Source organism: Anabrus simplex, chromosome 4, assembly GCF_040414725.1.
Source record: "Anabrus simplex isolate iqAnaSimp1 chromosome 4, ASM4041472v1, whole genome shotgun sequence".
In the NCBI taxonomy this organism is placed as follows: Eukaryota; Metazoa; Arthropoda; class Insecta; order Orthoptera; family Tettigoniidae; genus Anabrus; species Anabrus simplex.
This window is the reverse complement of record NC_090268.1, coordinates 456,956,697-457,028,785: the sequence shown is the minus strand read 5'-3', so window position 1 is coordinate 457,028,785 and position 72,089 is coordinate 456,956,697. Positions and strand designations below refer to the sequence as shown.

The 72,089-nt window shown below is 48.3% G+C and overlaps 2 non-coding genes across 2 annotated transcripts; both read right to left on the bottom strand.

Annotated features, from left to right (window-relative positions):
- Positions 1–21,822: 21,822 nt before the first annotated feature.
- LOC137500636 (5S ribosomal RNA) lies at positions 21,823–21,941 on the bottom strand. Its single transcript, XR_011018144.1, has one exon. It is a non-coding gene; the product is annotated as a 5S ribosomal RNA (ribosomal RNA).
- A 17,340-nt stretch (positions 21,942–39,281) lies between these two features.
- LOC137500635 (5S ribosomal RNA) lies at positions 39,282–39,400 on the bottom strand. The gene has a single exon (XR_011018143.1). It is a non-coding gene; the product is annotated as a 5S ribosomal RNA (ribosomal RNA).
- Positions 39,401–72,089: the final 32,689 nt, after the last annotated feature.

Genomic DNA, 72,089 nt, shown 5'->3' with positions numbered 1-72,089 from the left:
CCGCCCTACGTACTACAACTACTAACGAGCTACCTAGATGACAGAAAATTCCAGGTGCAGGTTGGCACAGCCCTGTCGGACCCACGGCCTATAGAGGCTGGGGTACCACAGGGCAGTGTGATCTCGCCGACAATTTTCAATCTTTTCATGTCAGACATGCCAAAACCAACGCACGCGCAATTACACTTATACGCGGACGATACGGCGATATCCTCTGTCTCATGGCAGACACCTAAGCTAAAAGATTACCTACAAGACGCACTCTCCACTCTCGAGCCATGGCTAGAAAAGTGGAGAGTTAAAATTAATGTTGATAAGAGTAGCGCCACGCTATTTACTAAACGCTTCCCCCCCACCCCCGAGCCCCTGATGTTTTTCGACCAACCCATCAGGTGGACTAAGCAAACTAAGTATCTAGGTGTCACCCTAGACAGAGGATTAACGTTCGGAAGTCACATTTCAAATATCACTGCGCAGGCAAATGTGCGCCTATCAAAATTACTACCGATGATTAGAGCCGACAAAGGGCTAACTATAGAAAACCGGCTCCTGCTCTACAAATCGACTATCAGACCATTACTTGAGTATGCCAGTCCTATCTGGGGCACAGCAGCTAAGACGCACCTGTTAAAGGTTCAGCGCGTACAAAACCGTGCACTGCGCCGAATGACAGGTGCCCAGTGGTATGAATCAAATGACGACCTGCATGAACGGTACCAACTCCCCACCATTCATAGCAGGATTCGCAACACTGCCGCGAAATTTTACGACGCGCTCACTGAGAGCAAAAATCCGCTGATCAGGAATATAGGAAACTATGATACCGAGGGTCTTCGATACCGAAGACCTAAGGACATCCTAGCCTAAACCCCACCCCTTAGAGGGGTGCAGACCATACCCTGGTCAGCGCGATTTAAAATTTCAAGGTCCACAACCAACCAACAAAAATGCAGTTCCTAGCTAGTACTTTATGATGAAATAGCACTCAAGGCCCAACTTGGGTCGATGGGCTAAAATCACTCACTGGTACCGGGACTTCCCGGCACCGATGAGAATTGTGGCTCTGGTATCATTACACTTTGATCTTAGCCAATTCATCATTCACTCTCAGCCAAGCGTTCAGTGTGAACACGTCAAGGAGAGCCACGTCACCGAGCCAGCTACCAGTTAACCGCCAGCTCGCCAACATCGCCCGGCTAGCACCCTGCCTGCTCGCTGCCAGCCCCTGACCAAGCGCTACATAGGCCAACTGCCAAGCATCTACGGACCGAGCCAGCTCCCTGCCAAGCCGCCAGCTCGCCCGCCCCGGCCGCCAAGAATACTGCCTACTCGCTGCTAACCCCTGAGCCTGCAGCCTGTAGACTACCTGCCAAGCATCTTCCGCCAAGCCTGCCTGCCACTGTGCGGGCACACGACGGAGCCAAAGAAGAAAACTAAGAGCAATTGTCTAGCGCTCAGTGTGTATCTGTTCGTGTCTTGTCCCGGCGTGATCCGTTTAACTATACCTGACACGACTGGTACCCACTGAGTGCGCCTCTTCAGACGCTGGTCCTCCAAAGAGTTTGACCATTTTCTCTTCTTTCCTAGCGCTCCTGTCCCCTACCTGACACCCCCCCATCGGGTAAATCTCGGTGGATTGAGTAGCCGAGACCCCGATTCTCCCAGCCATGTCACAGCACCCGCCCCCAGATACACCACCTCTCCCGTCCGACCCCAGCCGCCGCATCTCCTACTGTCCAGAGGTACTAACAGCAAAGTTTTCCCCCATCATTCTCCCACTTCCCCTCAATCGTGATCCCGGCGACAAAACCTTCATGAAACAATTCCGCCAACGCTTTCTACCATTTCTTAATTCCTTCCGACAACATATCCAGCTCATCCAGGAACTCCGCAATGGCTGCATCGTCATCTTCGTTCACACCTTAGATGCTTACCTCGATATGACCATCGAATTGGAACGACTTAAACACCCGTACCTCGCCTGCAAAGAATTTTCAGAAATAGATGATGTGGCCACCCAAACTGACTCCACTCTTCCTTTTGCTCATCACTCTGAGGCCCAAACCTGCCCGCTTCCACCACCCCCTCCACCACCTTTACCGCCCCCACCTACCCAATCCATCCAAGTTCAGACCAACCCTCCTCCTCCTCTCACAGATACATGTTCTGGGCCTGAAAACCCAGCTCCATACATACAGACCAAGGGCAGACGTAAGAAACCTGCCCCCAAGTCTACGCCACTCAGAAACCCTGCCTCACGCCCCCACCCACCCACGCACGCACACTCCTCAATAGTCACAATGTGCTATAATTGCCTCAAACTAAATCACACCGCTGCTACGTGCACGGAAGCCACCCGCTGCAATAGGTGTGGTGGTGGTCACCGCCATACAGATTGTACGGTACCTAAGGGCCAGCCGAAGTGTGCCAACTGCCAAGGCAGTCATGCCGCTTCCTTCCCTGGCTGCCCGTTCTTTAAAAGGGCAATTAGAGCACATTACAAGCACGCACAACACCTACACACGAACAATAACCCATCCCCACTCCTAAACCAAGTACCTTTCACCCCGCAGCCCCGCCAAGACAATACCACCCTCCTCCTATCAATACTAAGTCTCCTATCTCCTCTCCTCTCTCTCCAAGCACCCGCCATGCCAAGTCAGCAACTTCTTATCCAGTAAAATGCCCCGCCAAGATATTCAACTCTTAAGCCAACTGTAACGCCAAGAAAATAACCTTCTCCTTCCCAACCTACCTCGTCCGAAGCGCTGTAAATGTAATCAAGCGTCACGACTACGAAGCAACATCGGGAGTGGTCACCACTTGGATGGGTGACCCTCCTCTGCAGACTACGTTGGACTACGCTCTACGCAGTACCAACGTTTATCTCTCCAACCGCCCCGCAAGGGGCCAGGTCATATCCTGACCAGTGAAGAGTCAAAATTGCAATCAGCTACACCAACAAAGTGAAGTAATCGAGCTAGCATTCTGAAGAGATAGCACTCAAGGCCCAAAATGAGGTCGAAGGGCTACAATCACTCACTGGTCCTTCGGGACCGATGAGAATAGCTGCTATGGTATCATTCAACATGGTATGGCCGAACGGTACCAACTCCCCACCATTCATAGCAGGATTCGCAACACTGCCGCGAAATTTTACGACGCGCTCACTGAGAGCAAAAATCCGCTGATCAGGAATATAGGAAATTATGATACCGAGGGTCTTCGATACCGAAGACCTAAGGACATCCTAGCCTAAACCCCACCCCTTAGAGGGGTGCAGACTATACCCTGGTCAGCGTGATTTAAAAATTTCAAGGTCCACAACCAACCAACAAAAATGCAGTTCCTAGCTAGTACTTTACGATGAAATAGCACTCAAGGCCCAACTTGGGTCGATGGGCTAAAATCACTCACTGGTACCGGGACTTCCCGGCACCGATGAGAATTGTGGCTCTGGTATCATTCATTCATCATTCATCATTCATCATTCGTCCGGGTCAGCTGCTTGTTCGCTCCGCTCCGTCGTAAGAAGAAAGAAGAAGCTTGCTTGCTGGCGAAAGCGTTGTGCTACGTGCTGGGTTGCACAGACACTCCTGCTACTCCGTGCTCACTTCATTGTGATACGGGCTGGTAAAGAGCTATTGTCTTGGGTTGTTTTCACATTCAATTGTGATACAGCCTACCTTGTGAGCATTTGTCTGGTCTGTGCTTACCCTGCCACGTGCCCGCGATCGCCCTGTAGTGACGAGGGACAAGGTCAACTTCTTTTTCTCGGGCTGCCTGTGGGGCCCTGCCTGGGGAACGCTTCCTGGAATTCTGCTCTCACCGGCCCGACTGGACTTCTCCTGCTGTGGCTGCTGTGTCTTCTGCTGCTCCCCGTACTGAGACTGGTAGTGCTAGGTGAGCGAATTAGAGTCTCAGTACGGGCCTTAGGCCTAGTCGTAGGTACCCGATTTTCGTCGCCTCGGCGGCCATCATAAACTACAGTCCGTAACCTTGGTGAACTACTGCTCGTGGCTTGTCTGTGGCCCTAACCACTTGAAAAACTTGCCCTGACACGACAGTACCAACAAGGTTACATCACTCCGGCCACCTACGGGTGTTTGACATTCCCCCAGTTTCTCGCTCCATACGTTCTACGTAACTCGACTGCATTTCTGTTGGTACAACACAACATACCACTGACTGCGTGCCCCCTTTTAGGACCCCCCCCTCCTGCTTCGGCAGGAGGACCGTAATAATTATTTTTATCACTACACATCCTCATTAGGATATTTATAACTTTTACTGTATTATTATTATTATTATCCCGGCGCCAGCATGCCGAAGCCAATTCAGACAGCCTCGGAAAATCTGAGCCTCCCACACGGAGCATTTCTATGACACTGCGTCCAGGCAAAAAGGCGGTCACTAAAGCCAACCATGAAGCAAAGACGGAACAGGCCACTTCAGCGCCTAGTAAAGCCAGTCTTGGAGGGAACATCCCTCTCAGCCCAGTATACGAGCCGAACTTCGCCTCCCCAAAGTCCCCGACGCCGTCCCCAGCGTCGTCCCCAGCGTCGTCACATAGCAACGACGACGAGCGCCCCCCTACTACTCAAGACGAAATGGACACTTCTGCGTCCTCAGCTCCCGACTTTTCGTCCGAAGACGAACCCCCCCCCCGCCCCCAGGGACGAAGAGGGTTTCCGTTCTCCTAACAGGAGACAACAGTGCCGTGGGAACGGCCGGCACCTGCTAGAGGCACCACCTAGACCAATAGTCACCAAGAATCTATACAACATTTTTAATACTATCCCTGAAAATGCTATAGAACCACCCCCTACTGAAACATCTGTCCCCAAGCCCCAGCGGCAAAAGGCACAGTCCAAATCAACTTCCGAAGGCGCCACTTCTCAAACTCAGACGCCGCCCCCTCCGCCCCCCGCTACCAGCCGGGACGGGGTACAGGAGCAAACCACCAGGCCCCGAATCAAAATTCCTCCGGTATACATCCAGAACGTTAAGAATATTAACAACCTCATCACCACGCTCCGAGACAATCAAATCGAGTATAAGATGAAAATACTGTTCGACGGATTCAGGGTCCAGACCACCACCCCCGAGGATTTTCATACGTTGAAGGTACTACTTCAAGAGGCCAAAGGGCAGTTCCACACCCGCCTCCTATTAGCCAAGCGCTACAGGAAGGTTGTCGTCCGCGGTCTCCACGTCACTCAGGACCCTGCGGTAATCCGCACGGAGCTGGAAGCCCAGGGCTTTGAAGTGTCGTCCGTGGCGCAACTGACCTCCTTACGCACAAGACGTAAGCTCCCGATATTCCTCGTCACATTTACAGGTGGCACCTCCGAGGAAAACAATATATTCAATGTGAATACCCTGCTAGATATAGCAGTTAAAATCGAGAGGTACGTAAGCCCGGAGGGCCCTATCCAGTGCTTCCGGTGCCAGAAATACGGCCACACCTCCGGAGGCTGCCACTGCACTGAGAAGTGCGTAATATGTGGCGAGTCGCACAGCACGCAGGCTTGTCCCAGAAGGGGAGATAAGACCCAGAAGCCGCGCTGTGCGAACTGTCAGGAGCAACATACGGCTAATTACCGGGGCTGCTCTTATTACCTAAGATTGCTTCAACAACAGCAAAACCGCCTCCCCTCCACAAAGAAAGGCGCCACTGGACCCGCCCCCGCACGCCCCGCTAAGCTCAAGGAAAATGTTTCCTTTGCCCTGGCAGCCAACCCCAGCTACTCAGCTGAGCCCCAACCAGCCGCCGCCCCCGCCCCTGCGCCCGCTTTTTCTAACGCTGATTTCCCGGCGCTTCCCCCCCCAGCCACCACCCCACCCCCATCTCAGGTATCCCCCCACCCCCCCCCAGCCAAGCGTCTGATCTAGTGGAGCTCATGAGGCTCTTTAGAGACCCCTCCCTAAGAGGGATACTGAAGGTCCTCAGGGAAACTTTACAGAAAGTCGCTCAGGCCCCCACCCCCGCACAGAAGCTCGAAGTAATCATGAATGCCGCCCTCTCATTCTTCGAAAATGGCGAGCAAAATTAATCAAACACGTCCGAAACAGTTGAGAGTCCTCTACTGGAATGCCGAGGGCATACAGAGAGACCACCTGGAATTTTCTGAATACCTGGCGGAAGAAAATGTTGATATAATATTAGTCGGAGAGACATGGCTCAAACCTGGCAAGGCGTGCCATGTCAATAACTATAGATTATACAGGGATGACCGTATCGGCCGCGAGAGGGGCGGTACGGCTGTCTATATCAAGGTGGGTCTCACTCACCACAGGGTACCTACCCCTGATAACCTAACATCACTAGAAGCCACCACTATCCAGGTTACTACGCATAGAGGACCTCTCAACCTTTCGGCGTGTTATATCGCCCCCGGAGCCACCTTCGACCCAGCTGACCTGGACCGTATCATAGACCCGAGTGTGCCGACTGTGCTAGCGGGGGATTTTAACGCAAAAAACCCCCGCTGGAACAGCCGCACAACCACAACTAGAGGTAGACAGCTTGCCCGCCACTGTGACAGGAGACACCTCACTACGCACGGCCCTGACCGCCCCACCTTCTTCTCTCATGCTGCGAACGTGAGGCCAGATACACTGGATATTGCCATTTCTAGCAGAATCAATCAATACCTCGACCTCCGAACCCAGGACCTCTTCGATTCCGATCACAAACCTGTCCTCATGACAATAGATTCCTCGCCCGAATTTACCCCCACCCATATTCCCATCTATAACAGGAAAATTAATTGGACCGACTTCCGTACAGCTCTCTCCTCTGAAATTAATGGCAATCCCAGTGTAAAAAGCCCGTTCGACATTGATCGCCTAGCGGAGCAGATTTCATCTGCTATCGTTAGAGCCGCAGAATCTGCCGCAGTGGGACCGAGCGTTGTCCAACGAAAGAAGGACACGCTCCCTTCTGAGATACTCGCCCAGATAAAAATTAAGAACAGAGTTCGAAGGCTATGGCGCGAAACCAGGGACCCGTACATGAAGCGTAAGTGGAATAGGTGCAAGCGTAACCTCCAAATCCTGATTAAGAACCACAGGCAGGCCGCCTGGCGGTCTAGGTTAGCGGGCCTAAGCGTGGCTGACAACTCCCTCCACAGGCTGGCTCGTAAATTCACAAATAATAGGACTGGCATACCCACCCTCCACGGTAGGAATGGAATGGCATTTTCAGACAAAGAGAAGGCCGACGCCCTGGCGGACACGTTCGAGAGTGCGTGTACCCCCAACGACGAGCCTTGCGACGAAAACTTCGTAGAATTCGTCGAAAACGAACTACACGAGACTGACGAGACTAACCTCCCCCCAGACTTTAAATTCATTTCGCCGTCCGAACTGTTCGCCGCTATTAAACGACTGAAGAACAGGAAATCGCCTGGGCTTGACAGCGTGTCAGCGTCCTTTCTTAAAAATCTCCCGAGAAAGGCACTGACATGTCTAACTAAACTTTTTAACGCTATTTTCCGGTTTGGCCATTTCCCGGCCTGCTGGAAAATAGCGAAAGTAATTATGATCCCAAAACCCTTAAAAGACAAGACGTTCCCACAGAACTACCGCCCGATATCCCTTCTCAGTATCATTTCCAAACTTTTTGAGACCCTTTTCCTTACCCGACTAAATGTAATTATTGACGACCTTAAAGTGATGAACGACGAACAGTTCGGCTTCCGACAGGGCCATTCCACCTGCCACCAGCTGATCCGTCTCACTGAGACAATTACTAAGATGTACAATGACCGTAGACACACAGGAGTCTGTTTTCTCGATATTGCGCGTGCGTTCGACAAGGTTTGGCACCAAGGACTTATTTTTAAACTAAAGACCTTAGGTTTCCCGCCCTACGTACTACAACTACTAACGAGCTACCTAGATGACAGAAAATTCCAGGTGCAGGTTGGCACAGCCCTGTCGGACCCGCGGCCTATAGAGGCTGGGGTACCACAGGGCAGTGTGATCTCGCCGACAATTTTCAATCTTTTCATGTCAGACATGCCAAAACCAACGCACGCGCAATTACACTTATACGCGGACGATACGGCGATATCCTCTGTCTCGTGGCAGACACCTAAGCTAAAAGATTACCTACAAGACGCGCTCTCCACTCTCGAGCCATGGCTAGAAAAGTGGAGAGTTAAAATTAATGTTGATAAGAGTAGCGCCACGCTATTTACTAAACGCTTCCCCCCCACCCCCGAGCCCCTGATGTTTTTCGACCAACCCATCAGGTGGACTAAGCAAACTAAGTATCTAGGTGTCACCCTAGACAGAGGATTAACGTTCGGAAGTCATATTTCAAATATCACTGCGCAGGCAAATGTGCGCCTATCAAAATTACTACCGATGATTAGAGCCGACAAAGGGCTAACTATAGAAAACCGGCTCCTGCTCTACAAATCGACTATCAGACCAATACTTGAGTATGCCAGTCCTATCTGGGGCACAGCAGCTAAGACGCACCTGTTAAAGGTTCAGCGCGTACAAAACCGTGCGCTGCGCCGAATGACAGGTGCCCAGTGGTATGAATCAAATGACGACCTGCATGAACGGTACCAACTCCCCACCATTCATAGCAGGATTCGCAACACTGCCGCGAAATTTTACGACGCGCTCACTGAGAGCAAAAATCCGCTGATCAGGAATATAGGAAATTATGATACCGAGGGTCTTCGATACCGAAGACCTAAGGACATCCTAGCCTAAACCCCACCCCTTAGAGGGGTGCAGACCATACCCTGGTCAGCGTGATTTAAAATTTCAAGGTCCACAACCAACCAACAAAAATGCAGTTCCTAGCTAGTACTTTACGATGAAATAGCACTCAAGGCCCAACTTGGGTCGATGGGCTAAAATCACTCACTGGTACCGGGACTTCCCGGCACCGATGAGAATTGTGGCTCTGGTATCATTTTCGAAGTAGAGCAGCAGAGCATCATGTCAGGACGAGGAAAGGGAGGAAAAGTTAAGGGCAAGTCCAAGAGTCGCTCCAGCCGTGCAGGCCTGCAGTTCCCTGTCGGCCGTATCCACCGTCTCCTCCGCAAGGGAAACTACGCTGAGCGAGTGGGTGCTGGGGCTCCTGTGTACCTGGCCGCAGTCATGGAATACCTGGCAGCTGAAGTTCTTGAGTTGGCGGGCAATGCAGCCCGTGACAACAAGAAGACCAGGATCATCCCTCGTCACTTACAGTTGGCCATCCGTAACGACGAGGAGTTGAACAAGTTGCTGTCCGGAGTGACCATTGCCCAGGGTGGTGTTCTGCCCAACATCCAGGCAGTGCTCCTGCCTAAGAAGACTGAGAAGAAGGCTTAAGTTCCTGTTCTCGGTCAGGGCGTTGGCTCACCGGAAAAATATAAATAAACGGCCCTTTTCAGGGCCACCAACACCTTAAGATAAGAGCTGTTTGTCTATCATGCTGGTATAGCTATCTTACAGAAGTATGGAAAAATCCTGAAGTGATAGAGCAGTTCAGACAACTCTCCTAATAATAATGATAATAATAACAATAATGAGACACTGCAAATATGAGGGCATCTGTAACATTAGCCAGGAGAGCACAAGAATAGCCTTACCTTTGAGGTTATTTATTTAAGGGGGAAATGAGTGAAGTAGCTCCAGGCCCCTCTTAATATTTAATTTTCAGAAGGGAAGGAAGAAGGAAGTACATTATAGATTTCATTTCATTAATGCTGTATAATTCTGTTCTTGACTGCTGGATACTACCGACCTATGCATGTAAGAACACACACTTAACTAGAGAGGAAAGGATACTTAAAGTAGTATATTTACAATACTTTGTGTATCAGATGTGCACGGCAAGGAAGATAATGTTTGTTTTCTCTTGTTAGCATTAAAATGTAGACATCATAACTGATAATGAGGGCTTTTTTTTCCGTGCAGGTTTCGGGGAGATGACTGTTTTGAGAGGGAGAATAGCGCAAGCTACGTTAGAGGAGTACTGTAAGTGGGACTCTGTGCTCTTTTGAGAGGTAAGTGGTGGCCCTGAAAAGGGCCGTTTTTTAAATACTGCATGCTCACAAACGGGAGCACGCTCGGAGGAGACTTAACCACCGAAACCGTACAGGGTGCGTCCCTGCCTCTTGAGAGCATAGACGACATCCATGGCGGTCACAGTCTTCCTCTTGGCGTGCTCGGTGTAGGTGACGGCATCCCGGATAACGTTCTCCAGGAATACCTTGAGCACGCCACGGGTCTCCTCGTAGATAAGTCCCGAAATACGCTTGACTCCACCTCTGCGAGCGAGACGTCTGATGGCAGGCTTAGTGATGCCCTGGATGTTGTCTCGGAGCACCTTCCTGTGACGCTTGGCGCCTCCTTTGCCGAGTCCCTTGCCTCCCTTGCCTCGTCCGGTCATGATAGATCAGTAGAGCTGCGAGTTCAGAGCTAGAATGCGGCTGGCACTCGCGACCCCTAGCTTTTGTTGAAAGTGCCTGGCCCCGGTGACGTCAGCACCGCCCGGCCAATTCTTCCTGGGACGAGTCGACAGTGAGCACGTGATGGCCCGTACTAAGCAGACTGCACGTAAATCTACCGGAGGCAAGGCCCCGCGCAAGCAACTGGCCACCAAGGCTGCCCGTAAGAGCGCGCCTGCCACCGGAGGAGTGAAGAAGCCTCATCGTTACAGGCCCGGCACCGTGGCCCTGCGTGAGATCAGGCGCTACCAGAAGAGCACTGAGCTTCTGATCCGCAAGCTGCCCTTCCAGCGGCTGGTGAGAGAGATAGCTCAGGACTTCAAGACCGACCTGCGCTTCCAGAGCTCGGCTGTCATGGCCTTGCAGGAGGCCAGTGAGGCCTACCTGGTGGGTCTTTTTGAAGACACCAACTTGTGTGCCATCCACGCCAAGCGTGTCACCATCATGCCTAAGGACATCCAGCTCGCCCGCCGCATCCGTGGCGAACGTGCCTAAGTCCGGTGCTTGTCTTATGGCTGGAGCTTTACCAAACGGCCCTTTTCAGGGCCACCAAAATTTCCTAGAAGAGTAGTTATTGTCTCTCTGGTCTAGGATAGAAGGAAAACGAAAAGAAAAAAAAAAGCTAGTGGTTCCTCTAGGTTCAAGGAAAAATCTAAGAGTAACAGAAAATAATAATAATAATAATAATAATAATAATAATAATAATAATAATAATAATAATAATCTTGAGTACTGAGTACAATAATTCATTAATTAATATCTAGGAGGTGATAGTTATAATAATAATAATAATAATAATAATAATAATAATAATAATAATAACAACAACAACAGCAACAGCAAAAGTGCAGTAAGTAAGGATAAAGAAAAATGTAGTCAAGTACAATAATAATGAAATTCGAAGAGTGAGTCGCCCCGCAATGAGACAAACTAGCCTGTTTAGGAGGCAGAGATAGGAGAGGCCAGGGTTCCAGCCTTGGACAGTGACTGACATAATATGCTCTCTTGGGGAATAAAATTGATGGCCCTGATAAGGGCCGTTTTTCCTCTGCTCTTACGAGAGCAAGAGGTGCGTGTAGAAGGAAGCAAGAACACGAAATGTCCTCACTTCCTTTTTGCTGGAGCCTTTTTAGGCGAGGCCTTGGGCTTAGCGGCCTTTTTAGGCTTAGGTGCCTTAGGCTTCTTAGTGGGCACCTTGGCGGCCTTCTTAGCCTTGGAAGGAGCCTTCTGCTTGGGTTTGGGAGCAGGAGCGGCCTTCTTCTTCTCAGCAGGCTTTTTGGAAATGGCTTTCTTGGCTGCAGCCTTGGCTCCACCAGCCTTCTTCGCCTTGGGGATGCGCTTCTCCTTGGGGGCAGCGGACCGCTTGACAGGGGCTGCGCTGGCCTTCTCCGGCTTGGCAGCCGAAGCGAGCTTGAAGGAACCTGAAGCTCCCTTCCCCTTGGTCTGGACCAGCTCTCCGGAAGCCACGGCAGATTTCAGGTACTTCTTGATGAAAGGGGCCAGCTTCTCAGAGTCCACCTTGTAGTTGGCAGAGATGTACTTCTTGATAGCCTGCAGAGAAGATCCACCTCGTTCCTTTAGGCTCTTGATGGCACTGCCCACCATCTCGGAGGTTTTCGGATGGGCAGGCTTGGTGCGAGGTTTCTTCGATGCAGAAGCCTTGCTCTTCTTGGGCGACGCCTGGGCCGGAGCCGAGGCGGGTGCAGATGCTGCCGATGCTGTTGCTGTGTCAGCCATGGTCACGATCAGAATGTGTTCGCGCTCCATATGTTCAGTTTGGACACCCCTTAGGGGGTGCCGGTTGCGGTGCCAGTACCGGTGCGCTATGCCGCGCTCCTCACCTGGCCTGTTGTAGAAAATAAGTATAAAAAGAATAAAATATATTTGGTTGATAATAATAATAATAATAATAATAATAAAATGGTGGAAATATTACTGTAAAGTGGGTGCTGTTGAGTGGTATTATGGAAAAATTCAACCTTATTCTATGCGTGCCATGGCTGGATGTTATTAAAAATTTCTAAATTGCTTTTTGGGCCAGCGGCAAGGGCTAGGCCTGGGTGGTCACCCATCCGAACGTTAGCCACGCCCGATGTTGCTTGGTTAATCGGGCCTTGCCGCTGGATTTTTGCTAGAATACGTTTGTATTCATGAGTATTCGGTGTTTGTAATACTATTAATTTAGAAGTACAGCATATGTGTTTGCAGCTTAATTAAAGTCCCGCCTCGGCGTCGGTTTTGTTTCCAGTGCTTTTTGGTTGTGGTGGTCTGACTTTTGGTGGTGGTGGTGGTTTTGATTGGGTATTTTGGCTGTATTATGGTATGGTGGGCTTGGTAGGCTAGAAGGTCGCTTTTTAGGAAGTGAGAGATTTCATGGTTCTTGCTCTTGTCTTGGTGGGGAAAAGTGACTTGGTGGGGGCGGGGGGGGGGTTACTGGGGGGTGGTGTGGTTTTGCGGGGTAGGCGTGGGTAGTGATCCGGCCTGGGTGGAAATGAGGTTGAGTAGGAAGAGCTGTAAGAGTGCGGTTATGTCTGGAGTGGGCGGTGCTGGGTGGGTAGTCATGGGTCCTGGGTTCGGGTGCTTAGGTGGTGGGGTCGGTTGGATGAGTAGTGGGGGTGGTTGAGTGGTAGGATGCAAGTGTCTGGAGCGTCTGTAGTGTGCTTTAATTGCGCGCTTGATGTAAGGGCAGCCAGGAAACGAGGCGGCATGACTGCCTTGGCAGTTGGCACACCTCGCCTGCTCACGTGGTACCTTGCAATCTGTGTGATGGTGAGAACCGCCACACCTATTGCATCTGGTAGGTTTAGCGCAGGAATTTGCTACGTGGTTTAATTCCAGGCAATTAAAGCACTGTGTGATGAGGGATGAGTGTGTAGGTGCCTGGGTTCGGTGGTGAGGTGGTGCTGTGTGAGGTGGTTTTCTGTGTCTGTTTTTTGTTTGTGTGTGAGTGTCTTTGAGTGGTGGCTGTGGGTTTGTTTGGGATTCTGTGGATTGGGTAGGCGGTGGTGGTGGCGGTGATGGAACTGGTTCGGTTTGGACGGGTGGTTCGGGGTCGGTTATGGTACTGACGTCTTGTGTTTCTGGATAGGATGCGGGGGTGTAACTTGGGTTTGATGTACAGTGGATGGGGTTGATCATGATGGGTGGCGGGAGTCCTGAGTTCTGGATGGTTTTCATGATAATGGAGGTGAATTTATTTTTGATAGGAGTGATCAGGAGAAGGTTGTTATGAGTTTCTTCTGCCACTGCTATGTAGTCTTCCAGGATGGGTTTGATGGATTGTAAAACTGCTTTCCTGGTAAGTGGTACTGGTCCGGCTGTTTGGAGTGGAATTATTAGGACGTCGCATTTTTCAGAGGTAGGGAATGGAGAATCAAAACGTATGTAATGGAACGGAATTTCGTAATCTTCTTCGGTGATGGGAGTTTCAGTTTTTGGATTGCTAGGAGATTTCCAGGACCAGTTGCTGTAGTCAAAGCTGGAGTCTGTGGACATGGCTGGATGGGAGGGGCCGGGGTTCTGGCTACTCAATCCACCAGAATTGACCCGACTCAGGGTTAGGGAATGTGCTTGGTGGGTTCTGGGGTGCTATGAAGCACTGGAAACGGTCAAACTCTTTCGAGGACCGGCGCGCTGTTTAGGTGCTCACTCAGTGGGCACGGTCGGAACAAGTGTAGTTTTACCGTGTCGCAACGGGACGAGTTCCGAACCAGTGACCACACTGAGGGCTCTGACAATTGCTTGGCTCTGACAAATTGCTTGGGCCTGCCGTGAACTTGGCGAGCAGGCGATTGCTGTTTCTGCCTATTGTTGGCGGCAGTTGGCAATTGTTGGTTTGAAATAGGCAGTATTGCAGGTGGCCTATTCCCGTGGTGAAGGGGCTCCTGTGACTTGGCTGGAGCGTAGGTATCGCAGCTGGTGACTGGATGACTAGCGTTCTGGGTGCTAGGTTCTTGGTAGCTGGAGCTGAGTGCTTACAGGACTGCACTGCACGAGCGCTGAGCTGCGAATCGAATGTGTGTTCTGTGTGTGTGTTGTGTTCGCGCTCTCCATTAGAAATTAAAAGCCCCCTCCTCCCGCCGGGAAGAGGGGTTTGTTTCGGTTGCTAGTACCGGTGCGTAATTACGCTCCTCACCTAGCAGTTTAGTGGATGTATTTTATAAGAGAAATTATATAAGGTTTGAATTTAAGTTCTTGTGAAATAGCTATTGATTCAATAGTATAATAAAGATAATAAGAGTTTTTATAAGAGTAATAAGGAGTTATAAGAGTAATAAGGAGTTTTTATAAGAGTAATAAAAGTTTGTAGTCGTGTGGTCACCCATCCATTGGGTGACCACGCTTAATGTTGCTGGAGTTTAAGTGATCACAGTTAGTTAGTGCGATTAAATGGAGCAAAGTAAAACGATTTTCCACTAAATGTGTGGCTGACACAGTAGTAAGTGTTTCAGATACGCAGCCAGTGTTGGATGGTTACCCAACCAGCACCAGCCACGCCCAGAATTTACCTGTTAGTGAGGTAATGGGCATTTATCTGATAAAAGATGCAGTGACTACACATTTCAAGCTGTGGTGCTTGGATTTATGTGAGTTTGCGGGTGTAATTTAAGAAAGCAGCATTATTATTGGGCAGCATGTCGTTATGTGCACCGCCTCGTCTCCGAGAAACCAGTGCTTCACCTTATTAAGTGTTTTCAATGCTTGTAAAGGCTGGTGTAGTAAGGAAGTGAGGACGTGGTTGGTTGGTTCTTGCTGACTTGGTGGGGATTGGGGGGGGGGAGGTTTACTGGTTTGGCTTTCCAGGGTCTCGGCTACTCAATCCACCGAGGGGGCCCTGAGTTTCTTGGAGATGGTTTTGGAGTAGGTTAAGTATTAGGAGTAAGAGGAGACTATTGTTGGGTGTATTAGCTTGGGAGGTGGTGGTAGTGAGTAACGGTGGTGTGGGTGTGGGTAGCCTTGGTTGAGGATTTGGACTAGGATTTTTCTGCTTGGGTAACATGTTATGTTGTGCCTTTGTTTTGGCTATAACTGCCTTTTTGAAATATGGGCATCCAGGGAACGAGGCCGCGTGTTCGCCCTGGCAGTTGGCGCACCTCGCCTGGAGCTTTGGAACCTTGCATTCGGTGTGACGGGGGGGGCCGCCGCACCTATTACAGCGGGTGGAATTTCTGCAGCTTGCAGCGTGGTGGTTCAGTTTTAGGCAGTTATAGCAGAGAATTGTAAGAGAAGGGTGTGGGGGTGGTTGTTTATTTCTAGTCGTGGATGGTTTAGAGCTGTGACGGGTTGAAGTTTCTTGCTTTCCTGACGAAGTCTCTTCTGGTGGTAGTAGTTCGGTTTGTGTGGGAGTGGAGCTGGATTTGTGAGATGCTTGGGTTGACTTGTGGATATGTGGTACGGGAGGTAGCGGCGGTGGAGTAGGAGTGGTTTGTAACTGTACATCGTGATTGTTGGGATGGGTTTGTTGTGAGAAGTTGGAGGTAGAGGGGGTAGTTTGCATTGCGGAGCTGGTAGTTTTAGGAGTTGCTTGTACTTCTCTTGTCCTTCGTTTAGGTTTCGGTGGTTGAAAGTTGATTTGTTGCAGGAAGTCGACTGTTGAAGGGGTGGCTTGGATGGCTTTATGTTTATTGGATGGAATGGTTTGTGCTTGGGCTTCACTGGTGGTGGCTTTTGGTTTGGTGGTTGGTAGGGGTGGATGGGTTTGAGTTTGCTGGTCAGTGGTCTCGGGTTCGATGATAACATTTTGGTTGGATGTGTAGTGCACGGGATTGGTAATGATAGGGGTGGGGATGTTGGTTGTTTCTAGTTGTCTGAGGATGGGTCTTACTGATGTGTTTCTGATGGGAGTGATTAGCATGAGGTTGTTGTGGGTTTCTTCTATGACCGCAATATGGTCATTGAAGATGGGCAGTAATGCAGAAAGAATGGTGCGGCGGGTCATGGGTACTGGGTCTGGGTTATTTAGATTGAGTAGTAGGACTTGGCATTTGGCTGAGGTTGGGAATGGGTTATTGTTGCGGACTGCGTAATAGGGTATTGTGAAGTCGATGTCTTCTTGTTCTTCTTTTTCCAAGGTGTAATCTTCATCTGACTGGTCATCATCTTGCCGAGAGGGGTGGGGGGCGAGGGGTTGGCTATTTGGAATATTTGTTGAGAGTGGTTGCTGATTTAGGGTTTGAGATTGAGATTGTGCTTGTAATTGTGCTACATAGGCACTAAGTAGGCTGAATTGCTCATTATAGTCCATGGCTGGTTGTGCCATAGGTAGGTTGGGTTGTTCAGAATAGTCCATGACTGGGTGAAGGTGAAGCACTGGTTGGTCAAACTCGGTAAGAGGACCTGCGTCTTGGTTGTGCTCCTTAGTGGGTACGGTCGAGCCAGGTGTAGTTTGTACGGATCTCACCGGGACAAGGCTCGAACCAATACTGCACTAAGGGCCTGACAAATTGCTCGTGTGCCCGCACAAGGCAGGCTGGACGTCCGCTCCGGGTTGAAGATCGCCGGGTGACTGGTGGCGACCGCAGCACGGCCCGATTGACTGTATCAAACAAGTCGGACCGCCCTGGAAATTCTAAGATGGCGGCTGTCAGGGGGAGCTTGGAGAGTCTCTTGGCGGCAGCTGGTTGGCTTCCGGAGGGGTGCTGGCTCGCTGCGTGCTCGGCGCTTCTATCCTGCCCTGTGATTGGCTGGCAGTCAGGTGCGGGAGCTTGGTGGCGGTCTTGGCGGATAGCGAGCAGGCTCGTGCAGGGTGCTGGCTCGGCTATAGCTTGGGTCTCTCGTGGTGTGCTGGTTATCTGAGTGTATCAGGCTACTCGGACCGCGCAGGAAACAGCAGTGGCTGGCTGTCGGGTGGGTTGCGCGGCGACAAGTTGGGGACGTGCTTCCTAGCTCCTTTCTCGTGCTCCCTGCGTCTTTAAGGGGTGGGTTACAATCAGGGTTCGGTTAGGAAGGGATAGTCAAAGGTTTGACGCTGCTCCTCAGGTGGCAGAAGTACTCGTCACCTTGCTTCGGGCGTCCTGATGGAGGTGCGTTCGATGGGCAGCATTTCACCAGCCGCCTCTCCATGCCGACGTTTAGGGGCGGCCGTCGTCGTCGCGACGCCCCCGGGAGTGACCCCCTCTTACCTGAAGGAAGCCCAATCCTTCCTCTAGCAATGGAGCTGAACGGCCATCCTCAGGCTCTAACCCCTTCCGAGTGAGAGCAAAGGCAAGTCAGCCTTTAGGTAGTTTTCCACAGAGTGAAGCAGACCTGCTGTAATCTGCCTCTTGTAGCTTTGCTTGAAAGGACCTACAGGATAAAGGACATAAGTTAGAAGCTAGCCTCCATGACTCGTTCGACTCCTGCTTTCCTGCAGGTAGCGCCAATCTCGTAAAGTCCTAGCCTTTAGGCCTCTATTTATAAGGCTCTCAACTCTGTACAGTCTCTCACATCCAGCAGCTTTCAGCCCCTGTCGGGGGTCGAAAGCTCAGGTTGGGAAAAGGGACAGCCTGCCCAAGGGAACCTCTAGATGTTTCTTAGGGCATAATTAAATTTCCAGTTCGCTACAGAGCCTGTACCGCCTCAGGAGAGGCTTCACCCCTCGCCTGCTGGATGGAGGCATTGTGAGTCGTATCTTACTGCCTCCAGTGGGCTGCGAAGGCAGGATTGAGAACACCGTGACGGAGGAAGGGGCAGTCAGTCCAGACTCTTCAAAGAACAGATTTCCTGTACCAGGAGATGATAAGTCTGTCAGTTTGATAGACCTGGCAACATCCCTTACCTTCGGTCAAATTTCTTTAGGATGAGAGACCCTTTGAGACAGCAACTCAGCAGATTTATTGGATGGATGGAAGGAAGGATGGAAGGAAAGAAGGAAGGAAGGAAGGAAGGAAGGAAGGAAGGAAGGAAGGAAGGAAGGAAGGAAGGACCATGGTTTCCCAACAAACTTCTCTGCAAGACATTGCCACAACTTACAAGGAAAAAATGTAAAGGTTTGAGGTGCTGCAACACTCATACAGCTAACATCTCACTTAAATGGTCCTGAAAGAAAGAAAGAAAGAAAGAAAGAAAGAAAGAAAGAAAGAAAGAAAGAAAGAAAGGAAAATAATAATAATAATAATAATAATAATAATAATAATAATAATAATAAGAAGAAGAAGAAGAAGAAGAAGAAGAAGAAGAAGTTGTGTTTAATGACCCTTCAATAGGAGTTTATTTTTTGAGAGAAGCTCTTGTTTTTACCTTGAATATGTATACTCTGAACGAGGTGAAGCAGAATTTGAAGCCAACTGATCGCGCCGAGACTCGATCTTGCTACCCACCTTCATCATACAGAGTAGCGTATGATGATGATGATGATGATGATGATGATGATGATGATGATGATGATGGTAGTAATAACTGTATCCAAAATTCAGGTAACATCAGTTTTTACTCGCAAAATGGTTTCATGATTTCTTTGGCTAAGAGAACCATGCGGTAACCCTAACCTCGAAAATGAATTGTCGCTCTCGGTTTATAAGATGCCCTTTCTTTCTTCGGCCTAGTCGCTATCTAGTCGGCAGTCGTTTGAAATCGTGCAGGTTTCTGCATGGTTCGACGTGCGTATCCTACTAGCAGTTGAAGTCAGCGTGAAATTAAGTACAGTACAGTAACTATGTGTAAGATCTCCTTCACTTGGTGAGACAAGTTGTAGGGCCAAATAAAGGTACAGAGAGCAGAGAGAGCATAACATAACATAACATAGAGCTAAATATGCACTGTACTTGGGTTGATGGTGTATTATACTGAACGCCCTCTTCCCCCCCCCCCTGCCATTACATCTTTACTGAATGATTCTGCACAACGTTCCCTGCTGTTAATATTAATCCCCTACTGGGTTTTAGCTTAACGGTATCACTCGGTAATCATCATCATCATGACAGCCTCTGTCCTTCATGCTAAAAATCAGCTGCAGAGAAAAGGACCCTTTGTGTTCTTGCCATTATTATTATTATTATTATTATTATTATTATTATTATTATTATTATTATTATTATTATCATCATTATCATTTACCTCAGCGAATGAAAGCCCATGTATGAACATTTTTTTGTACATAAGCAACGATCAGCTGTTTTACCGACACCTTGTAATCTAAGAAAGAAAGAAAGAAAGAAAGAAAGAAAGAAAGAAAGTAAGTATAGGGGTACCTAACCACTCCTGAAAACTACTTTCATTGAAGGTTGTACTAGGCCAAACTCTAGAGACCTCTTACTAAATGGTACCATACTACAGGGCAGGTGTAAAAAATAGTTAATGAAACCGTATAATGAAAGGTACAGACTTAAGAGCAAGTGGCGTACTGGCTTATTATCCCTCCCTTCCAGGACCCTTCTTGCAACCACTAACCACCACCTACACCCCTGCCCAAGCAGTATTCGAGCATCGGGCTGGGTGATGTGGTCGCCTTAGAAGTTTGTGCTAGACAATACCCCAAAGAAAGCAGTTGGTTTAAGACAGGCAATAAAGTTTTAAGTTTTACTCCTCTTCCCTCAAATATGAAGAGAGGTACACCATAATGAGGGGTACTAAGCCATTTAAATTCATGACAGAGACCTGATGATTCTTAGCCCTGCTGATCTAGGGTGACACTTGATATAACCAGGCCAGACCCAGTACCTGAATATTTTTAGGTTATCCAAGCCAAACCTGGGTTATATATTGCCCAAAATATGTAGCATCTACCCTGTAATTAGAAGATGCAGCTGTGACTTCACGACTGGTGATGATATAACGGTGCACAATTGAGCATGTTAGGTATTAGTAGATCCACGATCAGCCCTAGCCGTGTCTGATGCAGAAATCCTAACCTGACTTGGGAAGAACGGTAACTTATTTCTTTCTTTCTTTCTTTCTTTCTTTCTTTCTTTCTTTCTTTCTTTCTTTCTTTCTTTCCTTGAACGCTAGCCTGTAGTAGTAAGGCAAGAGGCAGTGATCAGGTGGTCAGCAAATGGACACATTATTGCTTGAGTTCGAAATTGTCCACTGCCTTAAGTAATAGTCGTATTAGTAGCAGTAATGGTGGTGGTGGTACTACTAGTAAGGTTATGTTCACTATTATCTTACGCCTTTCGTAGATGCCGAGGTGCCGGAAGTTTGTCCCGCAGGAGTTCTTTTTATGCGCCCATATCTACAGACCATCGAAATATCACGCGAGTGAGCCGGTGTCGAACCTGTCAAGTAGGGCTCAGAATGGTCTAATTTTAATTCTAGGACGGTAACAGTAACTATCCGGAGTTCCGATTCGTTCTACTCAATTTATCACTTGCCAAAAGATCGGTCAGCTGACGTACAAACAACAAAAACGAGTGCTTTCCTCCCTTCACCTAACCTAAAACGTCACGACTCTTTGAACTAACCCTTGTCGTCAAAAGGTTACCTTCTCAGTCTTATTTGAAGGGCGTCTCGTCTTTGATAGAAATGAAAGAGTTTTACAAGTTCCTAGGCTTCAAAACTACGTTACATCGCAACACACGCACTTCGAAGATAGCGGGCTGTGTGTAGGCCACTGTACTGCACTGGTGCCCTACCGTTCGTAAGGAAGCCCGGGAGAGACACGAGCGTACTACAAACTTGTAACTTATTGCCGAACCGTGTCGTAATTTGAATAGCTACTTACCTGGAAGAACATAAAAGGAAATTGTTCGACTCTTTGAGGGGCTGCTAAATGCCGCGGTCGGTTGCTAGGACATGGCTTTCATTGTAATCACGACAGTGTCGATGACGTTGCATGGAAACCACCTTCCTCGCGATTTTCAAGGTGGGCGGGGAGTTTGGAAGCCTCGTTCCGCCCTTTAATAATCTTAATATTGGGAGAAATAGGACGTAGAATGATGTTATGTGCCATAAGAGGCCTGCAGGATAAGCTACACTAACCTAAAAGAATAAGAACAGCAAGTTTAGACATAGGGACGTACGATAGGAGGTACGAAAGTTAAAATCCTGGCACGAGTAATTGGAAGCGGTGCTAGGCTCAGCAGGGGTCCCCTAGGTCGACACACACACACACACACACACACACACACACACAGAGAGAGAGAGAGAGAGAGAGAGAGAGAGACGAATAATAATAATAATAATAATAATAATAATAATAATAATAATAATAATAATAATAATAATGATGTCGCCGCCGCCAGGTTAGGCCGGTCACCTAGGAGGAAATGCAATACTACGCTAAGCTTCGTTCCTGTATAGCCACACGGGGTCGAAGAGCAGCAAAAGGTCTAGCTAGTTTCAGACGTAACAAAAAACGTGATTTAAGCAATTTCTGCTGGCCTGAGGCAAAAGTTGAAAGTAAGTTGTCGTACTGGGACTGGGAAACTTGGTAAAAAGGGAATTGAGCCAACGGCACGTGGTGTTCCCAAGCGGTCACCCATCCAAGTACTGACCACGCCCAATGTTGCTTAACTGCGGTGATCGGACGAGAACCGGTGTATTCAACATGGTATGGCCGTTGGCGAGAGAACGGAGCTTGAAACGTCCATACGAACCGCAAAGCGAGTTTCCTGGAGGTCTTTGTGGCGCGGGGGCGTTGGCAATGGTGCAGGGGTGTGCTCGGAGGTCGCCGTCGCGGAGCGGGCGCGGGTGGTTGTCGCGCTCCGCGGCGAAACGTAACCTAACTCGACTTAACCCCACTTCTCGTAACCTAACCCCAAAAAAACGCGCACACACCCACACGGGAAGTGTCTAGGGTTGTAATAATAATAATAATAATAATAATAATAATAATAATAATAATAATAATTACTGAAGGTGGTTGTGAAGGGGCCGGCGCTGTAGCGCAGGGGCAGCGTGCCTGCCTCGTAGCTGGGGGGCCCGGGTTCAATTCCCGGCCAGGCAAAGGAATTTTACCTCGTTCTAATGGCTGCTTTGAGGTCCACTCAGCCTGCTTGCTTAGGGGCTGTAGTGCCATGGGGGTTGGTCTGGTTTTCATTGTAAAGGACAAAGCAGGAGGATTTTTAGCAATAAGGTAATGCAGTAGTAGTAGTAGTAGTAGTAGTTCTTCCCTCGTTAGCTTATGATTTGAATGTTTTGCACTGTCTTTCGATGTATATGAAGTAGGACAGATAGATAAAATCAGAGTGGAGTTGATAACAAGGCTAACAGATGCTGCTCTTTTTTTTAAAGGTGTGGTGGCCCTGAAAAGGGCCGTTTGTTAAGAATGCAGCAAGGCAGAAAACCTGGCACCTTACTTGGAGCTGGTGTATTTGGTAACTGCCTTGGTACCCTCACTGACGGCGTGCTTGGCCAGCTCACCGGGCAACAGGAGGCGGACGGCAGTCTGGATCTCCCGACTGGTGATGGTGGAGCGCTTGTTGTAGTGGGCCAGACGGGAAGCCTCAGCGGCGATGCGCTCGAAGATGTCGTTGACAAAGCTGTTCATGATGCTCATCGCCTTGCTGGAGATGCCAGTATCAGGATGTACCTGTTTAAGCACCTTGTAGATGTAGATGGCATAGCTTTCCTTCCTCTTGCGCTTCTTCTTCTTGTCTCCCTTGGAGATGTTCTTCTGGGCCTTGCCGGCTTTCTTGGCTGCCTTTCCGCTTGTCTTGGGTGGCATGGTTGTCTCGGATGTCTCCTAGAAAGTAAATTTTGCGGGCCCCTTGCAATTCTTTTTAAGACCGAGAGGGCTGCATGCGACTAGCCAATGAGCGCAAGCTTACTGCAGCCTTATTGGTTGGCTCGTAACGTTGAGCAACCTTGCAGGCTACAAAACTGGTGCGCAGAGTGAGGGCTATGAGTCCCCTAGTGGAAGGCAACAGAAAAAGAGGCCTCGCCGCCTCTCCACTCAGCCTAGGCCGTTGGTCCTCAATAACTCCTACGAGATTTTCAATATAATCCCCCTGGACAGCAATGACCCGGCGAACGCCGCCCATCGCGGTATCGCCGCGTCTCGCAACGGCCCGACGGAAGCCGCCCTAAACGGCACCGCCGCGCCTCACTCTACCCAGCTAAGCCCTGCCCCGTCAGACGCTGCTCACTCCAGCACTGCCGCGGCAGGCGCCTCCCAGTCTGGCCCGGTTCCGGCAAGCGCTGCCCGCACCAGCTTTGTCGCTACCGGTGCCACCCCCAATACTGATGAAGCCCCCAACAACCAGGCTGCAACTAATAATGCCTCCGCTAGGACTCCTAAAATCAGGATTCCTCCTATCTATATCCGTGAGGAAAAAGGCAAGCAACTAAACATTGCTTCTCTCAGACGCTCACTCTCCGAAAATCAAATTTCATACAAGATGAAAGTCCTCTTCGACGGGGTTCGTATCCAAACTCAGACAGTCCAAGATTACACGACCCTGAAGAACCTGGCTGCTGCTCGCATGGGCCAATACCATACCCGGCCCCTTTTGGAACGGCGATACCGAAAAGCAGTGATTCGCGGCCTGCACGTCACTGAAGACCCCCAGGCAATTAAAGACGCACTCACTGCTCTAGGGTTCGAGGTAGCCACCGTCTCTCAACTCACCTCCACCCGCACCCGCAAAAAGCTTCCTATGTTCCTCGCCACATACTACGGTGGCGCCACCGAGGACAATAATATTTTCGACATTAAATTCCTACTTGACACAGCTGTCAGAATTGAGCGATACAATAGCCCTGATGGCCCAGTTCAATGCTATCGCTGCCAACGCTTCGGGCACACCTCAGGTGGTTGCCACTGCACATCCAAATGTGTCGTATGTGGCGAGGCACATAGTTCCCAAGATTGCCCACGCAAAGGTGACGCAACCCAAAAACCCCGTTGTGCCAACTGCAACGAGCACCACACTGCTAGCTATCGAGGTTGCCCTGTATACCTCAGGATTCTCGCGCAACAGCAAAACCGCCTTCCTTCCACTAAGAAAGGCGCATCTGGACCCACCCCCATCACTAAACCCGCCAGGCTTCGCAATAACGTCACCTTTGCTAACGCGGCTAACTCTTCAGGTTCCACTGCTCCTCAACCAGAAACCCCCCCCAACCCCGCCCCGCCTGCTCTCTCTCAAGAGAACTTTCCTGACCTGCCCCCAATCGCCCCCCCCCTTTCTCATCAAACGTCTTCGCCCCTCCCCACCTCCTCTCACATGTCCGATATCATGGAAATCTTCAAGTTATTTAAAGATCCCTCTTTTCGTGGCATTCTTTCCCTCATCAAAACAACTCTTCAGAAGCTCAAAACAGCCTCCTCTCCTGCCGACAAACTTGAAATCATCATGTCTGCCGTTCTTTCTTTTTGTGAATAATGGCCCCTACCAACCGACAAGCGTGCCCCAAACAGTTGAGAGTCCTCTTCTGGAACGCCGAAGGAATCTGCAGGGACATCACCGAGCTTTCGGAATATCTAGTAGACGAGAGCATTGACGTCGCCCTGATCTGCGAAACCTGGCTGAAACCTGGATTGTCGGCCCGTATTAGCAACTATACTCTCTACAGAGATGACAGGCCCAACCGTATTCGTGGTGGTACCAGTATTTACGTGAGGCATAACCTCACCCATCACCGTATCCCCACCCCTAATAATCTCACTGGTCTCGAGGCAACGACAATCCAGGTTCTCACCCAGAGAGGACCTCTCAACTTATCTGCGTGCTATATTTCACCAAATTCCGTTTTTGACCCGCAAGACCTGGACCGTATCATTGACGTGGTGGTCCCGACTGTCCTGGCCGGGGATTTCAATGCTAAGAATCCACGCTGGAACAGCCGGATCACTACTGCCAGGGGCAAACAACTTGCCCGTTACTGCGACCGGAACCATCTTGTGACCCACGGCCCTGATCGGCCGACCCACTTCCCCCACAACCCCAATCACCGACCCGACACCCTGGATTTTGCCATTTCCCACAAAGTACACCAATATCTAAATCTCACCACCCTTGACCTTTTCGACTCAGATCACCAACCTGTTCTAATGACCCTAGATTCTTCTCCTAACTACACCCCTATTCACATCCCTATTTATAACCGTAAAATCAACTGGTCCACCTTCCGCGATGAACTCTCCACCACCCTTAATGGCAACCCCAGTGTGTTGGGTCCGGACGATATTGACAGTCTGGCCCTTCATATCTCTACTTCCATCATTAATGCTTCCCAGGTTGCTGCAGAGGGGCCCAGCGTGGTGCAAACCAAGAAGGACACGCTCCCCTCAGCAATCCTGACACAGATCAAAATTAAAAATAGAATTCGAAGGCTGTGGCGGCTGACCAGGGACCCGTATCTTAAGTCCCAATGGAACCGGTCAAAGAGAAATTTACAAACCCTGATAACCAACCACAGAAGGGATGCATGGCGGTCCAGGCTTGCCGGCCTCAGTGTGGAAGACAACTCATTATACAAATTGGCACGCAGATTTACTAACAATAGGACTGGCATACCCACCCTCCACGGTAGGAATGGAATGGCCTACACTGACAAGGACAAGGCTGACGCATTGGCTGACACGTTTGAAAGTACGTGCACTCCCAATGTTGAACCCTGTGACGAAGACTTCATCGAGTTAGTTGAGAATGAAAACGAACTACACGCCACTGACGTAACTGCCCTCCCTCCCGACTTCAAATTTGTTACGCCGTCCGAACTGTTCCTCGCCATAAAACGTCTTAAGAACAGGAAATCTCCTGGCCTAGATAACGTGTCCGCGTCTTTCCTCAAGAACCTACCCAGAAAGGCGCTGACATGCTTGACAAAACTTTTTAACGCGATCTTCCGGTATGGTCACTTCCCGGCCTGCTGGAAGATCGCAAAAGTAATTATGATCCCCAAACCCAACAAGGACAAAACCTTTCCACAGAACTACAGACCCATCTCCCTCCTCAGCATAATTTCAAAATTATTCGAAACCCTGTTCTTAAGCAGACTGAACACTTTTATCGACGACAAAAACCTTATGAACGAGGAGCAGTTCGGCTTCCGGCGAGGCCATTCCACTGTCCACCAACTTACTCGGTTAACGGAGGAAATCACTAAGAACTTCAACCATCGTCGACATACTGGTGTCTGTTTCTTAGACATTTCCCGGGCGTTTGATAAGGTCTGGCATGACGGTCTTATTTATAAACTAAGGACTTTAGGCTTTCCTCCTTACGCACTACGTTTATTGACAAACTACTTAGCTGACCGAAAGTTTCAGGTCCAGGTTGGTGCTGCGCTGTCGGACCCTCGCCCCCTTGAGGCGGGTGTCCCCCAGGGTGGCGTGATCTCACCTGTTATTTTCAACCTCTATATGACCGACATGCCCAAGCCTACGCACGGGAAATTATATTTATATGCAGATGACACTGCGATATCCTCTGTCTCGTGGCAGGCACCTAAAGCCAAAGAATATCTCCAAGACGCCCTCTCCACCCTCGAACCCTGGTTCGAGAAGTGGAGAATCAAAATCAATGTAGACAAATGTAGTGCTACACTATTTTCTAAACGCCGTCCTGATCCTCCCCCTCCCCTGATGTTTTTCGGCGAAGTCATCAGGTGGACCAATAAAACTAAATATCTAGGTGTCACCCTAGACAGAGGACTTACCTTTGCGGACCACACTAAAATTATCGCTGCGCAAGCTAAAGTGCGCCTTTTCAAAATTATTCCTATGATTAAAGCCGACAATGGGCTCTCTCTTGAAAACAGAATCCGCTTGTACAAGACGATGGTTCGACCCATCTTAGAGTATGCCAGTCCTATTTGGGGCATAGCAGCCAAGTCCCACCTGTCGACAGTGCAGCGCGTGCAGAATCGTGCGCTGCGTTGCCTGACGGGTGCTCAATGGTTTGAGCGTAACGCTGACCTTCATGACACACTACAACTCTCCACCCTCACATCTAGGATAGAACGTGCAGCACATCAATTTTACAGTAAACTCCACCTCAGCTCTAACCCCCTCATCTCAGATCTGGGGAACTATGATACGGACGGTCTCCGTTATCGCAGGCCAAAAGATGCCCTCAATATAACAACTTAGTACCCCCTTCTCACCCTTCTGGGTGCAGGTCATATCCTGGCCAATCAGATCCTACACAAAAGTCCACACACTTCACACAGTAATGCAGTCTCGGTAGCATATATCACGAAATAGCACTCAAGGCCGTTACAGGTCGATGGGCTACAATCACTCATCGGTCCTCGTGACCAATGAGATTTGTGGTTTGTTGTTCGGTATCATTTTCGAAGTAGAGCAGCAGAGCATCATGTCAGGACGAGGAAAGGGAGGAAAAGTTAAGGGCAAGTCCAAGAGTCGCTCCAGCCGTGCAGGCCTGCAGTTCCCTGTCGGCCGTATCCACCGTCTCCTCCGCAAGGGAAACTACGCTGAGCGAGTGGGTGCTGGGGCTCCTGTGTACCTGGCCGCAGTCATGGAATACCTGGCAGCTGAAGTTCTTGAGTTGGCGGGCAATGCAGCCCGTGACAACAAGAAGACCAGGATCATCCCTCGTCACTTACAGTTGGCCATCCGTAACGACGAGGAGTTGAACAAGTTGCTGTCCGGAGTGACCATTGCCCAGGGTGGTGTTCTGCCCAACATCCAGGCAGTGCTCCTGCCTAAGAAGACTGAGAAGAAGGCTTAAGTTCCTGTTCTCGGTCAGGGCGTTGGCTCACCGGAAAAATATAAATAAACGGCCCTTTTCAGGGCCACCAACACCTTAAGATAAGAGCTGTTTGTCTATCATGCTGGTATAGCTATCTTACAGAAGTATGGAAAAATCCTGAAGTGATAGAGCAGTTCAGACAACTCTCCTAATAATAATGATAATAATAACAATAATGAGACACTGCAAATATGAGGGCATCTGTAACATTAGCCAGGAGAGCACAAGAATAGCCTTACCTTTGAGGTTATTTATTTAAGGGGGAAATGAGTGAAGTAGCTCCAGGCCCCTCTTAATATTTAATTTTCAGAAGGGAAGGAAGAAGGAAGTACATTATAGATTTCATTTCATTAATGCTGTATAATTCTGTTCTTGACTGCTGGATACTACCGACCTATGCATGTAAGAACACACACTTAACTAGAGAGGAAAGGATACTTAAAGTAGTATATTTACAATACTTTGTGTATCAGATGTGCACGGCAAGGAAGATAATGTTTGTTTTCTCTTGTTAGCATTAAAATGTAGACATCATAACTGATAATGAGGGCTTTTTTTTCCGTGCAGGTTTCGGGGAGATGACTGTTTTGAGAGGGAGAATAGCGCAAGCTACGTTAGAGGAGTACTGTAAGTGGGACTCTGTGCTCTTTTGAGAGGTAAGTGGTGGCCCTGAAAAGGGCCGTTTTTTAAATACTGCATGCTCACAAACGGGAGCACGCTCGGAGGAGACTTAACCACCGAAACCGTACAGGGTGCGTCCCTGCCTCTTGAGAGCATAGACGACATCCATGGCGGTCACAGTCTTCCTCTTGGCGTGCTCGGTGTAGGTGACGGCATCCCGGATAACGTTCTCCAGGAATACCTTGAGCACGCCACGGGTCTCCTCGTAGATAAGTCCCGAAATACGCTTGACTCCACCTCTGCGAGCGAGACGTCTGATGGCAGGCTTAGTGATGCCCTGGATGTTGTCTCGGAGCACCTTCCTGTGACGCTTGGCGCCTCCTTTGCCGAGTCCCTTGCCTCCCTTGCCTCGTCCGGTCATGATAGATCAGTAGAGCTGCGAGTTCAGAGCTAGAATGCGGCTGGCACTCGCGACCCCTCGCTTTTGTTGAAAGTGCCTGGCCCCGGTGACGTCAGCACCGCCCGGCCAATGGGAGTGCAGCTGCTACCGAGGGTGGGGGAAGCGAAGCAATAAAACAGCCGGGCAGCAAGCCCCCGCACCAGGACGAGTTCGACAGCCGTAGCGGAAGGACGTGTTCCTCTCGCTCGCTCTCTCTCTCCTCGCCAGGCGCTCTGTACTTTCCCAGTACTAGTCAGGCAGCTGTACTTGTTAGTACATCTTCGAAAGAGCATTTGTCAGAGCTGAGCACTTTTCAGTGCTCGCTATTTCTCTTACAGGAGCTTTATTTTCAGGAGGACCAGGATGGAGAAGCCGACCCTACCAGTGAGACTGGTCGACCACGACTACGAGGCAGCCTTCGAGAAACTACAAGACGCGCTCTACACGATGGAAGCCCCCCACTATGAACGCCCGGGGCTGGTGGTGTTCAACCGGTGGGGGGAGGAAAACCACCAGGGGACGCTGAGAGTATTCGACCACCTCAACGCGGTCGCGGAGTTCATCGGAGAGCCTCTCCTGCCGATCATCGGCCATATGGTCCCTGCCTGGGCGATCATCATTCGCCCTAACGACGCAGCCAGCTTCAGGGTCTACGAGGAGCGCGCGTCCCAGCAGTTCCAGGTTGCCCGGCTACCAGGACTCAGGGCGCACCTGGACGTCTCGGGCTACCAGGAGGCAGCCTCGCAGACGGAGCCAACGACCGAGGACGACGGCGGCGCTCCCGAGCGCCGCGACGGCGCGACTCCAGTTGGAAAGCTGTACTCCACGAAGTACACGCAGACCAGCAAGGCGACAACCAGGGCGAAGTGGTCGCAGACGCAGGCCTACCAGGAAGGGCCTGTTACCCGGGCGCAAACCAGGAACGCGCCCGTGTTGGTGGAGAGCAGCACAGCGGTGGAGAAGGACGCCCCCTGGCGTACTGAGACTGCTGCCCAGGTCCAGCCTGCCTGCAAGTCTGTCGAGTTGCAGACCTCGATGTGCGCCCCCCAGGACAGGGAACGCAGTCGAGTGTTAGCATCGACCGACGCCACCACCGCCGCCGCCAGCCAGGAGAAAGAAGAAGATGGCGACGCAGAGGAGCCGGCAGCTACCCCGGGGTCACCAGGCCGGGAGGAGGGCCACCAGGGCGAGGCCTCTTCCCCAGCCGAGAAGCAACCCCTGGGAACGACCGACGCCGCCGCCAGCCAGGGGAAAGAAGAAGATGGCGACGCAGTGGAGCCACCAACTACCCCGGGGTCACCAGGCCAGGAAGAGGGCCACCAGGACGCGGCCTCTTCCCCCGCCGAGAAGCAACCCCCGGGAAGAAGAAGAAGACGACGCCGCACCAGGAAGCAGAAGGCGACGCTGGCTCACCAGGAGAGGACCGCCAAGCCGCAACCCAGGACTGCTCCCAGGACAGCAGTCAACCGAGGAGCCAATCAGGAGAGGACCTCAGCGGGTAGCGGCAGTCAGGTGAGAGTGAAACGTCCCCCTCAGCAGCTCTTGCAGTGTTTCCGCTGTCTGAGGTGGGGCCACCGTCAGGTTAGCTGTGGGCTCGAGGTGAGGTGCAACCGCTGTGGTGGTGATCACTACTACACGGCCTGCGCAACACTTAGAGACGCGCCGGTGTGCGCCAACTGCTCGGGGGGCCACCCGGCCTCCCATCGCAGTTGCCCTGTTTACAGGGCCATGGCGCGGGCAGAGAGGAAGGAGGCCCGGCGCCATGACCCACCACCTTCCAGGAGGCCCCCGCCTCGGCGGGCTTGGCCTCATTCTCCGGGATCGGAGACTGGGTACGAGGTACCCCAAGGAGGTGGAGTCGTGCGACAGGCCCTAGTGGTACTTGACGCATGGCTCCGCAGCCGGCAAGGACCGTGCTAGTCACAGCAGTGCCCAGACGGACTGATCCCCAGACGATGGAATGGCAAGGAATTGGTGTATGTTTTGTGCATGTTACCTGTTCCTAACTAACATAACCTCTGGTCTTTTTCCAGCCCACATCCTTGCATGTGCTATCACAAGATGTCAGGTTTTACATGTAGGCTCTTTCTTCTTTCTGCCTATGTGGTTTTTCCCTGACCCTTCAATACCAAACTTCACTACCATATACCTAATACAATATCGCCTGGTAGCGTGTCTGACATGGAAACAGGCAGATACTCCTTGTATCACTTCCCACTCTTCCCTGCTATCTCTTTCTTCTTCTTAGAAATAATAGCATGTCGGAGGCCATGTAGATTGAGTCGTTGGTCACGCGGGGGGAGCGGGCTTCGGGGGCCCCCCCGAAAAAAAAAAAAAAAAAAAAAAAAAAAAAAAGCCCCCGCACCATTCTTCCTGGGACGAGTCGACAGTGAGCACGTGATGGCCCGTACTAAGCAGACTGCACGTAAATCTACCGGAGGCAAGGCCCCGCGCAAGCAACTGGCCACCAAGGCTGCCCGTAAGAGCGCGCCTGCCACCGGAGGAGTGAAGAAGCCTCATCGTTACAGGCCCGGCACCGTGGCCCTGCGTGAGATCAGGCGCTACCAGAAGAGCACTGAGCTTCTGATCCGCAAGCTGCCCTTCCAGCGGCTGGTGAGAGAGATAGCTCAGGACTTCAAGACCGACCTGCGCTTCCAGAGCTCGGCTGTCATGGCCTTGCAGGAGGCCAGTGAGGCCTACCTGGTGGGTCTTTTTGAAGACACCAACTTGTGTGCCATCCACGCCAAGCGTGTCACCATCATGCCTAAGGACATCCAGCTCGCCCGCCGCATCCGTGGCGAACGTGCCTAAGTCCGGTGCTTGTCTTATGGCTGGAGCTTTACCAAACGGCCCTTTTCAGGGCCACCAAAATTTCCTAGAAGAGTAGTTATTGTCTCTCTGGTCTAGGATAGAAGGAAAACGAAAAGAAAAAAAAAAGCTAGTGGTTCCTCTAGGTTCAAGGAAAAATCTAAGAGTAACAGAAAATAATAATAATAATAATAATAATAATAATAATAATCTTGAGTACTGAGTACAATAATTCATTAATTAATATCTAGGAGGTGATAGTTATAATAATAATAATAATAATAATAATAATAATAATAACAACAACAACAGCAACAGCAAAAGTGCAGTAAGTAAGGATAAAGAAAAATGTAGTCAAGTACAATAATAATGAAATTCGAAGAGTGAGTCGCCCCGCAATGAGACAAACTAGCCTGTTTAGGAGGCAGAGATAGGAGAGGCCAGGGTTCCAGCCTTGGACAGTGACTGACATAATATGCTCTCTTGGGGAATAAAATTGATGGCCCTGATAAGGGCCGTTTTTCCTCTGCTCTTACGAGAGCAAGAGGTGCGTGTAGAAGGAAGCAAGAACACGAAATGTCCTCACTTCCTTTTTGCTGGAGCCTTTTTAGGCGAGGCCTTGGGCTTAGCGGCCTTTTTAGGCTTAGGTGCCTTAGGCTTCTTAGTGGGCACCTTGGCGGCCTTCTTAGCCTTGGAAGGAGCCTTCTGCTTGGGTTTGGGAGCAGGAGCGGCCTTCTTCTTCTCAGCAGGCTTTTTGGAAATGGCTTTCTTGGCTGCAGCCTTGGCTCCACCAGCCTTCTTCGCCTTGGGGATGCGCTTCTCCTTGGGGGCAGCGGACCGCTTGACAGGGGCTGCGCTGGCCTTCTCCGGCTTGGCAGCCGAAGCGAGCTTGAAGGAACCTGAAGCTCCCTTCCCCTTGGTCTGGACCAGCTCTCCGGAAGCCACGGCAGATTTCAGGTACTTCTTGATGAAAGGGGCCAGCTTCTCAGAGTCCACCTTGTAGTTGGCAGAGATGTACTTCTTGATAGCCTGCAGAGAAGATCCACCTCGTTCCTTTAGGCTCTTGATGGCACTGCCCACCATCTCGGAGGTTTTCGGATGGGCAGGCTTGGTGCGAGGTTTCTTCGATGCAGAAGCCTTGCTCTTCTTGGGCGACGCCTGGGCCGGAGCCGAGGCGGGTGCAGATGCTGCCGATGCTGTTGCTGTGTCAGCCATGGTCACGATCAGAATGTGTTCGCGCTCCAGACTGATATTCGAGACCATGTGACCCCCCGAAGGGGGGTCACGTGGTTTTTGTTTGGATCTTTTTGGGACCGCCGACCTTCTCAGGTCCTTTGTCCCATGCCTACAGGGGGGTGATTTTGCTTGGTGCAACTTGGTTGTCTTGTTTTAATTTTATTTGCTCATTATTGAGCATGTTTCAACAGTTATATTTTGTATATTAGTTTGTTGGACATGTATAGTCCAGCTGATCTTTACTTTAACTAATTGACTTAACTAACTATTGTATTTACGGGTTTAATACTAGTTTTTGCTATTTACATTTATATTTACATTATGTACATTTCTTACTAGTGATCTACAGAGGATCTTGTCTCATAAGTTTGACCTTGTCACACACATACGTGCGTCCGTTTCGATTTAGTGTAATAGCAATGTCTTTGGGTGTTTGATTTTATAGTAAACCTGCTCGTCCATATCGTGGATTTCCTGGATGAGTGGGTTATTTATTCCTGCCTGCTTGGCGTAGAACTGTTTAGCTGCCTTTTGGATTTCTTCCTTGAGTGTGGGTGTGCTTAACATTTGTCTAATAGTCCCGTTACTGATATGATATGGGACATCAGCTATCATCCTTAGTAGTTTATTTTGCTGTGTTTGTAGTTTTTCCAGGTATGTGTCCCGCACTGTTCCCCAGGCAGGGGCAGCATACATTGTCACGCTCCTGATGAGTGTTTTATATAACAAGAGTTTATTTGTCCTGTTTAATTTGGATTTACGGGACAGCAGACAGTATAGAGGTTGAGCTGCCTGCTTTGTTTTAGTTATGACTGATTCTACTTGGCTCTTGAAGGTCAGTTTTTTGTCCAGTAAGACGCCAAGATACTTTCCTTCAAGTGACCAAGGAATTTCAGTTCCGCTGAGCTGAATGTTAACTGTTTGTTTATGGTCATATCGTAGCGTATGTAGCACGGCTACCGTCTTGCTAGCGTTTAGTTTGATTCGCCATGTTTCCATCCAGTCATGGACTTTGTTAAGTGCTTCTTGCACTTTAGCCACTGCGATTTCTACTTTAAAGGAATCTGCCGTAATTAATGTGTCATCTGCATAAAGTGCAATTTCCGTTCCTTCCGTGTGTGGAATATCGGCTGTAAATAGGACATAGAGCAGGGGGCCTAAGATACTGCCCTGCGGCACGCCTGCCCTGATGTCCTTATGCATCGAATTTTTCCCGTTTAGGGAGACGTAGAATTTCCTGCTAGTGAGGTAATCCGCTAGGAGCCTCCAGTAGGTGTCATCTAGGTTAAGCCTTCGTAGTTTCAAGAGTAGTCCAGCAATCCATACCCTGTCGAAGGCTTCAGCTACGTCGAGGTATACCACTGGCCTGGCTCTCCTGTGGTTTAATGATTTAGTGATAATGTTTATTATTCTGATTAGTTGCTGCACCGTCGAATGTTCTGCTCTAAATCCAAACTGTTCATTTGGGATGGCCTTCCTGATACTTTCGGTTTCTAGTAGCCTGAGTTGTATGAGTTTTTCGAATAGCTTGGCTAATGCATCCAACAGGCTAATGTGTTCGCGCTCTCCCCTGGTTATCTGAGTGTATCAGGCTACTCGGACCGCGCAGGAAACAGCAGTGGCTGGCTGTCGGGTGGGTTGCGCGGCGACAAGTTGGGGACGTGCTTCCTAGCTCCTTTCTCGTGCTCCCTGCGTCTTTAAGGGGTGGGTTACAATCAGGGTTCGGTTAGGAAGGGATAGTCAAAGGTTTGACGCTGCTCCTCAGGTGGCAGAAGTACTCGTCACCTTGCTTCGGGCGTCCTGATGGAGGTGCGTTCGATGGGCAGCATTTCACCAGCCGCCTCTCCATGCCGACGTTTAGGGGCGGCCGTCGTCGTCGCGACGCCCCCGGGAGTGACCCCCTCTTACCTGAAGGAAGCCCAATCCTTCCTCTAGCAATGGAGCTGAACGGCCATCCTCAGGCTCTAACCCCTTCCGAGTGAGAGCAAAGGCAAGTCAGCCTTTAGGTAGTTTTCCACAGAGTGAAGCAGACCTGCTGTAATCTGCCTCTTGTAGCTTTGCTTGAAAGGACCTACAGGATAAAGGACATAAGTTAGAAGCTAGCCTCCATGACTCGTTCGACTCCTGCTTTCCTGCAGGTAGCGCCAATCTCGTAAAGTCCTAGCCTTTAGGCCTCTATTTATAAGGCTCTCAACTCTGTACAGTCTCTCACATCCAGCAGCTTTCAGCCCCTGTCGGGGGTCGAAAGCTCAGGTTGGGAAAAGGGACAGCCTGCCCAAGGGAACCTCTAGATGTTTCTTAGGGCATAATTAAATTTCCAGTTCGCTACAGAGCCTGTACCGCCTCAGGAGAGGCTTCACCCCTCGCCTGCTGGATGGAGGCATTGTGAGTCGTATCTTACTGCCTCCAGTGGGCTGCGAAGGCAGGATTGAGAACACCGTGACGGAGGAAGGGGCAGTCAGTCCAGACTCTTCAAAGAACAGATTTCCTGTACCAGGAGATGATAAGTCTGTCAGTTTGATAGACCTGGCAACATCCCTTACCTTCGGTCAAATTTCTTTAGGATGAGAGACCCTTTGAGACAGCAACTCAGCAGATTTATTGGATGGATGGAAGGAAGGAAGGAAGGAAGGAAAGAAGGAAGGAAGGAAGGAAGGAAGGAAGGAAGGAAGGAAGGAAGGACCATGGTTTCCCAACAAACTTCTCTGCAAGACATTGCCACAACTTACAAGGAAAAAATGTAAAGGTTTGAGGTGCTGCAACACTCATACAGCTAACATCTCACTTAAATGGTCCTGAAAGAAAGAAAGAAAGAAAGAAAGAAAGAAAGAAAGAAAGAAAGAAAGAAAGGAAAATAATAATAATAATAATAATAATAATAATAATAATAATAATAATAATAATAATAATAATAAGAAGAAGAAGAAGAAGAAGAAGAAGAAGAAGAAGAAGAAGAAGAAGAAGTTGTGTTTAATGACCCTTCAATAGGAGTTTATTTTTTGAGAGAAGCTCTTGTTTTTACCTTGAATATGTATACTCTGAACGAGGTGAAGCAGAATTTGAAGCCAACTGATCGCGCCGAGACTCGATCTTGCTACCCACCTTCATCATACAGAGTAGCGTATGATGATGATGATGATGATGATGATGATGATGATGATGATGATGGTAGTAATAACTGTATCCAAAATTCAGGTAACATCAGTTTTTACTCGCAAAATGGTTTCATGATTTCTTTGGCTAAGAGAACCATGCGGTAACCCTAACCTCGAAAATGAATTGTCGCTCTCGATTTATAAGATGCCCTTTCTTTCTTCGGCCTAGTCGCTATCTAGTCGGCAGTCGTTTGAAATCGTGCAGGTTTCTGCATGGTTCGACGTGCGTATCCTACTAGCAGTTGAAGTCAGCGTGAAATTAAGTACAGTACAGTAACTATGTGTAAGATCTCCTTCACTTGGTGAGACAAGTTGTAGGGCCAAATAAAGGTACAGAGAGCAGAGAGAGCATAACATAACATAACATAGAGCTAAATATGCACTGTACTTGGGTTGATGGTGTATTATACTGAACGCCCTCTTCCCCCCCCCCTGCCATTACATCTTTACTGAATGATTCTGCACAACGTTCCCTGCTGTTAATATTAATCCCCTACTGGGTTTTAGCTTAACGGTATCACTCGGTAATCATCATCATCATGACAGCCTCTGTCCTTCATGCTAAAAATCAGCTGCAGAGAAAAGGACCCTTTGTGTTCTTGCCATTATTATTATTATTATTATTATTATTATTATTATTATTATTATTATCATCATTATCATTTACCTCAGCGAATGAAAGCCCATGTATGAACATTTTTTTGTACATAAGCAACGATCAGCTGTTTTACCGACACCTTGTAATCTAAGAAAGAAAGAAAGAAAGAAAGAAAGAAAGAAAGAAAGTAAGTATAGGGGTACCTAACCACTCCTGAAAACTACTTTCATTGAAGGTTGTACTAGGCCAAACTCTAGAGACCTCTTACTAAATGGTACCATACTACAGGGCAGGTGTAAAAAATAGTTAATGAAACCGTATAATGAAAGGTACAGACTTAAGAGCAAGTGGCGTACTGGCTTATTATCCCTCCCTTCCAGGACCCTTCTTGCAACCACTAACCACCACCTACACCCCTGCCCAAGCAGTATTCGAGCATCGGGCTGGGTGATGTGGTCGCCTTAGAAGTTTGTGCTAGACAATACCCCAAAGAAAGCAGTTGGTTTAAGACAGGCAATAAAGTTTTAAGTTTTACTCCTCTTCCCTCAAATATGAAGAGAGGTACACCATAATGAGGGGTACTAAGCCATTTAAATTCATGACAGAGACCTGATGATTCTTAGCCCTGCTGATCTAGGGTGACACTTGATATAACCAGGCCAGACCCAGTACCTGAATATTTTTAGGTTATCCAAGCCAAACCTGGGTTATATATTGCCCAAAATATGTAGCATCTACCCTGTAATTAGAAGATGCAGCTGTGACTTCACGACTGGTGATGATATAACGGTGCACAATTGAGCATGTTAGGTATTAGTAGATCCACGATCAGCCCTAGCCGTGTCTGATGCAGAAATCCTAACCTGACTTGGGAAGAACGGTAACTTATTTCTTTCTTTCTTTCTTTCTTTCTTTCTTTCTTTCTTTCTTTCTTTCCTTGAACGCTAGCCTGTAGTAGTAAGGCAAGAGGCAGTGATCAGGTGGTCAGCAAATGGACACATTATTGCTTGAGTTCGAAATTGTCCACTGCCTTAAGTAATAGTCGTATTAGTAGCAGTAATGGTGGTGGTGGTACTACTAGTAAGGTTATGTTCACTATTATCTTACGCCTTTCGTAGATGCCGAGGTGCCGGAAGTTTGTCCCGCAGGAGTTCTTTTTATGCGCCCATATCTGCAGACCATCGAAATATCACGCGAGTGAGCCGGTGTCGAACCTGTCAAGTAGGGCTCAGAATGGTCTAATTTTAATTCTAGGACGGTAACAGTAACTATCCGGAGTTCCGATTCGTTCTACTCAATTTATCACTTGCCAAAAGATCGGTCAGCTGACGTACAAACAACAAAAACGAGTGCTTTCCTCCCTTCACCTAACCTAAAACGTCACGACTCTTTGAACTAACCCTTGTCGTCAAAAGGTTACCTTCTCAGTCTTATTTGAAGGGCGTCTCGTCTTTGATAGAAATGAAAGAGTTTTACAAGTTCCTAGGCTTCAAAACTACGTTACATCGCAACACACGCACTTCGAAGATAGCGGGCTGTGTGTAGGCCACTGTACTGCACTGGTGCCCTACCGTTCGTAAGGAAGCCCGGGAGAGACACGAGCGTACTACAAACTTGTAACTTATTGCCGAACCGTGTCGTAATTTGAATAGCTACTTACCTGGAAGAACATAAAAGGAAATTGTTCGACTCTTTGAGGGGCTGCTAAATGCCGCGGTCGGTTGCTAGGACATGGCTTTCATTGTAATCACGACAGTGTCGATGACGTTGCATGGAAACCACCTTCCTCGCGATTTTCAAGGTGGGCGGGGAGTTTGGAAGCCTCGTTCCGCCCTTTAATAATCTTAATATTGGGAGAAATAGGACGTAGAATGATGTTATGTGCCATAAGAGGCCTGCAGGATAAGCTACACTAACCTAAAAGAATAAGAACAGCAAGTTTAGACATAGGGACGTACGATAGGAGGTACGAAAGTTAAAATCCTGGCACGAGTAATTGGAAGCGGTGCTAGGCTCAGCAAGGGTCCCCTAGGTCGACACACACACACACACACACACACACACACACACACACACACACACAGAGAGAGAGAGAGAGAGAGAGAGAGACGAATAATAATAATAATAATAATAATAATAATAATAATAATAATAATAATAATAATAATGATGTCGCCGCCGCCAGGTTAGGCCGGTCACCTAGGAGGAAATGCAATACTACGCTAAGCTTCGTTCCTGTATAGCCACACGGGGTCGAAGAGCAGCAAAAGGTCTAGCTAGTTTCAGACGTAACAAAAAACGTGATTTAAGCAATTTCTGCTGGCCTGAGGCAAAAGTTGAAAGTAAGTTGTCGTACTGGGACTGGGAAACTTGGTAAAAAGGGAATTGAGCCAACGGCACGTGGTGTTCCCAAGCGGTCACCCATCCAAGTACTGACCACGCCCAATGTTGCTTAACTGCGGTGATCGGACGAGAACCGGTGTATTCAACATGGTATGGCCGTTGGCGAGAGAACGGAGCTTGAAACGTCCATACGAACCGCAAAGCGAGTTTCCTGGAGGTCTTTGTGGCGCGGGGGCGTTGGCAATGGTGCAGGGGTGTGCTCGGAGGTCGCCGTCGCGGAGCGGGCGCGGGTGGTTGTCGCGCTCCGCGGCGAAACGTAACCTAACTCGACTTAACCCCACTTCTCGTAACCTAACCCCAAAAAAACGCGCACACACCCACACGGGAAGTGTCTAGGGTTGTAATAATAATAATAATAATAATAATAATAATAATAATAATAATAATAATAATAATAATAATAATTACTGAAGGTGGTTGTGAAGGGGCCGGCGCTGTAGCGCAGGGGCAGCGTGCCTGCCTCGTAGCTGGGGGGCCCGGGTTCAATTCCCGGCCAGGCAAAGGAATTTTACCTCGTTCTAATGGCTGCTTTGAGGTCCACTCAGCCTGCTTGCTTAGGGGCTGTAGTGCCATGGGGGTTGGTCTGGTTTTCATTGTAAAGGACAAAGCAGGAGGATTTTTAGCAATAAGGTAATGCAGTAGTAGTAGTAGTAGTAGTAGTTCTTCCCTCGTTAGCTTATGATTTGAATGTTTTGCACTGTCTTTCGATGTATATGAAGTAGGACAGATAGATAAAATCAGAGTGGAGTTGATAACAAGGCTAACAGATGCTGCTCTTTTTTTTAAAGGTGTGGTGGCCCTGAAAAGGGCCGTTTGTTAAGAATGCAGCAAGGCAGAAAACCTGGCACCTTACTTGGAGCTGGTGTATTTGGTAACTGCCTTGGTACCCTCACTGACGGCGTGCTTGGCCAGCTCACCGGGCAACAGGAGGCGGACGGCAGTCTGGATCTCCCGACTGGTGATGGTGGAGCGCTTGTTGTAGTGGGCCAGACGGGAAGCCTCAGCGGCGATGCGCTCGAAGATGTCGTTGACAAAGCTGTTCATGATGCTCATCGCCTTGCTGGAGATGCCAGTATCAGGATGTACCTGTTTAAGCACCTTGTAGATGTAGATGGCATAGCTTTCCTTCCTCTTGCGCTTCTTCTTCTTGTCTCCCTTGGAGATGTTCTTCTGGGCCTTGCCGGCTTTCTTGGCTGCCTTTCCGCTTGTCTTGGGTGGCATGGTTGTCTCGGATGTCTCCTAGAAAGTAAATTTTGCGGGCCCCTTGCAATTCTTTTTAAGACCGAGAGGGCTGCATGCGACTAGCCAATGAGCGCAAGCTTACTGCAGCCTTATTGGTTGGCTCGTAACGTTGAGCAACCTTGCAGGCTACAAAACTGGTGCGCAGAGTGATTCGGTATCATTTTTTTTTTTTTTTTTTTTTTTTTTAATACCGAGAGGGCTGCATGCGACTAGCCAATGAGCGCAAGCTTACTGCAGCCTTATTGGTTGGCTCGTAACGTTGAGCAACCTTGCAGGCTACAAAACTGGTGCGCAGAGTGATTCGGTATCAAACTGAGCGGATCTGCTGTACGAGTGTGCTTGGTGAGTGCGCGCAGTGATAGTTGTACTGACGGGCGAGATCGGTGTGTTGCGGGTTGCCTGCTGCTAGTCACCCCGCGCTGCTATTGGCTCTCTGGTACGACCGAGCGACCCAACGATGGACACGGCTGGTCCCCCGCCTGGCGGCGGGGACACCAAGAGGAAACGGGCCCCGGCTTCGATGACGACCCCTGCTACGGACTCGGACACTGGTTTGGTAAAGTTGACGGAGGTTGCTGGTTCAACCCCCAGCACCTCTACGATTACTCTCCTGCCGGAAGGCACCACTTTAGATGACCAGGCTCGCTTATTGGCCTCTTTTGCCGCTGCCAAAGCTGCTGAAGATAGTCAGTGGAAAACGGCTCGGATGGTGAAGGGCAAATCTAGACCCCGCTATGTCCTAAAAAAGAGAACTGCTAACGGCCAAACATTAGTTTATAATAAGGATTTAAATTCATACGCCCCTCTTTCGGCCCTACCCACCAGTGGTAGCAACGGTCCAGAGGCACTAGTGCCTGCCCAGTCGCCTACTCCCCGGACGGCGACCGAGGCCGCCCCCTCGACCAGCGCCTCCCGTTCGGCGCCACCACCGTCTGTGTGTGACGGGAATGGGACTGCCACGACAACCGCTCCTGGTGGAGAGGTCGAGCATATGGACACCACGGGCCCCCCCCACCCAAGAAAAAGTCGCTGCCGCCGGTAGTTGTCTTTGATAAGACCAACTATCAGCAGCATTTCAGGTATTTGCAACAGCGGTGCACTGGTGACCTTAGGGTCATCAACACAAGGGAGGCCCTCAAATATCATGTCGACAACGAGGAGGACTATCAACTGTTGACAAAATATTTCGACTCCACCAATGCTCACTTTTACACTCACCAGCTGCCCTCCAAGCGGCTGTTGAAGGTAATCATCCGGAATATCGTGTCAACAGTTGATATCGATTGGGTCAGGGAAGAGCTGATTGCGCTTGGCTATCAACCCAAGGACATTTATCAATACACCAGGAGGGATGCCACCACCCAAAAGGTTATCCCCCTCAGCGTAATCAGTGTCACGCTTCCTAATGAGGAATTTTCCAAAACCATTTACTCTGTTCACTACTTGTGTGGTGCCAAGGTAAAAATTGAGGCTTACCGAGGCAGGGAAGGACCTTCCCAATGTTTCAAGTGCCAGAGACTGGGGCACACTGCCAATTACTGTAAAATGCCTTTAAGATGCGTTAAGTGCGGAGATAACCACTTGGCTGCGGCCTGCCCGCTCACACCGGAGGCTTCCGCCAAGTGCGTTAATTGTCAGGGGGAACATCCAGCTTCGTGGCGAGGGTGCAAACTCTTTCGGGAGGCTGTAACTAAACAGAAGACTGCGGTGCAACTGAAAGCCCAGAAGAAGAGTGCACTGCCACCCTCAAAACCTGTGACCGAGGGGGTTTCGTTCGCGAGCCTCTTCGGTGGCGCTGCTGCCCCCTCATCATCTCCCACTCCCTCCCCTAGTAGTACTGGAAACTCCTTCCCCGACCTCGGCGGTTTAGCTGACATCATCGATCTGCTTCGGCAGATTGATTTTTTCAGACTTATCCCTATACTCAAGGATACCATGACAAAATTGAGCTCGTGCAATAGCACTCTTGACAAAATCCTGGTGCTGATTGATGCCGCTATGCGGTATTTCTCAGCCCCTTAGACGACGCGACTGACGCCACGGACTATGGACTTAAGGGTTGGTGCTTGGAATTGTCAAAGTGTTGTCGGTGAGAGATATGAGCTTGAGGCTTTTATCTCTGACCATAACCTAGACATCATGCTACTTGGTGAGACGTTTCTAAAGGAGCATATGCCTTTCAAAATTAAAAATATGGTAGTCTACCGGAAAGACAGAGTCGGGATGAAGGGCGGGGGTGTTGCTGTGCTGGTTAAGTCTAGTCTTACCCATCACGTCCTCGACCCCCTCCCCCACTCCGTACTGGAATCCCTCGGGATTGAAATCCGACATCGGGACTATCATTATCGCTTATTTACAGCATACCTGTCACCTAATGCACCCTTCAATCTGGTGGAACTAAATGCTCTTTTGGAGAACCCTAGCCACGTACCCACCATAGTGGCTGGTGACCTCAATTGCAAGCATCCCGACTGGAACTCCAGGGTAGCCAATCCTCGGGGGAGAATCTTAAGTGCTTACATGAGAGACAGTGACGTCAAGGTGTGTGCTCCCACGGAGCCCACAATATACCCGGCTAATGGGTTACCTGACGTCATTGATGTGACCGTATCAAAATATTATAACAGAACAATTGATTTTGTTGTTCCACATGAATTGAATTCTGACCACAATCCCATTGTTTTCAATCTTGTCTGGGAGCGCTTGGAGGGGCCAACTCGTTCGATCCCTCCCATCAACTTGGACTACCACAAGTTCAGGAAACATGTGGATCGAAATTTTAAACCTTTTGACATCCGCACCCGGGATGATGTTGACCGGGCAGTCGAGCATCTTACTGGTAAGATTCTCAATGCACGGAAACACATCCAGGCTGTTGCCCGAAATTCTCGTTCGGCCCGCGGTCCACAAGTTGAGGAGGGCCTACCCGATCTCCTCAAGGATTTGATCAAGATCAAAAATCTCTATCGGAAGAGATGGCAACTCTATCGCGACCCAGATGACAAGGCAGAATACCAGGAACTTGCCCGTGTCGTCCGCCAACGGCTGCTGGAACACAAGATTGAAAAATGGGAAGAACTCTGTCGCACTCTCACTGAAAACGACTCAGACCGTGAGTTTTGGAGGGTTACTCGCAGTCTGACTCGAACACGAGAACCCCGTCGAGCACTTCACGGCCGCCGGGGTCTCGTTTTCTCCCCTCTGGAGAAAGCTGAAGCTTTCGCTGACTCCATTGAGAGTCAGTGTGTAGTACACTACACCCGCCACGATGACGACCGTACCGACCGACAGATTGAACGAAAAGCTTCAGCTCTCAGGCAAAGTAGGACGCCACGAGACACTGTGACTGACATCACACCAGCGGAGGTCCGCCGGTGTATCAAAGGACTTAGTGAGAATAAGTCTCCCGGGGCTGATAGGGTCACTGTTAAAGAAATCAAGTCCCTCCCATACAGGGCTGTGGTATTTCTAGCTGCCCTCTTCACGGCCTGCCTTTCCCTGGGTTATTACCCAACGGCCTGGAAGACGGCAAAGATTTGTCTGATTCCCAAGCCGGGGAAAGACAGGCTCTTTCCACAGAATTACCGCCCTATCAGCCTTCTCTCCCACTTGTCCAAAATTTTCGAGAGACTTATTCTCAAACGCCTCAATTCATACCTTGTAACCAGTAGGATATTGAGACCGGAGCAGTTTGGTTTCCGGGCCAAACGCTCAGCTCCATTGGCGGTATTGCGCCTGGTCCAATATGCTACGAGATCGTTCACATTACGGCGTAGCGTGCCAGCGGTCTTTTTCGATGTCGATAAAGCTTTTGATACCGTCTGGCACGATAATCTACTTGTGAAACTGGGGGAATTATACAAAGTCCCTCTCTACCTACTCAAAATTATTCAGTCCTATCTTCGGGATCGACAGTTTTTTGTCACCTGCGATGGTGAGAACTCCACCCCTCGGCGCTTATTGGCAGGAGTGCCTCAGGGAGGGGCACTATCGCCTACCTTGTACGCCCTATATGTGAACGATCTCCCCAAGGTAGCGGGAGTAGAAATTCAGCAATACGCTGATGACATTGCAGTTTATACCGCTCAGCGAAGATATTGTGATGCCACAGCGAAAATGCAAGCCTGGATTAATCAATTTTTATCCTGGTGTACCAAGAACAAGGTCAAAATTAACCCGGACAAAACCCAGGCAATCCTCTTTTCGAAGCGGCGTCCGAGGTTTTGTCATCTTAAAATCCGGCGCACCGAGCTGCCATGGTTGAGCCGTGTCAAGTACCTTGGTATGACCCTGGACAAAGCACTAACCTGGAGATGGAATGTGGACCAGGCATTACAGCGAGCCAACGCCAGAACAGTAGCATTGCGCCCTCTGCTGCTGAATCGGCATCTCGGCGATCGTATCAAGAGGTCCTTGTACCTTGCGTGCGTTCGACCTATCTTCCTATATGGCTGTGAGGCCTGGTGCTACATGGCCAAGACGCACATTCGGCGACTCCAGGTGTTCCAGAACAAGGTACTGCGGCGCATGACCGGTTCACCATGGTACACATCAAATTTGAGGATTCGTCAGAATCTCCAAATCCCCACTGTCCAGCAGCAGATCTTCAAACAGGTTAGGATGACAAGATCTCGGATCACCCTGATTCAATCGAATGATGAGGGTCTTCTCTTGCTCAAACGGGTCATCAGGACCAAGAAGCCAACAACACGTTACCGCCACCGCGGCCCTTGGCTCCTGTATACCAAATTCTAGTTTCGGCCTTTTCCAAATTTTTCACAACGTTGTTCAGGTAATCACTAAAAGGTACTAAATTCTGTTTCAATAAGACTGACCCACTTCCTAGTTGACATCATGTTATGGCCCAGCGATGAGGGGGTTTCAATTCTGCCCCACCTTCTCCGGTGGGAAAGAGTGATTTTTCCCCCGCCAGTGTAGGTAACTCGCGACTTTTTCTGACTCATCAGGTAACCACGGAAACAGATGAGTAAGAGGGCATATTTTTTCGCCCTGGGGCTCCCATATACTTGATCTCACTAGAAAAAAAAAAAAAAGATTCGGTATCATTCATCATTGATCATTCATCATTCATTCACTTCGCTTCGGTGAGCCGTCCGGGTCAGCTGCTTGTTCGCTCCGCTCCGTCGTAAGAAGAAAGAAGAAGCTTGCCTGCTTGCTGGCGAAAGCGTTGTGCTACGTGCTGGGTTGCACAGACACTCCAGCTACTCCGTGCTCACTTCATTGTGATACGGGCTAGTAAAGAGCTATTGTCTTGGGTTGTTTTCACATTCAATTGTGATACAGCCTACCCTGTGAGCATTTGTCTGGTCTGTGCTTACCCTGCCACGTGCCCGCGATCGCCCTGTAGTGACGAGGGACAAGGTCAACTTCTTTGTCTCGGGCTGCCTGTGGGGCCCTGCCTGGGGAGCGCTTCCTGGAATCCTGCTCTCACCTGCCCGACTGGACTTCTCCTGCTGTGGCTGCTGTGTCTTCTGCTGCTCCCCGTACTGAGACTGGTAGTGTTAGGTGAGCGAATTAGAGTCTCAGTGCGGGCCTTAGGCCTAGTCGTAGGTACCCGATTTTCGTCGCCCCGGCGGCCATCATAAACTACAGTCCGTAACCTTGGTGAACTACTGCTCGTGGCTTGTCTGTGGCCCTAACCACTTGAAAAACTTGCCCTGTCACGACAGTACCAACAAGGTTACATCACTCCGTCCACCTACGGGTGTTTGACATCCCCCCCCCCCCAGTTTCTCGCTCCACACGTTCTACGTAATTCGACTGCATTTCTGTTGGTATAATACAACATACCACTGACTGCGTGCCCCCTCTTAGGACCCCCCCCTCCTGCTACGGCAGGAGGCCCGAAATCTTATTATTATTATTACTGCTGAATATCCACATTGGATACCGATGTCAATACTATTATTATTATCAGTACTTTTCAGCTCTAAGTCAATATGCCTAATAATAAAACCCTTAAGGTTTTACCCCGCCCCGTGCAGGACAATCTTAAGTCCGTAATGCCGGGTGTCACGACTAGGCTACAGATCGCAAAGACGGAACAGGCCACTTCAGAGCCTAGTAAAGCCAGTCTTGGAGGGAACATTCCTATCAGCCCAGTATACGTGCCGAACTTCGACTCCCCAAAGTCCCCGACGCCGTCCCCAGCGTCGTCCCCAGCGTCGTCACACAGCAACGACAACGAGCGCCCCCCTACTACTCAAGACGAAATGGACACTTCGGCGTCCTCAGCCCCCGACTTTTCGTCCGAAGACGAACCCCCCCCCGCCCCCAGGGACGAAGAGGGTTTCCGTTCTCCTAACAGGAGACAACAATGCCGTAGGAACGGCAAGCTCCTGCCAGAGGCACCAGCTAGACAAATAGTCACCAAGAATCTATATAACATTTTTAATACTATCCCTGAAAATGCTATAGAACCACCCCCTACTGAAACATCTGTCCCCAACCTCAGCGGCCAAAGGTACAGTCCAAATCAACTTCCGAAGGCGCCACTTCTCAAACTCAGACGCCGCCCCCTCCTCCCCCCGCTACCAGTCGGGACGGGGTACAGGAGCAAACCATCAGGCCCCGAATCAAAATTCCTCCGGTATACATCCAGAAAGTTGATAATATTAACGCTCTCATCGCCACGCTCCGAGACAATCAAATCGAGTATAAAATGAAAATACTGTTCGACGGAGTCAGGGTCCAGACCACCACCCCCGAGGATTTTCACACGTTGAAGGTACTACTTCAAGACGCCAAAGGGCAGTTCCACACCCGCCCCCTATTAGCCAAGCGCTACAGGAAGGTTGTCGTCCGCGGTCTCCACGTCACTCAGGACCCTGCGGTAATCCGCAAGGAGCTGGAAGCCCAGGGCTTTGAAGTGTCGTCCGTGGCGCAACTGACCTCCTTACGCTCAAGACGAAAGCTCCCGATATTCCTCGTCACATTTACAGGTGGCACCTCCGAGGAAAACAATATATTCAATGTGAATACCCTGCTAGATATAGCAGTTAAAATCGAGCGGTACGTAAGCCCGGAAGGCCCTATCCAGTGCTTCCGGTGCCAGAAATACGGCCACACCTCCGGAGGTTGCCACTGCACTGAGAAGTGCGTAATATGTGGCGAGTCGCACAGCACGCAGGCTTGTCCCAGAAGGGGAGATAAGACCCAGAAGCCGCGCTGTGCGAACTGTCAGGAGCAACATACGGCTAATTACCGGGGCTGCTCTTACTACCTAAGACTTCTGCAACAACAGCAGAACCGCCTCCCCTCCTCCAAGAAAGGCGCCACTGGACCCACCCCCGCACGTCCCGCAAAGCTTAAGGACAATGTTTCCTTCGCCCTGGCGGCCAACCCCAGCTACTCAGCTGAGCCCCAACCAGCCGCCCCCCCCGCCCCTGCGCCCGCATTTTCTAACGCTGATTTCCCGGCGCTTCCTCCGCCAGCCACCACCCCACCCCCATCTCAGGTATCCCCCCAACCCGCCCCCAGCCAAGCGTCTGATCTAGTGGAGCTCATGAGGCTCTTTAGAGACCCCTCCCTAAGAGGGATACTGAAGGTCCTCAGGGAGACTTTACAGAAAGTCGCTCAGGCCCCCACCCCCGCACAGAAGCTCGAAGTAATCATGAATGCCGCCCTCTCATTCTTCGAAAATGGCGAGCAAAATTAATCAAACACGTCCGAAACAGTTGAGAGTCCTCTACTGGAATGCCGAGGGCATACAGAGAGACCACCTGGAATTTTCTCAATACCTGGCGGAAGAAAATGTTGATATAATATTAGTCGGAGAGACATGGCTCAAACCTGGCAAGGCGTGCCATGTCAATAACTATAGATTATACAGGGATGACCGTATCGTACAGCTCTCTCCTCTGAAATTAATGGCAATCCCAGTGTAAAAAGCCCGTTCGACATTGATCGCCTAGCGGAGCAGATTTCATCTGCTATCGTTAGAGCCGCAGAATCTGCCGCCGTGGGACCGAGCGTTGTCCAGATAAAAATTAAGAACAGAGTTCGAAGGCTATGGCGCGAAACCAGGGACCCGTACTTAAAGCGTAAGTGGAATAGGTGCAAGCGTAACCTTCAAACCTTGATTAAGAACCACAGGCAGGACGCCTGGCGGTCTAGGTTAGCGGGCCTAAGCGTGGCTGACAACTCCCTCCACAGGCTGGCTCGTAAATTCACAAATAATAGGACTGGCATACCCACCCTCCACGGTAGGAATGGAATGGCATTTTCAGACAAAGAGAAGGCCGACGCCCTGGCGGACACGTTCGAGAGTGCGTGTACCCCCAACGACGAGCCTTGCGACGAAAATTTCGTAGAATTCGTCGAAAACGAACTACACGAGACTGACGAGACAAACCTCCCCCCAGACTTTAAATTCATTTCGCCGTCCGAACTGTTCGCCGCTATTAAACGACTGAAGAACAGGAAATCGCCTGGGCTTGACAGCGTGTCAGCGTCCTTTCTTAAAAATCTCCCGAGAAAGGCACTGACATGTCTAACTAAACTTTTTAACGCTATTTTCCGGTTTGGCCATTTCCCGGCCTGCTGGAAAATAGCGAAAGTAATTATGATCCCAAAACCCTTAAAAGACAAGACGTTCCCACAGAACTACCGCCCGATATCCCTTCTCAGTATCATTTCCAAACTTTTTGAGACCCTTTTCCTTACCCGGCTAAATGTAATTATTGACGACCTTAAAGTGATGAACGACGAACAGTTCGGCTTCCGACAGGGCCATTCCACCTGCCACCAGCTGATCCGTCTCACTGAGACAATTACTAAGATGTACAATGACCGTAGACACACAGGAGTCTGTTTTCTCGATATTGCGCGTGCGTTCGACAAGGTTTGGCACCAAGGACTTATTTTTAAACTAAAGACCTTAGGTTTCCCGCCCTACGTACTACAACTACTAACGAGCTACCTAGATGACAGAAAATTCCAGGTGCAGGTTGGCACAGCCCTGTCGGACCCGCGGCCTATAGAGGCTGGAGTACCACAGGGCAGTGTGATCTCGCCGACAATTTTCAATCTTTTCATGTCAGACATGCCAAAGCCAACGCACGCGCAATTACACTTATACGCGGACGATACGGCGATATCCTCTGTCTCGTGGCAGACACCTAAGCTAAAAGATTACCTACAAGACGCGCTCTCCACTCTCGAGCCATGGCTAGAAAAGTGGAGAGTTAAAATTAATGTTGATAAGAGTAGCGCCACGCTATTTACTAAACGCTTCCCCCCCACCCCCGAGCCCCTGATGTTTTTCGACCAACCCATCAGGTGGACTAAGCAAACTAAGTATCTAGGTGTCACCCTAGACAGAGGATTAACGTTCGGAAGTCATATTTCAAACATCACTGCGCAGGCAAATGTGCGCCTATCAAAATTACTACCGATGATTAGAGCCGACAAAGGGCTAACTATAGAAAACCGGCTCCTGCTCTACAAATCGACTATCAGACCAATACTTGAGTATGCCAGTCCTATCTGGGGCACAGCAGCTAAGACGCACCTGTTAAAGGTTCAGCGCGTACAAAACCGTGCGCTGCGCCGAATGACAGGTGCCCAGTGGTATGAATCAAATGACGACCTGCATGAACGGTACCAACTCCCCACCATTCATAGCAGGATTCGCAACACTGCCGCGAAATTTTACGACGCGCTCACTGAGAGTAAAAATCCGCTGATCAGGAATATAGGAAAATACGATACCGAGGGTCTTCGATACCGAAGACCTAAGGACATCCTAGCCTAAACCCCACCCCTTAGAGGGGTGCAGACCATACCCTGGTCAGCGCGATTTAAATTTCAAGGTCCACAACCAACCAACAAAAATGCAGTTCCTAGCTAGTACTTTACGATGAAATAGCACTCAAGGCCCAACTTGGGTCGATGGGCTAAAATCACTCACTGGTACCGGGACTTCCCGGCACCGATGAGAATTGTGGCTCTGGTATCATTTTCATCATTCATCATGACTCTCAGCCAAGCGTTCAGTGTGAACACGTCAAGGAGAGCCACGTCAACGAGCCAGCTACCAGTTAACCGCCAGCTCACCAACATCGCCCGGCCAGCACCCTGCCTGCTCGCTGCCAGCCCCTGACCAAGCGCTACATAGGCCAACTGCCAAGCATCTACGGACCGAGCCAGCTCCCTGCCAAGCCGCCAGCTCGCCCGCACCGGCCGCCAAGAATCCTGCCTGCTCGCTGCTAGCCCCTGAGCCTGCAGCCTGTAGACTACCTGCCAAGCATCTTCCGCCAAGCCTGCCTGCCATTGTGCGGGCACACTACGGAGCCAAAGAAGAAAACAAAGAGCAATTGTCTAGCGCTCAGTGTGTATTTGTTCGTGTCTTGTCCCGGCGTGATCCGTTTAACTATACCTGACACGACTGGTACCCACTGAGTGCGCCATTTAAGACGCAGGTCCTCCACGGAGTTTGACCTTTCTTCCTAGCGCTCCCGCCCCTTATCCAGCCACCTACAACCTCTCACCCGTTGAATTATGGCCACCCCCAGTGGATCGAGTAGCTGGGGCCCATATTCTGATCTAAATTCCCACCTAACTATCACCTTCAGCCAAGCCACCCCTAACGTTGAAAAAACCTTCCTATTCATCGAAAAGCCACCCATACCTTCTAAAACTTACCTATGTCATCTCAGACAGAAAATTATCAAAACCCTCACTCCAGTAACCCACCTTATCCACAAGATAATTGAAGATCATGACAACGCCATATATATCTATCCCAATGACCGCCCCGATGTCCACGAACTGAAAGAACTCCTCTGTGAAAATAACATCATCTCTACACCACGCGCCTTCCTAGAAGAAGAAGAAGAAGAACTCGCAGCGACAGAAGAACAACTCCTCTTCGAACGTCCTTACCACTATACCAGCAAAGACACCCCATTTCCCATTGCTACCAAGTGTAATTTCCTTATTATACCTCTCACCAGTCCAGGACCTGTCCCTGTCACTCGGCAAACAGTTATCCAAGCCATAGAACCACTCATGAACCGGCACATAGCCATCATTGAAGAGACCCATAATAACCATCTCCTCATCACCCCCCACCGTAATAAGTCACTCCAGACCATCCTCAACGCACTGAAACATTCCAACATCCCACCCCCTATCATTGTCAACCCGGTAAACAACCCCGTGAACCAAGAAAACACCTCCCCCACCCACACCAGCAATCCAACCAACTCCGAAGAGGAAGAACCAATAACCATCAGCATCCGCCACTCCGAAGCTCAAACCAACCCGCCTCCACCACCCCCACCTACCCAATCCATCCAAGTTCAGACCAACCCTCCTCCTCCTCTCACAGACACATGTTCTGGGCCTGAAAACCCAATTCCATACATACAGACCAAGGGCAGACGTAAGAAACCTGCCCCCAAGTCTACGCCACTCAGAAACCCTGCCTCACGCCCCCACCCACCCACGCACGCACACTCCTCAATAGTCACAATGTGCTATAATTGCCTCAAACTAAATCACACCGCTGCTACGTGCACGGAAGCCACCCGCTGCAATAGGTGTGGTGGTGGTCACCGCCATACAGATTGTACGGTACCTAAGGGCCAGCCGAAGTGTGCCAACTGCCAAGGCAGTCATGCCGCTTCCTTCCCTGGCTGCCCGTTCTTTAAAAGGGCAATTAGAGCACATTACAAGCACGCACAACACCTACACACGAACAATAACCCATCCCCACTCCTAAACCAAGTACCTTTCACCCCGCAGCCCCGCCAAGACAATACCACCCTCCTCCTATCAATACTAAGTCTCCTATCTCCGCTCCTCTCTCTCCAAGCACCCGCCATGCCAAGTCAGCAACTTCTTATCCAGTAAAATGCCCCGCCAAGATATTCAACTCTTAAGCCAACTGTAACGCCAAGAAAATAACGTTCTCCTTACCAACCTACCTCGTCCGAAGCGCTGTAAATGTAATCAAGCGTCACGACTACGAAGCAACATCGGGAGCGGTCACCACTTGGATGGGTGACCCTCCTCTGCAGACTACGTTGGACTACGCTCTACGCAGTACCAACGTTTATCTCTCCAACCGCCCCGCAAGGGGCCAGGTCATATCCTGACCAGTGAAGAGTCAAAATTGCAATCAGCTACACCAACAAAGTGAAGTAATCGAGCTAGCATTCTGAAGAGATAGCACTCAAGGCCCAAAATGAGGTCGAAGGGCTACAATCACTCACTGGTCCTTCGGGACCGATGAGAATAGCTGCTATGGTATCATTTTCCCTTCGAAGTAGAGCAGCAGAGCATCATAGCATCATGTCAGGACGAGGAAAGGGAGGAAAAGTGAAGGGCAAGTCCAAGAGTCGCTCCAGCCGTGCAGGCCTGCAGTTCCCTGTCGGCCGTATCCACCGTCTCCTCCGCAAGGGAAACTACGCTGAGCGAGTGGGTGCTGGGGCTCCTGTGTACCTGGCCGCAGTCATGGAATACCTGGCAGCTGAAGTTCTTGAGTTGGCGGGCAATGCAGCCCGTGACAACAAGAAGACCAGGATCATCCCTCGTCACTTACAGTTGGCCATCCGTAACGACGAGGAGTTGAACAAGTTGCTGTCCGGAGTGACCATTGCCCAGGGTGGTGTTCTGCCCAACATCCAGGCAGTGCTCCTGCCTAAGAAGACTGAGAAGAAGGCTTAAGTTCCTGTTCTCGGTCAGGGCGTTGGCTCACCGGAAAAATATAAATAAACGGCCCTTTTCAGGGCCACCAACACCTTAAGATAAGAGCTGTTTGTCTATCATGCTGGTATAGCTATCTTACAGAAGTATGGAAAAATCCTGAAGTGATAGAGCAGTTCAGACAACTCTCCTAATAATAATGATAATAATAACAACAATAATGAGACACTGCAAATATGAGGGCATCTGTAACATTAGCCAGGAGAGCACAAGAATAGCCTTTCCTTTGAGGTTATTTATTTAAGGGGGAAATGAGTAAGGTAGCTCCAGGCCCCTCTTAATATTTAATTTTCAGAAGGGAAGGAAGAAGGAAGTACATTATAGATATCTTTTCATTTCATTTATGCTGTATAATTCTGTTCTTGACTGCTGGATACTACCGACCTACCGTCCTAGTCAGTCATCGAACACGAGGCACCCCAGGGGTGCTCAGTTCGGTGGCTGTAGGCTTATAAAATAAATGAATGTGGCAGGATTATCATAGGGTTCATCAAATGAGTGCGTCACAAATAGAAAACAAATATGACACTTTTATTCAATTAAATGCAGTATTGGCCATCCTGAAATCTATGATTGTGATTATGATCGTTACGTTAAGGAATTTAATCTGGCTCTTGATGTAACAAACCTAGGCACACACACAAATGGGATGGTACACGGCAGTTGTTTCCCTGACATTCTAACAGAGTATTTACATTGTAAAATTTTTTTTTATCGTCTTCAAAGTTATTAAGTTATTTGTTTAAAGTTGAATTGAAAATTTTCATTCAGAAAAATGAGGTCTGGGCCAAGCCTTCATCGATAATCTGGAAAAAATGCAGTAATTGTAAGAACGAATTTAGTAAAGAAATAACCAAGATTCAAAAAGTTAACACTTATGACAAAATAATAAAATTTACAGTCGTTATCTTTACGACAAAATGAAAAGTTGAATTTGCCTTGGTTTTCTCTAAGTTAATCCGAGACGTCGGATATACCTGTTCACGTCATCTCACATCTCCTTTCGTGAGAATTTGTATTAAACGTTAAGTATTTGACCAATGATCAAACTAAATAAAACGCCTCTTGGGCTTGCAAACGTAAATAAATGGGGATAATACCATCCATGTGGAGATCCTGTCCACTATCAATCGATAATATCAGTGTCACATGTTTCAGAATAGAACACATAAAAGAAATAACCCTCTAAATACTAATAAATTACTACTTCTACAGCTAACTACGGAAATTGGTAAGAAGACTGTGAGTACTAAGAAGAAAATATCTACACTATGTACATGTCGACGAGTGTCGATCAACCGTTTTACTCTCCTATTAACAAATTTATTGAGTTGTAGCAAGATTGAGTTATCACATGAGAGTAAAATTTACATCAACGAGGGAGCTGTTATAATCATGAATCAGACATTATTTAGATATTTCGTCGAAGACTTGTTCTTTAGACCTAAGGCCTTCTCGAACATTCATCTGTACCTTGGGATTGAAATTACTGGATTACTTGAGAAAATTTGGGATATTCCCACGAATTAAAAGTACATCGATAAACATGGATTTTCATTTTCTTCATCTGAAGACACTAATATTAGGCTACACTGCATTTATCGCGAATAATCCATAAACACGTGAAAAGCTCAGTTTCGCGAAGATTCATGCCACTTATTCCATATACTCTATACGTACAATATACCACAATGACGACTTTAACTTGTCGCATCTTAATCTCAAATATATAGCCGTGAAATATCAGGACCTACCATCGTCCTACAAATACACAATATCCGCTTAAAAGTGTCTCGATGATTAATTACATCCAATTAATTATCACATGCTTCCAATGCACATGTTCACATTAAATTCTCACATAGAATTCGGACTCAATATCCCGATGACACGTTGTCTCAGACACGAGGTACAAGTAGAAGTTCAAAATACAAGGAAAATATAGAAAATACAGACGAAATATTCTACCATTAAATCCATCAAACATAAACTAATTCATATTCGTGACGAAATTTACTCAATAAGCAAAGATGGTGTCGATAACACATGGATAACTCTGTCAGAACCTTCACTGTCAAATTCATGGCCACATGGTCATTAAATAATCACATGTGTCAGTTTTATGACGTATTCGAACAAATAAACTGCCATAAAAAAGTGTCAAAATAGCTTACGAAGAAAAAGAAAGAATAGAACAAAACTACATAGAACAGATATAAATGAGACGTAATCGACTTAACTTATAGATGAATCTTCATGTCTGGAAGTCTGGGTTCTCAATCAGCCATGCCAGGAAGAAAGAATCTGCATCCCGGCGCCGCCAACGATGGTCAAAGGTTTAGAACCTCATGGTGAAGCACTGGTAATCCATGATGTGAGATTTCGTCCTCTTCTGGAATTTATTCACGTCCACGTCTTCCGCGTCCACTCGTAAGACAGCTGAAACTTACACAAAATGTTTTAGAGTAGGCTCCAAGCACACACGTAACAGTATTTTAGAAATGACACGTACTTTAAGGGATTAATGTCTACACATTCGACGTCTGATCACAGCACTGTTCTAAATTATATCCAATTTTCAGACGTGTAGAGCACAGGAGTGAAGCGACGTTCCACGCCGAGCGACTGAAGGTGATAATCCAAGACACGCCAGAGGGTGTGTGAGAACGAGTATTCGTATCACATGACTTAAATGTCATGTCTGGTGCACATACACGGAAGTAAAGTCAATTGAGGGGCTAAATTCTTCTCCTGTACGAATCTACAACTTCATCACCATCTTAGCCACAAGGTCGTGCAAATTATTCCAAAATTTCAGTTTTTAATTTATATCTTCCAAATGTGCTATTCTTTTATCCAGTTTATTTTACTTTATTCCTTGAGCCTTCCGTAATTATGCACGTCGCCACCAAAGATATTACAAATATTTCATTCATGTCATTCCTCGCAATTATAGGTGACACGCGCTGGCCTCCTTCTTCCAGTCACCAACCTTCATTTTTTTATTTTTATTCCGTTAGCCAGTCGGCCGCTCTCTGCACAAAAAAAACTCGTTCTCGCCCCTGCCAAGGTCGCGCGCACCCCATCTCGCCGACAAGCAGACACAAGCCGCACCAACACCTGTTCACTCATTTGTGGCCTCACGGTCACATCCACCTCTTACTGGGACAAAAACTTTTAAGCAAGGTTAAAAATTTTTACAATCGTGTTCATTCCTTAAAATGTGGTCCGTATGCTGTCTACTTCACTGTTTAATTTTCCATGTTATTTATAATTTCAGGCATCTGTCAGTTTTCTGAACGGTAATCATTCTGCACGGCACAAACTGGTATTTCTTCGATAGCCGACCTGGGTCTTTTCTTTTTTCTTTCTTCACTCTTCCGCTTTACGGTAGAGTCTTAGGTTCGAGGCATTGAATATAAATTCCTGTCGTCCATCGAGACTTTGGACTCGGTAGGCGTTGTTGTTATACGACCTTATAACCTTAAATGGTCCAGTATACAAGTCAGCAAACTTGCCGTAAAATCGTTCTGTAGGGCTGGAGACCATCGGTTTTCTCACTAAGACCAGTTCGTTCACTTGTAAAGGTCTGTGAAATCTTTTCCTCGCAACTCTGCGTAACCTGCGGTCAGCCTGTTTACGCAGGTGCTCTGCTGTTATTTCAATGCGCCTTGCTGGAGTCGGTTGTACGTCAGGCGGACATTGTACGATGTTTTCCCAAGGTCGAGAGGGAAACTGCCCGTGTTGAATAAGGACGGGTATCTGGCCTGTAGATTCATGAATGGTATTGTTATGGCAGTCCATAAGAATAGGCAGTACTTTTATCCAGTTCCAGTGACATTGTCCAGAGTATATTCTGCAGAACTTAGCGATTTCGGGCATGACCCGCTCGGCTGGGTTACCGGCTGGATATCTGATTGAATTTAAGACGTGTTTGATATCAAGCTGTCTCATGGCTTGTTGGAATTCCTGAGATGTAAACTGAGGACCATGGTCCGATAATAAGAACTCTGGTTTGCCCATCGTAGGTATCACGTTACGTGTAATGCGTCTCAAAATTGACTTGGTATTACTCTTCTGTATGGCGAAAAGTGACAAGAATTTAGAAAAGACATCTATGGTCACTACTACATGTTTGTTTCCATGGGTAGACCTGGGAAGTGGTCCGAATAGGTCGATTGCGAATACCTTCCTGGGCTGTTCAGGCAATAACGGAATGGGATATTGTTTTAGCAGGCGATTGTTCGGCTTTACACGTTGGCACATGTCGCAGGTTCCGATTGTTACTCGTACCATCTCTCTCATCTTTGCCCATGTGAATGTTTCTTGTATAGCAGCCACCACCTTATCTGTCCCAGCATGACCTGTAGTTCGGTGTGTTAACCAAATAATTCCCTTCTGCAATTTTGCAGGAACCACAATTCTTAATTTCGTGTGGTCCGCGTCCACATATTTATGTAACAGTTTATTGAACATCAGGTAGTGAGATGCCAACTTGTGGATAGCTTCATAGTCTAGATCACCAGCTACCAGCTTCCTTTCAAAGTAATCAATTAGTTTACGAGTAAAGGTGTCTCGTCTCTGCGCCTGTCGAAGATATCCGAGTCTTCTTAGTATTTCTTGATCCTCGTTTATTAGGTCTACATATTGTACAGAAGCGCTATTTTCTTCCGGATTCCGGCTCAGGGCGTCAGCTATGACATTATTTCGTCCATGACAGTGTTCGAATTCAATGTCGAATTGTTGAACAAAGAGAGACCACCGTGAAACACGTTCGTTTGCAATTGTGGTTTTCAACATGAACGTTAAAGCCTTATGGTCAGTTCTTAATATCACAGGGTATCCAAAAACAATTTTCTGCCAATGTCGCAGAGCACAAACTATGGACAGCATCTCTAGCTCAGTAGTGTTATAGTGCAGTTCATGGCTCCGTAGTTTTCTACTATAAAAAGCTAAGTACACTTTATTCGTAGGATTTGTGACATCTTCTTGGAAAAGAACAGCTCCTATTCCTATTGTGGATGCATCCGTCTGGATTATGAATTTAGAATTAAAATCTGGGTAACCCAACTTTATGCTTTCATTGAGTAAAGATTTTATTTTTCTAAAGGCCTCTTCACATTCGTGGTTCCAGCACCACCTGTTGTTTTTATGTAGCAGTTTTTGTAGTGGCGCTACTGTATCAGTATAGTTAGGACAATGTTCCGAAAAAAATCCACATAAGCCCAGGAATTGCCTTACATGTTTGACCCGTCGCGGCCGCGGAAAATTACTAATGGCCTGAATCTTCGCAGGATTAGGTCTTATCCCGGTACCGTCCACAACGTGACCTAAAAATAAGATCTCAGGTTGGCAAAAGTTAGACTTTTCCAAGTTGATTTTAAAGCCAGCGTCTTGCAAGTTGACCAACAGTTTCTCCAACTGTTCCAGATGTTCTTCAATACTTTTACTTGGGAGAATGATATCATCCATGTACCTCACGGTCTGTTCTTTCACCTCATCTGTGAGATTTCTATCTAAGGCCCTCAGCAAAACACATCCTGATGTCTTGATCCCGAATGGAAGTCTGACGAAGACGTAGGTTTGCTGGTCAAAGAGGAAACCTGTTAATAGTTGTGATTTATCGTCCAACACTATGTGATGGTATGAAGAAACTATATCAACTCCGGTCAGGTACGAACTACCCTTAAATCGTCGGATCAGGTCTTTCAGGGGCGTAACTTGATTGTGTTCCGGTATGATACGCCCATTTAATAGACGCGCGTCGAGGCACAATCTCAAGGACCCGTTCGGTTTACGAACCACGGCCAGTGGATTAACGAATGGAGTGGTAGCCTTTCGAATAATTCCATTAGCTTCCATTTCTTGAATAATTTTCTTCACTTCCGTGAAGTACTTCTCAGCGATAGGATAAGGTTTACGTTTGTACGGTGTCCAGTCATTGACTAGGAGTGAGTACTTGAAATTTGGGATCTTTCCCGGCTTGTCACTGAAAACACTCTCATATTTTGTCAATAATTCGAGTAATTTTCCCTGATTCTCCTTGGAACATTTGGCTTCGCTGACCTTTCTCCTTACTAGGCTAACGAAATCCTCCTTCGTTTCATCCTCTGCCATTTTCTCCGGTGAGGTAAAAAACCCTTGTTCTATTTCAGTGTTTTCCTCCTGAATTACCTCCGCAACTGAGCTAGCCGGGCTATCTTCGTCTTGATCCGCCTCTATCTCCCTGGCTTTCAGTATCTCATGATGATCAGACAGAAGTGACGTTCGTTCCACTGTATTTGCGTTATATAGATAAATTTCATTTTTTTGCATGTTGATAACGGCATTGTACTCTTTCATAAAGTCAGCTCCCAATATAAGATTAAAATTAATTTTGTTCATGACAACAAATATGTGTGGAAATACAGTGTCACCTAGCTGGAGATCAATGTACACCTGTTCTTTGCACGTAGTGGTTTTGTCCGGAATTATTCCCTTCACTTTAACATTTGAGACCGGTATAGTGTGTATGGCATGTTTGTTTTTCAGTTCCTCACACAAAGCTTTAGAAATGATACTAATGGACGCGCCTGTGTCTACAAGAGAGTACACCCTGAGACCATATAATCGGGTGACTATAATTGGTAGCCCTTTAGACTTATCAAGTTGACATGGTTGTTTTTCCTCGATTAGGTCTTCCGGTTTCACGAACCATGAATCTATTTGAGCAACTGTCCATTCCTTCATATAAAATAAATCGTTAAAGGAGAGTGAAAAAGTCGGTCTTAAATTGACGTTTTTTTTTTTTCTTTGACCCTCCGGCGCGTATTGTGGCGCGGAAGGATTTAGCTCTCTAGCCTCCAGCTGTTGATTCCTATGTCGTTGTAACTCTAAGCTTTCGGCTCCTGTCACATCTGGATCGGTGTCTTGATTATGAATGGCGTCCTTCCATTTTGAGCCTTTTTCAGTTTCCTTCCTTAATTCTTCAATGTACCTCATGCTTTCTCGATGACGGTTCTCCATTTCATCTCTGAAATTCCGGTAGTTACGATCTGAATAATATCTAGGTCTATCATAGGGCCTATTCCGTCTGTAGTCCTGTGGTCGGTCCCGTGTCCGGTAATTTCCCCTTCTTCGGACATTCTTCGGATCTTCCATCCTGTCCTCTCTGGGTCTCATTCTTCTCTCTTCCCATCGACGATCGTACGCTCTGGGATAGTTTTTGTAGTCTTTAGGTCCACTCTGATTTCCGTTTTCAGGCATTGGAGGCGAATTCCGGTTTTTCGGAATGTCTATTGCGTTGACCTGATAAGTATTGCTCCTTTGAGTTTTCGGTACTGTTGAGACATTCATGGTGTGGTCGAGCTGTCTGAGAATAGTCTCAGCCTGCACGGCGGTCTGAACATTAGCAGCAATGAGTAAGCGCTGTACTTCCACAGGAAACTGCTTTGTTATCGCCTGGACCAACTCATTTTCAGATGGTGGAGTGTCGAGGTCTTTCATTCGTCGTACTTGATTACAGAAGTAATTAGCGTACTGCGTCTGCCCATCTGTGGAGTATTTTCGTGAATACAAATCCAACCGTAGTGCTTGTTGCAGATCCGCTCCCCAGTATCTCTGTAGGAATAAGCGCTTGAAACTTTCATAGTCTTCAAACGTATAACGGAAAGCATGGTACCAGTTGAGCACGTCTCCCTCTAAAAATTTCTCCGCTGTTCGCAGATGTTTTTCAGTAGGGATCTTCTGTTCACGAATATATTCATCAAGGTCCCTAATGAAATTTTTAGGCGTGACCCCGTTTAAGTTGTTGAATTTTCTAGGCCTGTCCTCGCTCATTCGGATAAAATTAATGATTTGAGGTACGCTTTGTGCCGGTGTAGTACTGGGATTTACTGTGGGTTGTTCAACGTGGGTAATATTCTGAGACGATTCAGCTATGGGCGATATTCCTTCTGTTACAGTAGATTTAGCCTGTACGACCTCTTCGACATTACTCTGTCGGTCCATTAATGATGTCACTAAGACCCTAGTGCTCCTATCCTGCAACTTCAAGAATCCTACTTCCTTTTCTAATTTTTGGAGGGCGTCCATATTTTCCTCCATCTTCTGTTTCCCGGACTTGACATCTCCGGCAAGATTAATAATTTGCTCGAGTATTTCCGACTTGTCTTTGTCAATCATGCTCTTGATATCATCGAACTGGAGTGAAATATCTTGTATCTCCATTTGGTTGACTGAGATACTGTCCTTTACGGAACGGAGATCATCGTCGACCTTCTCTTTTATTTTCTTCAAGTCTTCTGTGACCTCTCCTCTAAGATTTTTCACTTGTTCTGACATCTCTTCTTGTGCCGTCGAAATCTCTACCTTTATAACATCTATCTCCTTCCTCACTGATTCAATGTTATTTCTGACTAGGACTACGTCACTCTGAAGAGCGGTGACCTTCCCGGTGATAACCTTATTATCCTCTTTAATCTGGCTCGTCAAAGTAACAACTTGTTCCAGGGTTTTTTTCTGATTTTCCCTGCACTCTAACACGATATTGTCAATCCGACAACTAGTTTCCTCCAGTTTTGCATATAGTTCGTCACGACCCTTTTTCGCCTCTTCCTGTATCGCAGCACCCATAATGTTCATTTTCTGACTCAACCGTTCATTACTATCTTCCTGAATTTTCCTATTCTCTTCCTGTATTTTTCTGAATTCCTCCTTATTCTCGTCTTGTGCTCTCCTACTCTCTTCCTGTATTTTTCTGAATTCCTCCTTATTCTCGTCTTGTGCTCTCCTATTCTCTTCCTGTGCTCTCCTACTCTCTTCCTGCATTTTTCTGAATTCCTCTTTATTCTCCTCCTGTGCTCTCCTACTCTCTACTGTCATAGTCTCTAATAACTTCCTAATCTCCTCGAGATCCATTCTATTATTCAGAAAGTGACCTGTGTCAGCAAACGCCGAAATGCAGAAACTTTCCCCCCAGACATGTTGATTGTGACAAGGCAAATTCAAGTTTCACGAAGAAAATTCCTAACCCTCATTTTTCCATGTGAAACACATAATCTTAAGTAAAATACTCTGAAAATTCCGCGTACTCTGTTAGAATTCTACCTAACTGGGATGGCATTAAATCTGAAATGAACCTGCCGAACCGTGAATAATTAATAATTTGAGCAAGTCAATTTAAACCACGTGGAGAAGCAATTAATCAAGTTCCACGATGGATTAAGCCACATTTTTAAGCCACAAATCGAGCCCCACGGATGGGAAAAGCCACTAAGATGTGCCCGTCCTAGTCAGTCATCGAACACGAGGCACCCCAGGGGTGCTCAGTTCGGTGGCTGTAGGCTTATAAAATAAATGAATGTGGCAGGATTATCATAGGGTTCATCAAATGAGTGCGTCACAAATAGAAAACAAATATGACACTTTTATTCAATTAAATGCAGTATTGGCCATCCTGAAATCTATGATTGTGATTATGATCGTTACGTTAAGGAATTTAATCTGGCTCTTGATGTAACAAACCTAGGCACACACACAAATGGGATGGTACACGGCAGTTGTTTCCCTGACATTCTAACAGAGTATTTACATTGTAAAATTTTTTTTTATCGTCTTCAAAGTTATTAAGTTATTTGTTTAAAGTTGAATTGAAAATTTTCATTCAGAAAAATGAGGTCTGGGCCAAGCCTTCATCGATAATCTGGAAAAAATGCAGTAATTGTAAGAACGAATTTAGTAAAGAAATAACCAAGATTCAAAAAGTTAACACTTATGACAAAATAATAAAATTTACAGTCGTTATCTTTACGACAAAATGAAAAGTTGAATTTGCCTTGGTTTTCTCTAAGTTAATCCGAGACGTCGGATATACCTGTTCACGTCATCTCACATCTCCTTTCGTGAGAATTTGTATTAAACGTTAAGTATTTGACCAATGATCAAACTAAATAAAACGCCTCTTGGGCTTGCAAACGTAAATAAATGGGGATAATACCATCCATGTGGAGATCCTGTCCACTATCAATCGATAATATCAGTGTCACATGTTTCAGAATAGAACACATAAAAGAAATAACCCTCTAAATACTAATAAATTACTACTTCTACAGCTAACTACGGAAATTGGTAAGAAGACTGTGAGTACTAAGAAGAAAATATCTACACTATGTACATGTCGACGAGTGTCGATCAACCGTTTTACTCTCCTATTAACAAATTTATTGAGTTGTAGCAAGATTGAGTTATCACATGAGAGTAAAATTTACATCAACGAGGGAGCTGTTATAATCATGAATCAGACATTATTTAGATATTTCGTCGAAGACTTGTTCTTTAGACCTAAGGCCTTCTCGAACATTCATCTGTACCTTGGGATTGAAATTACTGGATTACTTGAGAAAATTTGGGATATTCCCACGAATTAAAAGTACATCGATAAACATGGATTTTCATTTTCTTCATCTGAAGACACTAATATTAGGCTACACTGCATTTATCGCGAATAATCCATAAACACGTGAAAAGCTCAGTTTCGCGAAGATTCATGCCACTTATTCCATATACTCTATACGTACAATATACCACAATGACGACTTTAACTTGTCGCATCTTAATCTCAAATATATAGCCGTGAAATATCAGGACCTACCATCGTCCTACAAATACACAATATCCGCTTAAAAGTGTCTCGATGATTAATTACATCCAATTAATTATCACATGCTTCCAATGCACATGTTCACATTAAATTCTCACATAGAATTCGGACTCAATATCCCGATGACACGTTGTCTCAGACACGAGGTACAAGTAGAAGTTCAAAATACAAGGAAAATATAGAAAATACAGACGAAATATTCTACCATTAAATCCATCAAACATAAACTAATTCATATTCGTGACGAAATTTACTCAATAAGCAAAGATGGTGTCGATAACACATGGATAACTCTGTCAGAACCTTCACTGTCAAATTCATGGCCACATGGTCATTAAATAATCACATGTGTCAGTTTTATGACGTATTCGAACAAATAAACTGCCATAAAAAAGTGTCAAAATAGCTTACGAAGAAAAAGAAAGAATAGAACAAAACTACATAGAACAGATATAAATGAGACGTAATCGACTTAACTTATAGATGAATCTTCATGTCTGGAAGTCTGGGTTCTCAATCAGCCATGCCAGGAAGAAAGAATCTGCATCCCGGCGCCGCCAACGATGGTCAAAGGTTTAGAACCTCATGGTGAAGCACTGGTAATCCATGATGTGAGATTTCGTCCTCTTCTGGAATTTATTCACGTCCACGTCTTCCGCGTCCACTCGTAAGACAGCTGAAACTTACACAAAATGTTTTAGAGTAGGCTCCAAGCACACACGTAACAGTATTTTAGAAATGACACGTACTTTAAGGGATTAATGTCTACACATTCGACGTCTGATCACAGCACTGTTCTAAATTATATCCAATTTTCAGACGTGTAGAGCACAGGAGTGAAGCGACGTTCCACGCCGAGCGACTGAAGGTGATAATCCAAGACACGCCAGAGGGTGTGTGAGAACGAGTATTCGTATCACATGACTTAAATGTCATGTCTGGTGCACATACACGGAAGTAAAGTCAATTGAGGGGCTAAATTCTTCTCCTGTACGAATCTACAACTTCATCACCATCTTAGCCACAAGGTCGTGCAAATTATTCCAAAATTTCAGTTTTTAATTTATATCTTCCAAATGTGCTATTCTTTTATCCAGTTTATTTTACTTTATTCCTTGAGCCTTCCGTAATTATGCACGTCGCCACCAAAGATATTACAAATATTTCATTCATGTCATTCCTCGCAATTATAGGTGACACGCGCTGGCCTCCTTCTTCCAGTCACCAACCTTCATTTTTTTATTTTTATTCCGTTAGCCAGTCGGCCGCTCTCTGCACAAAAAAAACTCGTTCTCGCCCCTGCCAAGGTCGCGCGCACCCCATCTCGCCGACAAGCAGACACAAGCCGCACCAACACCTGTTCACTCATTTGTGGCCTCACGGTCACAATAGCATCATGTCAGGACGAGGAAAGGGAGGAAAAGTGAAGGGCAAGTCCAAGAGTCGCTCCAGCCGTGCAGGCCTGCAGTTCCCTGTCGGCCGTATCCACCGTCTCCTCCGCAAGGGAAACTACGCTGAGCGAGTGGGTGCTGGGGCTCCTGTGTACCTGGCCGCAGTCATGGAATACCTGGCAGCTGAAGTTCTTGAGTTGGCGGGCAATGCAGCCCGTGACAACAAGAAGACCAGGATCATCCCTCGTCACTTACAGTTGGCCATCCGTAACGACGAGGAGTTGAACAAGTTGCTGTCCGGAGTGACCATTGCCCAGGGTGGTGTTCTGCCCAACATCCAGGCAGTGCTCCTGCCTAAGAAGACTGAGAAGAAGGCTTAAGTTCCTGTTCTCGGTCAGGGCGTTGGCTCACCGGAAAAATATAAATAAACGGCCCTTTTCAGGGCCACCAACACCTTAAGATAAGAGCTGTTTGTCTATCATGCTGGTATAGCTATCTTACAGAAGTATGGAAAAATCCTGAAGTGATAGAGCAGTTCAGACAACTCTCCTAATAATAATGATAATAATAACAACAATAATGAGACACTGCAAATATGAGGGCATCTGTAACATTAGCCAGGAGAGCACAAGAATAGCCTTTCCTTTGAGGTTATTTATTTAAGGGGGAAATGAGTAAGGTAGCTCCAGGCCCCTCTTAATATTTAATTTTCAGAAGGGAAGGAAGAAGGAAGTACATTATAGATATCTTTTCATTTCATTTATGCTGTATAATTCTGTTCTTGACTGCTGGATACTACCGACCTATGCATGTAAGAACACACACTTAACTAGAAAGGAAAGCATACTTAAAGTAGTATATTTACAATACTTTGTCTTTTAGACGTGCACAGCAAGGAAGATAATGTTTGTTTTCTCTTGTTAGCATTAAAATGTAGACATCATAACTGATAATGAGGGCTTTTTTCCGTGCAGGTTTCGGGGAGATGACTGTTTTGAGAGGGAGAATAGCGCAAGCTACGTTACAGGAGTACTGTAAGTGGGACTCTGTGCTCTTTTGAGAGGTAAGTGGTGGCCCTGAAAAGGGCCGTTTTTTAAATACTGCATGCTCACAAACGGGAGCACGCTCGGAGGAGACTTAACCACCAAAACCGTACAGGGTGCGTCCCTGCCTCTTGAGAGCATAGACGACATCCATGGCGGTCACAGTCTTCCTCTTGGCGTGCTCGGTGTAGGTGACGGCATCCCGGATAACGTTCTCCAGGAATACCTTGAGCACGCCACGGGTCTCCTCGTAGATAAGTCCCGAAATACGCTTGACTCCACCTCTGCGAGCGAGACGTCTGATGGCAGGCTTAGTGATGCCCTGGATGTTGTCTCGGAGCACCTTCCTGTGACGCTTGGCGCCTCCTTTGCCGAGTCCCTTGCCTCCCTTGCCTCGTCCGGTCATGATAGATCAGTAGAGCTGCGAGTTCAGAGCTAGAATGCGGCTGGCACTCGGGTCTCTGAAGAGCAAGACCACGTGACCCCCCGAAGGGGGGTCGCGTGGTTGTGTTATGAGTCATTTGTGGGACCGCCGACCTTTCTGGGTCCTTTGTCCCATGCCAACTGGTTGGTGAATTGCTTGTTTCAACTTGCTGTCCTCGTTCTTCCGTTGGTTCTTCTCTGCAGTCGACTATGCCATCTTGTGGCATTGTAATTGCAGCCCTATGTTCCAGTATTTCAGGAGGGTAGGGCAGGTTCGAATTGGGAATTTTATATCAAATTTGGCTGTCGAAGGGTGGTAGGGCATCGGCTTTGGAGACGATTGAGGTGTGTAGGAGTTCGTAGGCGTGCGACTGGTTTGTATTTTAGGAGCATACAGTATTTACGGGGAAATGGGTTTGAATTCGGGAGATGGTGGCTTCACGTTGCAGTGGTGAGGAGAGTTAGAAGACATTTAAGAAGCTCTATAGCAGGTTGGTTGAGTTGTGGTGGTAGGTTGTAGGCGGGAGATGGTGAGGTCTTTAGGCTGAGTAGTGAAGGTGGTTGTGGTTGGTTGGCAGGTTGCTGATGACGTAGATGCTTATGTGCGATATGCTGGGCCCTGAGTGCCTTTTTAAGGAAAGGACACCCAGGATAGGATGCGGCGTGGTTGCCCTTGCAGTTGGCGCATATGGCCTTCTTTTTTGGGACTGGGCAGGTGGAGTGATGATGGTGATCTCCGCACCTGTTACAACGGACCTCATTAGTACAGGTGGCAGCAGTGTGATGCAGTTGGAGGCAATTATAGCACATGACTATAGTAGAAGGCTTGGGCCGGGGTGAGATCCTCTTCCGAGCGGGGGTGGTAGAGTTTATGGTTGCAGGAGGGGGTGCCTCCGGTTCTATTGCATGCGTGGTTGGATTATTTTCAGTGCTTTCCGGGTTAGGCTGGACATGTGTGGTAGCTGAAGAGTGGGAAGTTTCAGGGTCAGTCTGGACCTGTGAGGTAGCTGTGGGGAAAGAGAGTTCCGGGTCGGTTTGGGAGCAGGAGTCCGTTAAGGACAGTGGTAGGTCCGTTTGTACGGCGCAGTCCCAGAGACTAGGTCCCTCCTCCGTTGTTTCTTCTTGGACTGTTGTTTCTTCGTTGTCTTCTTCTGCTTCGTCCGTTGAATCTTTTTCCGTGCGGCGGGCGTCTTGTGGGTTAAGAATCAGTGCATTGGGGCCCTCTTGGAGCGAGTCTATGATGTTTATTATTTCACGGTATTGCTCGTGGAAGGGAGTAATCACTAAGATATTGTTTAGGGTTTCTTCAATGTAAGCAATATGAGAGTCTATGAGGTGCTTGATAGCGCCGAGAATTATGGCCCGGTTCCGAGACACAGTGCCAGCAGCACTGAGATGGACGCATATAACGTGAGTGTCAGGGTGGAGGGGAAGCCGGGACTGGGCGCATGAGTAATAGAGTGGGTTATCAAAACAGCCTTCCTCATCAAACGAAGGATCGTAGCTTGACTGGGGCTCTGGTATGGGAGATAGAGCTGGGGACGGTAGTCTGTAAGAGGGCTGCGAGGCGGGGCTGCGGTTAGGGGTGGAACGGGCGCGGGACGTGTTGCTCCTAGTTTGGTAGTTTCTAGGAGGGTCTGGAACAGGGGTCCAGCTACTCGGTCCACCGGACTTGTTCCTGGATCGTGGCTTGTTAGGCATGGCGGGATTTTTCTTGGCTGGGATTTATTGGTTGGAGGCTGGGATAGGTAGGGATGAAATACTGGAACGGTCAAACGCAGTAGCGGACCGGGCTGGGTTTACAACTTGTTGCCTGTGTCGTGTCAGGCTAGTTTTTTTGTACGTGGATTACGCCACAGGCAAGACACGCGCACAGGACACCAAGCTGTACAGACAAATAAGCTCAGTGGCCACTAAAGTGACCGTTGACTGCAGTTGTCTTCTTGGCTGGGGCGCAGCTAGCGAGCGCTAGCGGCGAGGCTGGCAACTAGGCAGGCTTCTCCTCGGCTGTACGGGGCTAGCGAGTGCTAGCGGCGATGTCTTCTTCTTGACGGGCTGCGAGCTGGATGTCTGGGTATCCAGTACCAGGCGTCGGGGCTAGTCTCTCCGATGTGCTCTCTACCGTGGCTGCACGACGAAGGATGCTGGCACTCGGGTCTCTGAAGAGCAAGACCACGTGACCCCCCGAAGGGGGGTCGCGTGGTTGTGTTTTGAATCATTTGTGGGACCGCCGACCTTTCTGGGTCCTTTGTCCCATGCCAACTGGTTGGTGAATTGCTTGTTTCAACTGGCTGTCCTCGTTCTTCCGTTGGTTCTTCTCTGCAGTCGACTATGCCATCTTGTGGCATTGTAATTTCAGCCCTATGTTCCAGTATTTCAGGAGGGTAGGGCAGGTTCGAATTGGGAATGTTATATCAAATTTGGCTGTCGAAGGGTGGTAGGGCATTGGCTTTGGAGTCGATTGAGGTGTGTAGGAGTTCGTAGGCGTGCGTCTGGTTTGTATTTCAGGAGCATACAGTATTTACGGGGAAATGGGTTTGAATTCGGGAGATGGTGGCTTTACGTTGCAGTGGTGAGGAGAGTTAGAAGACATTTAAGGAGCTCTATAGCAGGTTGGTTGAGTTGTGGTGGTAGGTTGTAAGCGGGAGATGGTGAGGTCTTTAGGCTGAGTAGTGAAGGTGGTTGTGGTTGGTTGGCAGGTTGCTGGTGACGTAGGTGCTTAAGTGCGATATGCTGGGCCCTGAGTGCCTTTTTAAGGAAAGGACACCCAGGATAGGATGCGGCGTGGTTGCCCTTGCAGTTGGCGCATATGGCCTTCTTTTTTGGGACTGGGCAGGTGGAGTGATGATGGTGATCTCCGCACCTGTTACAACGGACCTCATTAGTACAGGTGGCAGCAGTGTGATGCAGTTGGAGGCAATTATAGCACATGACTATAGTAGAAGGCTTGGGGCGGGGTGAGGTCCTCTTCCGAGCGGGGGTGGTGGAAGTAGTGGTTGCAGGAGGAGGTGCCTCCGATTCTACTGCAGGTGCTATTGGAGAATTTTCTGAACTTTCCGGATCGGACTGGACATGCGTGGTAGCTGAAGAGCGGGGATTTTCTGGATCAGTTTGGACGTGTGTGGTAGCTGAGGGGTAAGTGATTTTGGGGTCAGTTTGAGAACAGGTGTCCACAAGGGACGGAGGTGAATCAGTTTGAACGCCGCAGTCCCAGATAGGAGGGTCTTCTATTGTGGTTTCATCTTCTTCTTCTGCTTCTTCGATGTCTTCTTCCTCCTCAGGGTAGATTTCTTCAGGCTCAGGATCTTGGAGTGCGTCCGCTGGGTTAATGACAAGAGGACGGGGGACATCTTGAAGGGTACTGAGCCTTTGCAGAATGTCTTGCATGAGGATATCTCGGACAGGGGTAATCATTAGTATATTGTTATGCGTCTCTTCTATTACAGCGACGTGAGTAGGTATGATGTCTGAGATGGCACCCATTATTGTGCTCCGGTTTAGTGGCACAGGTCCTTGGATACCAAGAGGGATTAGTGCTGTGCTGCACTTGGGTGAGACTGGAAATATGGAGTTATTCATGACATAACGGACAGGATCTTCATAGCTTGTGCTTTCGAGATCATGTTGTGAGAGCGTAGTAGAGGTTGATTTATGCGATAGTGCAGGCGACGGTGATCGGGCGGTGGAGTGAGAGGGAGTCGGGCTGGGGGGGGTGTACATCCGGCGAGCAACTTCAACTAGGTGTTGAGCGGCGGCAAGGTGGGGCGAGCTGTCCAGGTCTGAGTGGATGCGGGTCGTGGTGCTCCTAGTTTGGTAGTTTCTTGGAGGGTCTGGAACAGGGGTCCAGCTACTCGGTCCACCGGACTTGTTCCTGGATCGAGGCTTGTTAGGCATGGCGGGGTTTTTCTTGGCAGGGATTTATTGGTTGGGGGCTGGGAGAGGTAGGGATGAAATACTGGAACGGTCAAACGCAGTAGCGGACCGGGCTGGGTATTCAGCTTGTTGCCTGTGTCGTGTCAGGCTAGTTTTTTGTACGTGGATTACGCCACAGGCAAGCCACGCGCACAGGACACCAAGCTGTATAGACAATAAGCTCTGTGGTCACTAAAGTGACCGTTGACTGCAGTTGTCTTCTTGGCTGGGGCGCAGCTAGCGAGCGCTAGCGGCGAGGCTGGCAACTATGCAGGCTTCTCCTCGGCTGGACGGGGCTAGCGAGTGCTAGCGGCGATGTCTTCTTCTTGACGGGCTGCGAGCTGGATGTCTGGGTATCCAGTACCAGGCGTCGGGGCTAGTCTCTCCGATGTGCTCTCTACCGTGGCTGCACGACGAAGGATGACTGGCACTCGGGGCCCCTCGCTTTTGTTGAAAGTGCCTGGCCCCGGTGACGTCAGCACCGCCCGGCCAATGGGAGTGCAGCTGCTACCGAGGGTGGGGGAAGCGAAGCAATAAAACAGTCGGGCAGCAAGCCCCCGAACCGATACTGAATAAAAGATCCAGTATTAACAAGCGAGTAGCAATAAACATGTACAAGGCCCTAATTAGGCCGATAATAACGTACGCAGCTCCCGCCTGGGGCTACACTGCTATGACGAACCTGGATAAGCTGGAACTAATACAAAACAAATGCATTCGAGCAGCGGCTAGACTCCCGTATGACACACCAATTCGCCACCTACGCGCAATTGCGAAAGTCACCTCCATAAGGCAACACATACGTAAGCAAACACTCCGAATGTACAAGAAGTCATGGGGTAGTAAGGTCAACCCACTAGTCAGTGGAATAGGACGCTATGACGTCGACCTATACACCAAATACCCCACACCGAAACACATTCTGTTCAGGCACAGGGCCAGGAGGCCGGGGGCCCAAAACCGCCCTCGCTCCTAAACTGACACCAACGCAATAAACCGCACCACTTAACAATATGCACACACACCACAAAACCTGTATATATGTACATGCTTGTCTACTACCTACATCCTTGTCCTAGATTATGTTATTAATATGTTACAGATTTAGTCAAGCGAGGGAGGATTGAGAGAAGAAATACAACACGACGAAGGCAACACAGCCATGAAAGAGACGATCCAATCCAACCTCGCCCCCACCAGCGACAAAGGAGTGGACGAAACACCCACGCCTGCTAATACCACTAACTATTAATCTACTAATTGTAATTGTACTTGTTCTACAGGACACGAGAGCGGAAAAGCGGCCCGCACTCTACAGAAGAAAAGGAATAATGTATATATAATAGGATGTGTGTATATATGTGTATATATTTACAGAGACAAGTGTGTGACACCAACACCGCAAAGAAGG